Below are 72089 nucleotides of genomic sequence, written 5' to 3'. Positions count from 1 at the left end.
TTATCTCCTGCATTTTTGGAGCGTAGAAATCATTAAGTTGCTTATCACTAGTTGAGTTCATATCATCATTTACTATTACCAAACATTCTTGGACCATTATTGCTCTGCACCAAAGATGTAAGTGTTTAAAAAGATCAGATAATCCTATTTAAAATGACTGACAACAAGGAGATAATCCGTTTCAGTTCTCCTTCACTATGACGTAAACTAGAATTCAGTGTTCGAAAGGCAAAGTTAAAAGTATATGGACCGAGCACTGGAAATGAGATGGCACCTATCGTTCACAGACTGCATACGTCATTCCAGGAGCATCCGCCACTTACATTGCCATGGAAGTGTTTGGTGGGTGGGCATACTGCGACCCATTAGGTTATTATTTACGCATGTAAACATTTTTAAGGCAATACGACTTACACAATTATGCTATGTGTGTGTGGCCAGTGAATTAAAAGTTTTGAAACTATAACTTAAATAATCACTAATCAAAGTTTTCATGTGATGTTTTTAAACGAAACCCAAGGCGCTTAATGATAAAACTTATCTCGCCATTCGAAACTAAACTTGTCTCAAAACGATCAGCAAGATGGCGATATGGGGTTTGTCACGTCAACCTTCTTGGGGCTAAGTATCTCTTTTGGTAAACAGGAAATTCAAGTGGAGTAATTAACAATATGTATTCGAACATAGACGTTACAAAGACGCGAATCATATAAACCTTATAAGATATTATAAGGTATGGTCTTGTCATTGCCATGCCTTCCATAGCAGAATAATCTGAGACCACAGTATCATTACCAAGTGACAACCTATTACCTTAACTGCGGCAGTTTGTGATCATGAACTTTTTTCCTAATGTTAGTTACTTAGTGCATTTAATGTATGACGCACGTTTCATCTGTGTATTTGCTTTGTAAATTACATATAAAAGTGAAAAACAAATCTGTACTTCAGAGAATGATGTTTGGACCACCTGGAATGTTAGTTACTTGTTGAATTTAAATTTTATTAAATAAGAATATGAGAGAATTGCAAAACATTGCTGGGTGAAAGATTGAATCATCAGAAATATTTACCGAAAGTTTCAATTACAAATTATGCATATTTACGCCTTATTTGCGAAAACAGTTTCTGATATCTGTCTTTTTTCTGGCCATCATGCATATTCCGGTGGAAGTTACGTGACCATTCCGCGCGTGACGGCCAATGTGACAAGAGTCACAGTTATTATAATACGAGAAGTGTTGTTTCTGTCGTCTTTGTAAATGGTGCAATGATTTATTCAGTTGCCAGGGGATGCATGGAATCATCGAACAATGAAAAGAGCCACCGTTTCATCCCTTTTCCAAGTAAAAAGACATTTAGACAAGAGAAATGTTCCGATCATTTCGAATCAGGAGCGCTCACTTTCAAGACCAGTTAGTATCAGAAAGCACTCACCACGGTCAGACAATATTAAAGTACAATGAAAACATTTGTCTGTCTGTCTGTATGTCTGTATGTCTGTATGTCTGTATGTATGTATGTATGTATGTATGTATGTATGTATGTCTGACTGACTGTGTGATGCCATTATTTATGTGTTTTATTTGTTAAAGCAGTCTGACTGAAGGGATGGCGGGGTGTTCTGCAATAAGACATGTTGCTCAGATTCGTAACTGCCTGTGCTTGAGGGTTGTTTGTGCTACTGTATGACGGTTGTTAGAGTATGCATGTATGTGTGTTGGGATACCATTTTAATTTTAATATCATCATGGTTTTTATCCTTGTGTTATTGTGTCTCATATGCCTAAAGAGGCCGGGCTCTTTACCAAGGTGTGACACGTTTGTTGAGCCCTTAAACCCCGACAGGTCAATCGGGACTTAAGACCTGTCGGGGTTTAAGGGCCGCACACACGTTGTAATGAACAAGTTTCTTCTTATTCAGAATGAGAATCAATCAGCTTTACCCATAAAGCAAAAATCGCGCTTATTGCTGCGAATGTGTTTAAAAACAAATACCTCATAAGCCGTGTATTTTACAAGATAATTTGGTGCAACGAAACGAATTCCGATGAACGTAACAATATAACGGTACCTATTGCATGGATTCTAAGATGTGAAAAAGTGCCGACAGAGTAAACCTTAGGATGACCAAAACTTCCTCTAGACAACAATTAGTACTTATGAATAAAGTTTAATATATATCACAATTTGGCACCTTAACATTAATATAATTCAACTGTTAAAACCGATTATTCGACAGCTGAGTATATGACGAACTAAGGAAAAGGCAAATGTTCTTCAAAGATGTTCCTCTTAGATATGCATTACTAAATTGCATTTATAACGTAAAAGAGGTTATTCGTGTATAAATTCATTTATACACAAATATCTGTGCTAAAGTATCATGGGCCTTACGAAATAAACACTATCTGACTATCTGACTATCTGACTATCTGACGAACTTACCAGTCTGCATTGCCGAGTTTTCCGATGTTGACATCATGTGGTCAGGATATTAAAATTGTAACTTTTCTTATAGCTATCTGTGTGTTCTGTTCTCATCGGCATTAAAGTGGTCGTTAGCATGTCAAACTATCTCCCTCAATGCTAGTAAAGCAATTTGCTCCATGTATAGATATTTCGTAATAATAAGCACATTTCGTTCACAGCTGCATGTAAAACATTTTAAAGTAATATCATGCCTGTACGAGGGTTGGCTGAAAAGTTCTAAGCCTCACTGTGAAAAAAAGTTACAAAGTCCACGTTTGTAATTTATTTTTCTACATAGTCCCCTTCCAAGTTCACACACTTTTGCCAGCGATGCTGCAAGGCCCGAATCCCGGTCAGGAAGAAATCTTCTTCAGCTACCCTAAAAAAATCAGTCACAGCGGAAATGACGTTATCATTACTTGCAAAATGGCGACCGGCGAGTTCCTTTTTCAGTTCCTTTTTCATTTTGGGGAACAGGTGGAAGTCAGAAGGAGCCAAATCAGGTGAATAAGGAGGATGGTCAATGAGTTCAAAGCCACAATCGCGGATTGTTGACATGGCCACCACCGATTTGTGAACAGGCGCATTGTCTTGGTGGAAGAGGACACCTTTAGCGATCATCCCTCGTCGTTTGGCTTTGATTGCTTCTCGCAACTGGTTCAGTAGATCAGCATAGTATCTGCCGTTGATAGTTTGACCTTTTTCAAGATAATCAATGAGCAGAATACCCCTGGAATCCCAAAAGACTGATGCCATCACCTTTCCAGCTGAAGGAACAGACTTGGCTTTCTTCGGAGCTGGTGAATCAGGATGCTTCCACTGTTTTGACTGTAGTTTTGTTTCTGGTTGAAAGTGATGTATCCAGGTCTCATCCATGGTTACAAATCGTGCCACAACATCATCTGCTTCAAAACGACGCAAATTGTCAAGGGACGTCTGGAACCTGACACGTTTCTGTTCTGCTGTCAAGAGCTTTGGCACCCATCTTGCAGAAACTTTCGTCTTTCCTAATTCGTTGGTGATAATATGCTCAACCCTCTCATGAGAGATGCCCACTACACTAGCAATATGTCGAGTAGTCAATCGTCGATCATCCATCAACATATCGAGTACTCCCGTGATGTTTTCTGGAGTGGTTGCTGTTGAAGGCCTTCCTGAGCGTGGGTCATCATCAAGGCTTTGTCTGCCACGTTTAAATTCTGCAGCCCACTTCTTTACTGTGGAAAATGAAGGAGCATCATCCCCTAGAGTGGAGACCATGTCAGCATGTATCTGTGTTGGGGACATCCCTTTCTTTTTGCAAGTACTTGATGACTGCCCTGTATTCAGTTTTGTCCATTTCTGATGATTTCAGAGGGTAGGTTTACCAAAAGAGCTGTAGTTGAGATAAAACTATTAGTACGTTTGTAGTTCTTGTGTCTATGATTCACTAAATGATTGTCCTCATTGGTGGCAAACACCTGTCTCTACCTGGTGGGGAAAAACCACTCAGGCTGAGAACCTTTCAGCCAACACTCGTATTACTATATGGAATTTGGAGACGGCTATGTATTATGGTTGCATAGATAAGGTACAAACTACATACTTAAAATTATTTCGAAATGATTGCAAGTGTGCATCAAATAAGGCAATATTGGGTGTGTGTGGTAGATACTCAGGTGTCTGTCACTTACTTTTCACAACTAGTTTTTCATATGTTTGGAATGAGAAAGATGCACGGAAAATACAAATGCTTAACATCACTTTTGCACACAAAATCCGTGATATGTATTCCCAGGTTTCCCATGAAACTCTTTGTACAAGATTTTAAAGAATTACTTGACTTTCAAATTATTATTACAGCCAGAAAAATACCTTACAGCACTAAGTGATAACACCTTGCGTCTTGCATTCTGTACATTACGCATTGCATCGCATCAGTTTAAACTTAATCCATTGAGAAAAAAGCATTGTACTAATGAAAACATTCCTGTATGCACTATGTTTGTGTGTTGTAATCTAGGAGTTCCCGAAAATGAATACCGGGTATTATCTGTGTGTGAAAGGTATGCGGATCTAAGAACAAAATAATTACATAGTATCAATTTCAACAGTCTATCTGTTCTCGGTACAAAAAAATACCCATACCACAAAATTTTCATGAAACATGTCCTTTCTTGTTCATGAAGATGTGCATATGTTTTTCATGTCACGTGTTACGGCTATGTCACAATCAATTGTACTTTGGGCCATATGGCCAAAAATAAATAGAACCGAACTGAATCAAATCCGTTTTGATGGATTCTTCTTCTTCATATTCACTGGACGTTTCTGCTGCATGATGTAAAATCAGCTCGTATTAGTACGGTCTAACTTCCAGGTAGAAAATGACGCCGGAAACCTCTATTACAGCTTCAGAATCCATGGTCAATGTCAAGCTGTCAAATATAACCAAAGAGGAAGCCACTGGCTACAGTCACATTTGACGTCATGTCACGTGATACCACCTCTGCCCAGTAACTGTCAGGGGGCTCCATAATGGGCGAAATCCAAGGCTGTCTTTCTCGTTTTTATTGCAATTTTACAAACTTTTGGGGGAATTTTGAAGACGGGAAGTGATTTTTAGGATGTGTTTTTCCGTATACCAAATATTCCCCTTTAAGCAAGTTTCACAGCAGTGAATTGTTTACTTCGTAAATTATATATAAACTGTAATACATATTCTGTACTTCAGAAAATAACATTTGGACAACCTGAAGCTAACGATGTTTCGTCAATACTCATCAAACAAGACACATACGGAAAACACAAAGGTTTATTTACCAAACACGAATCGAAATATGTAGATGGAAGATCTGATAGCAGTAAGCTTGAACATCTGGACAAGGCTACACACAAAGATAAAGAAGCAAAGCTGAAGGCGAAGAGACAACAAACAGCCAAATGGACAGAGAAGCCATCACCTTTTCAAAGACAAGTTCAAGTGATAAACCGTAGGCGACCCTTGAGACGGAATGACAAAACACTCGTCAAGTCACCCATGACTAAAGGTAACATTCAGAGGTCTTCCATTTACGTCTTGAAAAATATTTAAAATCGCTTCGATTTAAACTGATATCGATGCCCATATCAGCCCGCGATTTGACTAAACATTGTAAGAAATTTACGTCTCCCGTGTGTTATGGCGCATCACCTTGGAGTGGGTGGAAGCTTGATGCACAGTGACTACAACCACTGTAATGGTGAACACACAACCATGTTAATTGTACTAGCAAATTTACGGTTCTCCTGTAGAGTCCGAACCTGCGCTCAGAGATGTCTGGTACTCCAAAGGCAGGGGCATCTGCACATGAAATTTTGTAATATTATAATTCAGGCACTCCACTGTATATTTACATTGACAAGTTGATATAACGGAAATGTGTGCTCGCAAATGTAAAGTATACTTACCTTGACAACTGCACATCAGGGACACCTGTACTCCCAGATGCGATTTACCTTGGACAGCTTAATATCAGGGATGCCTGTATTCCCAGGGATTTCTTTACCTTATAATAGAGGCAGTCTCTTTACCTTGACTACTTGATATATGGGAAATCTGTGCTCCGGGTGGTTTATTACTTTGATAATGTTGTATCAGGGACACCTGTGCTACCCGATGTCTATTTAGCTTGTAAGCTTTCTTTACAAAACACCTATGTTCCCCGATGTGTATTACCTTGAAAAGCTTTCTATGAGGGGCTCGTGTGTTCCACGATATTTATTTTCCTTGAAAGGTTTCTAAAAAAACACATGTGCTCCCCAATGTTTATTTACCGTGACAACTGTATATAAGGGGCACATTGCACCCAGATGTTTACTTTGACAACATTTATATCAGAGAACCATGTGCTCCCATGTGTTAATTTATCTTTGTCAACGGTATGGCGGCCCTTGTGCTCCACAATGTTCACATGAACCTATAATGATTGTACACCAAAAAAACATTGGCAAGTGCCTTACGTATGCTTTTCAAAATCTCTTCGCGATTTTGCTCACACTAAGTAGCGAACGCTACAATTACGGATGATATTTCAGTCGCATTAAACTCGATTCCCCTTTTACAATAGCATATATATACCCCAGGAGTCTGTATAATTATTGTTATTTCCACTATACTCAAGGTGTCACTTGTTACCAGCAAAAACTGATTGTAGGATTTCCCTTCTCTTGCAGCGACATGTCTTACCAACAACAGGGCCGGATACAAATTTGACTCATCGACGCACGTGTGTGCTCTGTATCATCTCTCCCTGATGTCATGGCACAAGTCCAGGGAATTCTGTAAATTAACAGGGGGTGACCTTATTCAGTTGGATGCAGGATTGCTTAAACAGTGGCTGGAACATAATGGTAGTCGAGCAAGCATTACCTACATGCCATCTTGTCTTTGCGTGAATTATAGATTTAAAAAGATCCAGGTGACCCCAGCTCGAAATGCTTTACAGTGCAATAAATCAATATGTATGGTACTATGAAGCATTTTCCATCGGGGTCATCCGAACTTTTTTTTCATTTGAATATTATCATTTTTTATCTTAAAGCATTACATAATTTGTTGTCAAACGGTTTACGAAAATGAGTGCAGCTGTGATAAGTTCAGATAAATACATTGAGTTGTGAGTGTTGTCATAAAGGATTAAATTATTTTCATGTTTCACGAACCGTTAAGGCAATTATGAAAACATCATGCCCCTTTAGCACCACACGATTTTTGTTTTTGTTTGTTGCTGTTTTATTGTTGTTTTTGTTTTTGTTGTTGTTGCTGCTGCTGCTGCTGCTGCTATGATTTACATATTAAAACTTTGATACGTAACAAATTGGGTTCGGGTGGTGCAGGCACGATCAGGCTGGTTAACCCAGGCACCTTTCCCCTTCACTCACATGAAGTCTGAGATTCTCATAAAACCCCTTACATAATCTACATTTCGTATCCCACATTAACGGTTACGAACGGGAAGTGGTCTTTTCTTTCAGCACGGTTACTCTTCGCCACAACACACGCGCCTAAACAATGTAGCAGTAGTTCACTGAAAGTCAGTTGTGTGTTTGATACTCATTTCTGTACCTTAAGGCAGTAAAGGGCATTGACACTGAGGTTTTGTCCAACATCACTTGGTCCTTTTAGATCCTACAGAATGCCTTGTGGGTTTTTCCATCACTTTCTGCGTTTGCAAGAGAATCATCAGACATTGACCAAATGGGTAGTGGGCTTTTCTTTGAACATGGCTACTCTTCTACACAACACACTCGCGTAAACTGTGTAGCATTAGCTCACGGAAAGTTGAGCTGTGTGTTTGATACTTATTTCTGTACCGTTTGGCAGTAAAGAACACTGACGTTTAGATTCAGTCCAACATCCTTGGGTCCTCTTTGATAACACAACAGTCATTAAGAGTCTCCGCGTCAGTCACACCACGCCGACCCGTCAAAATTGATAACTTTAAGCGACTGGAGGAGCAGGGTTCGATGAGGTGGAAAGGGTGGGGGCGCGATTTCTGAAGTCTATATTTGTATTCTAAGTTTATAATTAAGATGTGCATTCTGGAGTTGGCTTCTAACCTACTACCTTAGTAGGTATAGGTCTGAACTTTAGCGAGGTGGTTAGAGCCTCTTCACCCAGGTAAATGAGATGGTCCTCCTTCTTGCGTAGATGGACAATGTTGCATTTGTCGAGCCCAGACGACATGCAAATGTCATTGGTGAGGGACCACGACAAGCTGTATCTGTTATTGTCAGTGTTGAGTATGCATTGGAAACACTTCAAGGCCTTGGTGGGTACCTGCCTCAAGAAGACTCAGGATGAGATCCTCATCTTCGTAGGACATGATAAGAGACTGAAAGAACTAAATGAAACTCCCTGAAATGTTCCTCTTCTCAGTGTTTGCAATACTTTAACTTGGTAGTGGCCAGGCCTGTAGGCTTTAAAATCTACAGGATCTGAATGAAATCTACAGGCCCATTTTGTTGAAATCAAAGCAATAAAAACAAAATAGACTACACTCTACACAGTTTCACACAGTTTCTACAAAATGAGTTAGCGAAGTCACTGGCGCAGACAGACGTTTTTATTTGTTCAGGATTGATGTTGACATTACCATGGGCATTTCCCTGCGCTGAAATACCAGGAAATGAAACTGTAAGTTATAGTAACACGATAGATCATTGATGATTTCCGAACACTAATAAATTTATAAAAAGGTAAGGGTTCTAGTTGAAAATGTACTGAAGCCATGAAGGCCTGCAGATATATGAAACTGCCAGATACAATAAATACCGGCGCTGGGCGACCGGGCGGCGATTATTTCGAACGCTGCAGCCTCTTCTATAGAAACTGGATTCAGAGATTAGTATCTCAAGACGAGTTAATCATCAATGCGTTACATACAATACATACTTTAGTACTTACACTCAAAGGACCTCCATTTGAGGTACTGAATCATAGGTTTAAGCTTAATATCATAAAATATAGCGAAGAGAGGTTGAGTAGTAGTAGTAATGGTAATTGTAGCAGCAGCAAGGGGACAAAATGGCAGTGACATTTTATATCTTTTTTTTCACAGTGCGTGCGGCTGGCTTCTTTGAGTTTGCAGAGGCACCGGGAATATGGATTGGCTTCAAGGGGATGAAACCTGTCATGTCATCTTGTCCCTATATTGGAGAAGGTGCAGTTCATATGACTTTCTACGATCTTTGTGCAAAACCAAGGAAGTTTATTTGTCAGAAAACATGAAAGAGAAGGCAGCATCTGTTTCCTAAGCGAAACTGCTCCAGTTTAAATACATCAAAAACTTGAAAACATTTTGTAACAAAATGCCTGAATGTTACAAAGTAAGAAACCATTGATAGTTAGGATCACAATAAACCGGAACAGTCTACTGCAAACCGATGAATAAATGTTAATCATGACCCTCAAATATTTAGCTGAAAATTTGAATTAGTATCTGCTTAACAGAAGTGGCAAAGTGCGTGTTTTCTGGACATGGTTCCCTTAAATTCGTACTTAAAGATTCCTAACTTTAACTAACAATTGTATCCAATGACAGTGGGAAAATAAAAAGTTATCGGAACTAATTGCTCTGTGTTGTTCGAAATATATTGCCATCTCAAGCATTACAGAGTAATTGCGTCATTATATTAGCGGAACATGTACCCAAGGAAAGGAGTTAAAGACCCCGAGACAATTTTCAAAGACTAATGAAACAAGTTCTGGAATACTTTGGCTGGTTGGTTTGTTATTTAATGCCGCACTTAGTAATATTCCAACTATATGGCGGCAGTCTGTAAAATATGGAGTCTGGTCCAGACAATACAGTGATAAACATGTACAGCATGAACATCGATCTACACAATGGGTATGCGATAACACGCGCGAACCAAGTCAGCGAGCCTGAGTACTCGATCCCGCATCACGGTCAGGGTATATATGACCGAGGTGCATGTCAAAAGGAAAATGTAAGGTGAGCATATGAGTTCATTCAAACGAAACTGTAGCTTACTCACAGTATGTATTGTGCATGCAACATTTATACTCTAACGCCAACAAGTACTTCTTTTGATGTAAATTATCCTCGTATATACGAGGGGATGTCAATAAGTGTTGAGCCTTGCATAGAAAAACACAAAATATTGGTATGAACCACATTTATTTTTCAACATAGTCCCCTTGTGAGTCAAGACACTTGTTCCATCTTTTCTGCCAGTCGCTGTTGTCATCTCTGTAGAAGGCGCCATTTTGGTCCTCAAACCAAGCCTCAGTAGCAGCAATAAGCTCATTATCATCCTGAAATCTACGACCACACAAGTGTTTCTTGAGATTTGGGAACAGATGGTAATCACTTGGTGCCAAGTCTGGAGAGTAGGGGGGATGCGGCAAGATTTCGTAACCGCATTCCTGGACAGCAGCGGCTGCAACGTGAGAGGTGTGTACTGGAGCATTGTCTTGATGTAGAAGAATACCACGTCTGATCTTGCCCCGGCGCTTCTCCTTGATTGACTGTCGCACTTGCCTCAACAAGTTAGCGTAATATTCCCCATTCATTGTTCTTCCTTTTGGTAAGTAATCTATGTGGATGACGCCTTTGCTATCCCAGAAGACTGTCGCCATTACCTTCTGCACTGATCTGGAGGCTTTGAACTTTTTGGTCCTGGGAGAAGTGACATGTTTCCATTCCATGGATTCTTGTTTGCTCTCAGGATCATAGTGGTGGATCCAGGTTTCATCACAGGTTACTAGCCTAAAGTGAAAATCTTCTGAATTCTTGTTGTATCTGGTTAGCATGGAGTTGCTTATGGTGACCCTTGTTTGCTTCATTTCATCTGTAAGCATTCTTGGCACCCATCTTGCGCACACCTTAGACATGACGAGATGTTCATGAAGAATTTTCTCGATGGATCCATGTGAAACGCATGTGGTCTCCTCTAACTCGTGGAGTGTGATTCAACGATTTTCCAGCTCAAGTCTATGCACTCTGTCAATGTTTTCCTGACTACTGCTTGTTGTTGGGCGACCTGGACGGTGGTCATGTTCAAGACTCTCTCTACCATGCTTAAATTCATTGACCCATAGTTTGATGGTAGCAGATGAAGGGGAAGACTTCCCATAAACTGCTGAAAGCCTTTCTTTAATGTTCTTCTCCGAGTTTCCTTCAAGAACTAAAAACTTAATCACTGCTCTGTACTCAATTTTATTCATTTCCACTGCCGTGAGGGGGGTCTCTTTCTGTCAATGTGAGCTGTTCAATAACTTCTGAGAGTAGGATACCAAAACTTATATATCACATCAGCTACACCCCCAAGGTTCAATGTCGCACCATAGGCTGTGACACCTGGGTATGAAAAATGCTCAAGGCTCAAAACGTATTGACATCCCCTCGTAAACTGTGCATATGTACTTGTGGGCGGTTGTGACACATCAGGACGAGCATAGTTCACACAATGCGACCAGTGGCCACCGAACGAAGACACTAGCTACAGAAAGACTTTGGTCTCATGTGCGCTACCAAATGGCACAGGAAACGATAGCAGGAGTGCTTGTAAAGTTGCATGTTATATTTGACCCGGCAGAGCGAGGTACTGGATAAAATGAATATAGCTGTCATTCATGTGTCACATGTAATGAGGTTTATGAGGCCGATGGAGACAGCTTGTCATATTCTGCCGTGGTAATTCGGAATAGCCTGGATGTGAAAGATATTATATCTCACCGGTAATACATTAATACTGTTAAATGCAGATATTTTCAAATATCAAACTGAAAGTACATACGCAATGGAATGCTGTTAAGGTCGAAGGAAAAACTTGGAAACTGACCAATGAAAGCTCAAAACACATCTGACCAGACGTTGTAGCTGTATAGCCAACGTCCACAATTTAAGTGAAGAAACGAGAGGAGCGTGATATAGGCATCATTCATCTACATGCTTCACTTAGCCACCAAATTCTAAACATGAGACGGTCAGTCGGGGGAAAAGCAAAACATAAAGTCAATTTCTCATTTAGTGTAATTCTTATTACAATTTCCCTGGGTCCTTTGAGCTTGTGGCAGCGACTGATAAAAGCATTGTAGATAGATAAACTTTTTATGTGACGAGGCGGTACGTTTTAGGTTCGTGTCGGTGGTGAAGGAATGAAAAATAAGTTTTGTTGGGTAGGGGGGTTGGCAATAAAATTGGTCGGGCGATGAGAAACACAAAAACTAAAAATGCTACCCCTACAACGTAGGCTCGCATAAAATTTCGTTGTCAGTTAACGACAGTATTTGAAAACAAATCGTTAGAAATGTCCGTGTAAAACATGACGTTTTGCTGGTTGAGTGTTGGGAATGCCCTACTACAGCCTGGGTCCAAAAGTAAATCTGTGTCACGATTCTCTTTGATCATTTACCTCTACGGATTTCTTTCATCTGGGTGCCCATCCAGACTTCAATATTTACATACTCATTCGCTGTGAAATGGCAGAACCGGAATAACATAAGCGGCATAAAATATCATTCACGTGTTCTGACCTCATTGCAAGACGACACGATTGTCAGCTGCCCTATATATTTATATATACACCACGCATGCTATGACCTACCTGCCTTTATCAGCTATCAGATAGAAGCCGCATCACATGAACAATATCATGTGACAGTCAAGTCATATCATTCGGTAAAGAGACACTTTACTAAGCAGTTATGTTTGTCAAAGTCGTGTTGGTTTTAGTATTAGGTTCCGTTACCTACGGAAGAGACAATAAGTACAATGGGAAGCCATATTGCTTTCAGCCTGAGAAAGAACGGCGGCCAGAGGTCAAGTGAGTACAATACTGCCACAACGCTATACATCACGTGACACGGTCAGTGTACAGTTTCGACAAGTACTTCATCATAGAGTCCTACTTCAAGGGGGTATTTTACTCATGAACCAGTACCTGGTGTCTATGATCTAGATATTTTGTCAACCGGAGACGCGACTTCTCAATGCACTGAAGTGACACTGTGGAATTGACATCAGGAATTTGATTTTTTTTTTCTTGTTTTTTCCCTCCCCATTAACTTTCGATGTTTCCTTGGAAACCGATCTCCTGTTTCCAACAACGTACAATCAGTAACAGTTTATTGACTATACCATCAGTGATGATCTTTGACGCTCATGCATATTTAAAGGCATAGAGATTTTTATCAGATGGTACCTCTTCAGGACAATGACTCCTGTGTTGTCGACTTAACAAATCTGTTTTAACTAGCGATATCAACGCCTTTTTAAATGACGAGATTCTGTTCATGTATTTGTTGATTGGTTGTCGCACGCGATATTTCAAACTTTAAGGAAGACATGTGGAAGACATTTCAACATTTGTTGAATCAGAGACAAAAAATACCTATGTCGACTTGTACCATACATTCCTGAATATTTAGGTGTCCATATTTTTATGACGTTGTCTCCGGTGGAGCAGGATATGCTCATCCTTTCGCGAACACCTGGTGTCATCACTATTTAATGGTGATGCTCTGTCACCGAATCTCATGCTGTCAATCAGGCAACTATGTGGCATTCTTTCGAGTATTTACAGATCAGGGTGTACACCTACCTGCAATATTGCTGAATCACCGTTAAATCGTGATGACGTCAGAAATGCCATGATTTCCAATGAATGTTGAAAACATTTGTTCCTTTTTATTTTTTGCATATCTCTTCAGAACCCACCCGAGAGCCTTTGAGCAAAATTTGAAAGCATTACCAAGATCCTGGGATTGGCGCAATGTGAACGGAACTAACTTCTGTGGTACAACTCGCAACCAGCACATTCCTCAGTGTAAGTGGGTACCGATCATAGCTGCTCAGAAAACATTGATGTGAACAAAATACTTTTAGTCTGTCATTTAAATACGACAAGGTACCATGAAAGCTTGTCAGATAATGCAATGATGCCCACATTCGTTGTGGTATCTGACAAGTATCTGTCGGTAGGGACAATGTATCTCATGGTTGGCAGCCAGACTGGCTGGACAAAATGGGTGTATTCCACTTCTGTTCAGAGAACACTTGCCATGGAATGTTCCGTGCATCGAAAACTGTCGCACGAGGTGTTGTCGGCGTTTGCCGTTCTGAATTAGTTGCGCGTTTGCTTTGTCTAGGACCGAGTTCTGTCTCCGAAGGAGTTATATGATATTCATAAAGAGCGCTCCAAGGGGCGTAATTTTATGAGGTTCGCTTGAAATAATGTTCGGCCGGTAGAAGGCGCGAGACACGATTAAATGCAAAGTTGTAATAATTCATTCGAACTTTTTAATTTCATATTGTAATCTAAATGGGTAATTTAAGGGGAAAAAATCATACGATAGCTTCCCTGGGGTCGAATAGTAGGTTATTGCTGAGAGAAATTCATTATTTTGAGGTAAGTGTGGTGTGAAATAGATCCTTTTAATAGACATTTAACTGTTATCATCCTGATAGCCCCTGAAGGTCCCGGGGTAGAACAGGCCTTCAGCAACCCATGCGGCGTAAAACTAAACTCATTCACTCACCCAAATCATGATAATGGCTATCCGATCAGTATTCGACAAACGAACGTATAGCCTACCCAACAGACACAAATCGTCGCCATGATTCTACGAGCACTAACAGACATCGTCTCATGTTTACAACCATAGACAATAGTTTGTGCGATTTCCTAGCACCGTTCCAGCAGCAACAGACATTCGTTAAACACCTTACTCTGTGACAGATTGTGGGTCCTGTTGGGCCATGGGAGCCACTAGCTCTATAGCGGACCGGATTAACATCAAGAGGGGAGGTGCATGGCCCACCGCATACCTGTCTGTCCAGCACGTCATCGACTGCGGCAACGCCGGCAGCTGTGAAGGAGGCAACGATTACACGGTATACGAGTACGCCCATAACCACGGCATCCCTGACGAGACCTGCAACAACTACCAAGCAAAGAACCAAAGTGAGTGAGTAAGTGAGAGTGAGTGAGTGAGTGAGTGAGAATGGTTTTATGCTTCTTTCAGTAACATTCCAGCGATATCATGGCGGGAAACGCCAGAATTGGGTTTTATAGGTAGTACACACATGTGGGGTATCAAACCAGGATCTTTAGCGTGGCGAGAGGACGCATTAACCACTGGGCTACTGGTGGCGGTGACCTTAACGTAACAGATACGTATCGTCTTTAAGAAGTATAAGTAACGTTCATACAATACTTTGGGTGAGAATTTGTTATCTGTCCCAGCATATCGGGACGTTTATCACGGTTAAAAATGTAACTGAAACTGTAGTATAATATTCATATTCACATTCACATTCCTGAAAACATTCCTAGTTACCAGTTGTTCTTGTAACCCCTCTTGGGGTGAGGTAGTGTTGGCGAAGGTGAATATTCAAGTTGTATTTAAACAATCTCCGCATTGACTGTACTTGGTGTGGTAATACGGTATCCTCCATCAGTGACCGAGTTTAGTCCTGACATCATTACCAACACCTGTCGCGGGGCGGTATGTCCGTTCGTGCGTTTATTTATAACAGACAATAAGATGTAACTAAACTTCCTTCATGTGCATACTCAGTTCAGGCAAGGAAATAGTGTGTGTTCAAGGCTAGTGGCTATTCACTACGGTGACAATATGTGTCACAACAGTTTTCACTTATTGAAAGGGTTAACATGCTCTAAGTGTCCTGATCACACTCATCAAGTCGTTCTACATAGATGCTACATTTCGGATTTACCTCACTAGAGGGAGACTGGCAACACTCTAAATCTTAAATTAAACTCAGCTAATTAAAATACTTTTAAATCCTTCTATTTTCAGTTAATCATTTACGGTCCTTGAAACTGACGCTTCCTCTTGTTTCCATGGGTTCATTAGATTAAGGACTGTTTAGGACTGTTTTGTGAATGTGATATCGGTTTATAGTTAATTAATTATTATCAGGAGCATTAGTATCGGTTTACACTCTCCTCCCTGGTAAGTCGGCCTACATAGAAGCAATTTATTTTGGTAACTATGATACCGTGCGCAATATACGTCACAAACAGTGTGGGCGTTGTTGCGAATGAAGCCACACTCAGCCACAAATTTATAAATATCTTGAGAGATAAATATGGCGAATATATTCACGTATAGATATCATGAATATGTTCAAAGATGAATATGCTGAATATGTTCAAAGATACGTTTCACGAATATGTTAAAAGATAAACAAAATGAATATTTTCAAAAATAAATATGGCGTATATCGTCAAAGATGAATATGGAAAATATGTAGAAAGATTCATAAAATAAACACTCTCAAAGATAAATATGCAGCATATGTTCAAAGATAAATATGGCGATTATATGCAAAGATGAATATGTTGAATATATTCAAAGATGAATATGGTGAATATGTTCAAAGATGAATCTGGTGAATATATACAAAGATGAATATGGTGTATATATGCAAAGATGAATATGGTGAATATGTTCAAAGACTGCGACGCCTTCAACTCTTGCGGCACGTGCACCACGTTCGGTGAGTGTGAACAGCTGGGCAATTACACCCTGTGGAAGGTGGGGGACTACGGCTACGTCAAGGGCAGGGAGGACATGATGGCGGAAATATACAGAAACGGACCAATCAGGTGCCAATATATTCTTTACTGTCATCATATCCTTCGTGCAGTCGTTTCTTCCTGTCTTCTTTCCGTCTTTCCTAAGTTTCCTAGTTAATAGCTTATCTAATGTCTAATTAGCTGAAATTAACTTTCGGATGATAACCTACAGCCACTATTTGCCTTCTTGTTTTATCAGATTTTAAGTATAGTGATGTAATGACAGTGTAAACATCACACCCAAGCAAGCGTATTCTTCCTATTTTGGAATAATTACATGGTACACGTCGGTGCACATAATTCCATTCTCTTCCCGCTGAGATTAATTGTCATACTTTACTACGAACATCTGTTCTAATACGGCCATATTTCTCGGTTCTAAAAAAATCACCTAGCGGCCAAACAATCGCAACATGAATTATCTCCCTTCTTTTTGTCCACTCGGAACACGCGTTATATCGACTTAGATCGAGCCTGACTAATACAAGAAAATGTGGGGCCACAAATATTCCTCCTCACGGGTGTTAATGTGGCACATAAAACATTTAATTAATAACTTGTCCGTTGTCAACGAAGGCGAAGAAGACGCCATTGACCCGCCATTATATGACGCATCGCGCTCGTGAAGAGGCTCTAGTTTTCCCCGAAGCATACGGAAATTACCGATTCATTACAAATGATAACCTTTTAAACAACGTCACTGATTGCACAACAAAAGCTGATTCCAGCCTATCACCAGTCCTTAGCACTTGCACCATGAAAGGGCCGTATTAGAACAGAGGTTCATAGAAAGATATGACAAGTAACCCCTGTGGTAAGAGAATGACATAATTCATAATTGTTCATCTGTGAAATCCGGGTTAGAATTGTCTATGGCAACCAATGATTGTCTGAAGAGGCAACTAACGAGATAAAGCTGTCGATGTCATCGTATCCCAACTGTGTGGAGCGATGGTCATAATGTCAGTCAGGGATGTGTGTGGCCCAGGTTTGATTATTTACAGATCGCCGTTGTTTACCTGGAATATCGATGACAGTAGACAGCTAACAAACAAATATTCCTAATATATACTAAAGTAATTATGTACTGTGTTTTCCAGTTGTGGAATAGAAGCAACCGAAGGCTTGGAGAAGTACCGAGGTGGAGTGTATGCTGAGTATAACGCTACACCAGCGGTAAGATTAAGCACTGTCGGCATTGCCCCTTGAGGCGTGAAGAGTTGTCGCCCTTGCGTGTTACAGAAATCTGCAATAGTGAATTTGAATCCTGGTTTGTCTTGGTATTTCCTAAATGCTTTTATTTAGTTTTTTTGTGGAAACATAACTCAATAGGTCGTCAAATTAATGCAAGCGTAAATTCAGCGTCCCATCCTCCGATTTACTCCATGGCAGGAAGAGGTTTTCAGTAATAATCAGGCATTTTCAGTAATAATCAGGCAATATTGCAGCGAAAGTATGTCTCTACCTTGATAGAATGAAACCACGGAATTACTATGTTTATTACCACTGAACAATATACACAATTCAAGTTCAGTTTACAATTAGTTATGAGATATAGTCTATTATATGCATGGCAAGAGGGACATGTCGACAGCGGTAACTGGTCAACTCGATTTATTTCCCTTTGTCTGTTTCTCGGTTTATTTGATACTAATATCAATGAATTTTTTAAAAAATAATTTTCAAAAACAATCTATTTTATTTTCAAAACTCTTGATTCATAATTGCTTGAAAACAATAGTATGTGTATTGTACATCATTTAAGACAATTTCTTTAAATATCATGTTTTTCTGTATATTTCTATTACATCACAATATGTTGTGACTGTTTTTTGTAATCATTTACTTTTTTCACTTTCACATTGTTAATGCTGTTTTTATATTTTAATATGATAGCTCATGTACAACCTGCTAATGTTATTTCTGAGTTAAATACAGAACTTGAACTTTTGCCGTCATCCCTCGTGATTGTATCCACCCGGTAGTGTCATGTTCTCACCCCATGTCAGACAGTGTAACACGTGCACATCAGTGACATTTTGTGTTACAGATTAATCACATCATCTCGGTGGTTGGGTGGGGAGTGAACGCCACCGGCACCGAGTTCTGGGTCGTCAGAAACTCCTGGGGACAACCTTGGGTAGGTACTGGCACAATAGCTGTCATTTGTACTTACCGACAGAATACTTGAAAATTGAGATTTGAGAAGGATCGAATGGGTCACTGGCGTTTAATGCATAACATAAGTTTCACTTTTATGTATCCAAACTGCATGTAAGCAAAATTTGCACTTTGCAATTTGATCGTGGATGTTATTTAGCATATTTTATGTGTAGCCCTGTTATGTACAACCGAACTTAGCTGAATCTTACTGTCTTGATATATATGTTCATGTATTCCCATGATGAACGTGTTCATGATCAGTCAACGGTAGACTGAATGATATGGGTGTTGCTGACTCCGACCATCGAATCTTCTCTTCAAGAATCCAGTCTGCTTCCATTTAGATATTTACGTATTTCAACTTATAGCGTCCTTATAGTGGGGACTTATCGGAACGAAAAGCCTGGAGATATCGAGGATGGACTTGTAGTTACATCAAAAATTAATTCAGTTTCCAAAGACAGTGTTTGTCTTTTCGTTATTTCTATGACAAAATCATGAACTTGAAATATGTATCATGTGCTTTGTTTAATGATTAGTTGTGGTAATTAGTTTCATGGTAAATGCAATGTGTTTACAGGGCGAGAGTGGCTTTTTCCAAATCGTGACCAGTGCCTTCAAGAACGGCCAAGGCAACTCTTACAACTTGGCCATAGAGACCCGCTGTGCATATGCCGACCCCATCGTACCAGACAACTACAAGCCTTAATGTAGCATCTGTAGGATGACGCGTACTATCACATGATGTGCAGTATAAAGCTGTATACTACCTCAGTATATATATGTCAGCAAAGTATAAAGTAAATAAACTTATTTTCTGTTTATGGTTCCGGTTTACTCTTGGCGAGTTCATGTGGTCTGATGGCCAAATGTCAGACATATCGTGGAAGATACTAATTGATATAATAGCTATTATTATCCTTGATATTTCACTGGTAAACAGGTGGCTGTTTTATGTACACAGATCTGCAAAATCACAATCAACTTGCTATATATAGTTTTAGTAAAACATACATATAGTTTATACATCATATATGTAGAGTAGTGAAACAGCCATACAGGTTCAGAACAACACGCATACAAGTTCAGTAAAATATGCATACAGGTTTAGTAAAATATGCATACAGGTTCAGTAAATATACATACAGGTTCAGTAAATATGCATACAGTTTTAGCAAAACACATATGCAGGTTTGGTGTAGTAAAACATGCATACAGATTTAATATAACATACATACATCTTCGGTACAAAACACATACAGGTTTTGTAAAACACGGATATACAGCTCGTTCAGCTTGACCTGAGCAAATGAAAACTAAGGCATTGTGTGACCGTGTCACAACTGGTTGGGTCTATCATTGTGAAGAGGAGCACCTTTGTCAGCTGATTGTCAACATGTCCGAACAGCCGAGACAACGTCGCCTTTTTAACTTTCTCTGCTATCCTGTTTATTGAATTTAACTCGACCTGCCATTTGTCCTTGGACTGGTAGATAATTTCCACTTATGATTTCACACTGCAAATAAACTAGTCTTGGATTTCATTTCATATCTGCTCATAATGTAGCTATTACATTTCGCAATGATAGTAAATTAGAGCTATCGTGCTTTAAAATTGATCACTCGTCATTACAGGTTAAGCAGTAAAACATACATACAGGTTGAGTTAAACATAGAAAGTTTAGTACAACATACACATAGGTATAGCTAAACAAACATGTAGTTTACAAAACATGTTCATATGATAGTTAGACATGCACATAGGTTCAGTAAAACGTACATACAGATTTAGTGAAACATACATCCAGGTATTCATAAAATGCGGGCAAACTGTTACACTAGCGAATCTAGAACTAGTGAGTGATTGTAAAAGCAGCCTGAATGGCCTGCTGATATCGAGATAGTTTCAGACAAGCGAGTTGTGATACTTGAACTTCTTGTCTGCATTTGCATAAACAATAGATATATATCGATATATGAGTTCAGTTTCAGTATATGTAACTTAACACTATCCGACAAGGAGGAATACTTAATAGTTCCTTTCGGTATTGAGACATACATTTCAACACATATCAGCATACAAAGATGATGAGGTATATCGGGTTAACGCATACTATACAGACACATTCCTAGGCGTCGGACTTACAGAGAGTGTTTGTTGCGAAACACTAACTTATAAGCCCCTGTAATATCGCCAGCCAATGTGCAGTTTCTCAGTGCGGGCACTATGTCTTGTACATATCCACTATTGTTTGTGCTGTGTATTCTAAGAGTAGACGGATTCTTCCCCAACCGACTGACATCGGTACCGCTCGGTGACAACACATGGACTCACGAGGACATTACTGAGCAGGGCATACTTCAAGCAGTGGCAGCCTACTTTGAGGCCAATAACACCAGGTTCGCCGAGAGAGGGTTATCACAGAGATCAAATCTGACTGCCAGTTACTTGTTTCGTCAATACTATGGTGGTACGTATGTGGTAAATAACAGCTGTGCAAATCAATGTGCCAGACATGTACAGAAACTTGTGAATGTTGTTGCAGATGATAACAATATTCAAAGTGATGTCACGAAACGAAAGTGTTACAGGTTATGAGGCTATGTTATTAAGGCCATTCGGTAAAAGTTCAACTCCATGTACATGACGAGGCCATTCTGATTATACAAAATCAGATGCGCATGTGCAGCTTACCAGGTGATGCTTCATGTTCACCTGAGGACGCCACCAGGTAATACTTATAGTCCACATATACTTGTAGAAGCCACCAGGTGATACATAAAGTCCACATATACTTGTAGATGCCATTAGGTGACACTTAGGGTCCATACATATATCTCCAAAAACGTAGGGGATAATGAACTTTCTTTCAATTTGGATAGGAAGTGTAAACGTTAACAAAAGATTCAAGGATAGACCTCTTATGAACGCACCACCATTTCCCTCTGTTACCAACCCTAAACACAACGCATGATATGCACCTGCACAACGCAGTAGTCCCATATACATGCATGGGGTCCCATTCTTGATTTTGACGTTTTTTCGAAGAAGGTTGAGAAATCACTTAGAACAATAATTTTGACACTCGTCTTGCATCACACATTTGTTAGTGTTTGTCTCTAGTCGTTTCTTTTAAAATGAAAATCTTACACATGCAAATTACATGCCATACACCAGTCAACTTTCCAAATAACTGTGGTTGTAAGGAAGTGCAAATGGTGATCCACTCTCAAAATATTCAATATCATATCAATATTGACTCCGTAAAAATCTTCTAAATATTTTTAATCGTAAACAAAAAATGAAGATCCCTTACTTTTTTAAGAGTATATTTGTAGAAGCCAACAGGCGATGATTCAAGCCCATATATACTTGCAGAAGCCAAGAGGTGATGAGTATATACTTATAGAAGCTAATGGGTGATTCTCCTAGTTCACTCATGTATATACATATATATGCTTGCAGAAGCCAGTTCGGCGCCGAGACTGAGAGCAGTCATCAAGACAATAGTTAATGCCAATAACAAGGTAGACCTGGACCACCCACACACTGCAGCATGGCATTGTAATGGGGAAGAAATCAGAGCAGGTACAGTTCAGCATATCTAAATATCTAAAAAAATAACTTCACCTGTACAACAGGAACCCTTCAATAGGTTTTCAGGGATGCTTGAGCCTGCGTCTGAACAATAAGTTGAAACAAACATGCGAAGAAACAGTAAGCAAAGAATAGTTCATCTTGTCTTAGAGTTGAAACCTACAGTTATACTTTTATTCATATTTCAGCCAACAATCTTATGGTTCAACTTCGAGAAGATGTGATTAAAGTCCTACAGTTTTCTAATCCGAGCTATGACTTGGCAAGAGAGCTGATTGGTCAATACTTGCATATACTACAAATGTTTTACAGTAACACGAACTGGGTTGAAATAATGGGAGCAACGCCTTACGCTTCCCTCGGTAAGAAATCAGTTAACATAAGTCTTGATCTGGATATTTTCCTGAAAAGTACTACGATAAACAGCTGCCATCAAGATGCCTAATGAAGCATGATTTAAAACCAACCCACCAGTTACTTGATTGAATTTCACATATGGTGTTAACCAAGACATGATTGAGCAACACAACGATTAACCTACTGTCTAATAATAACACATATACGTCAACAGGTATTAGAGGCAAAGTATTGTACGCCCAAGCGACCCCTGAAATGGATACTTGTCGTTCATGTGGGTAAGTCGATGTTAGGGGCGTGGGTTCAACTTTACGCCATGTATGCATGAGTCATGATACGATGTGATATAATGAGCACATATCGTGTTGCTATTCAGCACAATCTTATACGGATGGGGCATCACGTGACCTCCGTCTTGTAACCGAGGATGATAACAATGTTCATGTACAGTAATTATTGATGATTTGTCAGCATTGACAAATTATGATCATCATTGAAGATAATCTTACATTCAGATTATCTTCACATTTTTGGTGTGTGCAAATTTAAAATAAATGACATTTGAATGTAGCTGTTTTCCTACTTACAACGATATTATATTCCCCTTTTCTTCTCATACGTGTTCGTAGTTACATCATTCGTACAATGCTGGTCTGAACTTCTAATGCAGTCAATGTTTAATTAAAACTTTTTTGTAAATCTGGGATGAAATCTCAGTATTCTTTTCTTCGTATTTACCAGATTCATATGTATCAACAAAACATTCCCTATTTCTTTCAAGTTCTGAAGTTGGCACATCGTGTGACTCTAACATCCTACTGCACACTACGACAGATGGCGTGATTCTGACCAGTGGCTACAAAAGCAGACAGGACAAACAGAAGCCCTTCAGTACGGACAAACACAATATTTGTCCTCTCTACTGTACCGATTGTTAATCATTTCTTTTCATACAGGATCGAGTGTGTGTAGTGACGGTTAATCTGGAATAGTTTTCGTGTCACTTTTTAACAGAGAAAGTCTTTCGATGGTGGTTGTCAAAAGTATTTGTCGTAATGGAACGAACCTAGCTTTGCCTGGATTAAAAGAGTGCGTGTAGATTTACACCTCTTTCAGCAATATTCCAACAGTTTCACCCCATGAGATTCCAGAAATGGGAATTACGAATTGTAACCACAAGTTAAGCGTGACGAGCGGACCCCTCCACCATCAGACTGCCTTATCGGCCCTTGGAGTAAAGTAAAGTGGTGGTGGTGGTAGTAGTGAGTGAGTGAGTGAGTGAGTGAGTGAGTTTAGTTTTACGTCGCACTTAGCAATATTCCAGCTATATGGCGACGGTCTGTAAATAATCGAGTCTGGACCAGACAATCCAGTGATCAACAACATGAGCATCGATCTGCGCAATGGGGAACCGATGACATGTGTCAACCAAGTCAGCTAGTCTGACCACCCGATCCCGCCTCTTACGACAAGCATAGTCACCTTTTATGGCAAGCATGGGTTGCTGAAAGCCTATTCTACCCCGGGACCTTCACGGGTCGGTGGTAGTAGTAGTAGTAGTAGTAGTAGTAGTAGTAGTAGTAGTAGTAGTAGTAGTAGTAGTAGTAGTAGTAGTAGTAGTATGGTTACAATATGGTTAAATATGTGTTTGCCAGGGGATTCGTCCACGAACCAAGAAGGTAAATGTAGCCATGGCGGTCCGTATGACGTAAGCGGGCTGACGTCGGCAGCACTGGGAGGGATAAACAAGGACTCCGCCCTACCGTCCCTGTCCCCGCATTACAAACTACACCAAGCGGCGGCCGAGGCAGCAATACAACACACTGCATACTTCCTACACAACAGCGGTAATGTAACCTATAATCAATCAAAAAAGGCAATACCCATATCCTGAAAACTAGTACATTGACCTGAAGTAGCATCTGGTTGCTAAGCAGCCTATAGTAATTGGGTGTTCAATGCTCAATCATACCGGTATTTGTTACCTTGTTATTTCCCACGAGTATAACTCATTACTATGTGCTATACGTAGACTATTAGTCCTATTTCCATTCGTAATATTAATGTTAAGTGTATGAAACATGTATGATGTTTGATTCCTACCACAGTCGATACCCATTTCTCCTGCGCCACATTCACCCTTTGTGAAAATATGGTCGTGTATTGTAGCAACGCCATTTTTCCATAGCATTTATCACTGTCAGTCTCACCCAGTTGTCTCAACGGGTTGGCTATTAGCATTGGCTACAAATGACATTAAGTTGCAGTTGACTTTAATCCCACATAGAAATTGAGCCATTAGCAGTGGCAAACTTTAATGAAGACGCATTGCTGTGTGGTGTCGACACCCCCATGAAGGTTGATGTCACGAGAATCCACTTTTTGCTCATTTTTATCAATCGACAATACCTAATCCCTAATTTGATATAGAGCTATGTTACCTGCTTATGAATTGCTTACGCACATACGTACTGGAAATTTGTTGTCTGGACCACATAAATCAGCTTGTGTATCGTGTGTGTCTAGATATGACTACTTTCCTACCTGAGGATGAAACACTACTGTTGGACACACATGTATTCAAGTGAATATTTCCTGTTTCAGAAAATGGTATCCGTGCAGTCATTGGCGATGTGAAGTACCAGCGACTGTTACAGCTGAAACTGAGAGATCCCTTCATTGTTCTCATAGACAGGTCTTCTGCAATGCGAAACGAATTATCACACATACAATCCTGGTCTCTTTCCAACTTGGCATCTTTGCCTGCAGGCCTCGACGACGCTTCCAACTATCTCATTGCGACATTCAAAAGTATGTATGATGCGGTATTGGCGTTTTACGTCTTGATACGGCATTGGTATGTTACGACCTGATACGGTATTGGTTTGCTACGTTCCCTTAACGTATGGGTATGTTATGTCCTGATACGATATTGGTATGTTATGTCCTGGTATGTATTGGTATGTTTTGTCCTGATACGATATTGGTATGTTATGTCCTGATATGGTATTGGTATGTTATGTCCTGATACGGTATTGGTATGTTAGGTCCTGTGGTCAGGTACAATGTATAACACGGTTGATATGCATGTACGATGTGTCTGTCTGTTTGTATGGATGTACGATGTGTCACACTCTGTTCATATGGATGTCGTATGTGTCACAGTTTGTTGATATGGATGTAACATGTGCCACACTGTGTTGATATGAATGTAAGATGTGTCACAATCTGTTGATATCGATTTAAGATGTGTCACAATCTGTTGACATGGATGTAAGATGTGTCTCTATTTGTTGATATGGACGTACGATGTGTCACACTCTGTTAATATGGGTGTGCGATGTGACACAGTTTGTTTGTATGGATGTACGATGGGTAACACTTTGTTGATATGTGCGTATGATGTGTCATACTCCCTTGATATGGATGTACGATGTATTATAGTATAATGTATGGGTGTATAATGTGTGACTGTCTGTTTATGTGGATGAACAAAGCGTAAGCATGCAGAAAGCTACCACATCTCGGAAACTGCTCATTGCAATATGTTCAGCAAGCTCTGTCGACTCGACGCTGATCCAGACGAACACTGCCTCCAGGGCAACACAGATTATACGGAGACTGGGGGTCGGCTCGTTTGCTACCTGCAGCAGGAGAAGCTACATGAGATCTCTAATTAAAGGTACCTAGATATTCCTATACAACATTCTGCCATGTACTCTCTGTAAGAGTTACGTTTCTTTAATAATTTGCAGTAGTTGTTGGTTTGCACCCAAATTATAAACTGAAAATAATAAAGTCTGGACTAAAAAATCCAGTGATCAATATCATGAGCAATGATCTATGTAATTCTGATACGATGACGTGACAACCAAGTCAGCGGACCTGAACACGGATCACGTGGTCGCCTCTTACGACAAGGATGGGTTGCTGAAGACCAAGTTTTACTCAGAAATTGGGGGGTCCTTGCAGCAATACATCGAATGGTATTGAGACATTATTGCCATTGCCATCCTTGTACACGTGTGAGTGTATAAACTCTGTAATGATATTCCAACGTTGTATATTTCAAGTACTGTTAAAATTACTTCTTAAAGTATTCCATATGCTGTAAATGTAACAACATGTGTTTCTGCGCTTTTATGTATGAATGTAAGTAACTGCAGATAAACCTGTTTCCTCAGAAGGAATGGCGATCCTGTTTTGTTCTATTTCAGTACTATCCACGTGTAGTCCCCAGAGTCAGCTGTATGTGTTCACAGTCTCGGGTATACAGTTTGACGACGACAAGAAGGCGCTTGTGGAAAGCCTTGCTTTAGAGAAGAGCGTTAAACTCAATTTCATTACAACTTCCTATTGCTACAGTGGTAGACGTAAGCGACATACCGACAATGGTGAGTGAGGTCGGGGATAACACTGCCCATCGTTATGCGGATTATTGTAACAATGAACATTGTTACCAACGTTTCACCAAATACTGCAAGTGGTCATCATGAATTATAGAAACACTGCGAAATAACATCGCTTAGTACTGTACTTGTGTGCACTGTTTTACAAATTAGTGTTACGTTGTTAGTGAATGAATGAATGAATGAATGAATGAATGAATGAAACTGTGATGTTTCATTGGAAAAACTGTAAAACTACTATGTGGATAAATCTGACACCGTTTTCCGTACAGGGGATAACTGTCACATGGTGTTATGATATCTGCAATTACTGCAATATTATCGCAACAATACGGCTGAAATATTGACGCAATATTTCGACTCACTCACTGTACGTTGACAGTAACGTGTGTTGCATGGCAGGACGCTGTAACGTTGGGTTGTGATATCAGGACACCTGCGACACCGTATTCACACCTTTATGTCAGTATACATCTATTTTCGTCCTTTGACTGTGAATGTACATGTAATCACCAATATTCTTATCATGGGTGCATGTGTACTCATTTCCATGTATCCCAACTGTGTTCTCTGTTCGGGAAGTGATGAGGGGCGTGGCGTCCTTTGAATCTCTTTGTTAAGTACACGTAAGGTTTAATAAGTCCATCTGAATATGATAGTTAATGTACACCTAGGTTTAATTGGTCCAGTTGAATATGATAGTTAATGTACACTTAGGATTAATCGGTCCAGTTGAATCTGATATTTAATGTACACTTAGGATTAATCGGTCTCACTGAATCTGATAGTTAATGTACACTTAGGCTTAATCGGTCCAGTTGAATCTGATAGTTAATGTGCACCTAGGTTTAATCGGTACCACTGAATCTGATAGTTCATATACACTTAGGTTTAATCGGTCCAGTTGAATATGATAGTTAATGTACACTTAGGCTTAATCGGTTTCACTGAATCTGATAGTTAATGGTTCAATCGGTCTCACTGAATCTGATAGTTAATGTACACTTAGGTTTAATCGGTTCAGTTGAATATGATAGTTAATGTACACTTAGGATTAATCGGTCTCACTGAATCTGATAGTTAATGTACACTTAGGATTAATCGGTCCAGTTGAATCTGATAGTTAATGTACACTAAACGTTAATCAGTCCACCTGATAGCCACAATTTAGTACACGTTAAGTTGGTTGGATCAAAGCGATCTGAAATCATTTCACTGAGAGAAAAGGAAATTGACCAAGCGTATATACATGAATATGAAAGGTCAACACGACCCGTACACACAAACAGAAGTGACGTATTCATCAAGTTTCATGATAATGTGTGGACTCAATACTGCTTGTGTACTGATGCAGTAATTCTGCAGGATGCAGAGGTCTGAAATGTTATAGTTGGATTAGGCATTGAATTCCTTATAGAAGCCTTACATTCGGCAGTTTAATATGTCTAAATTTTGGTATGCTATATAACTATTACCTCTCTCAGGTACATCCCGCTTGACCAGGAAGAAGAGGTCGTCGTCAGGTCAGACCATGTTTCCCAGTCTGGCCAGGTCAACTGGTGGATGGTATTACAACATACAGGGTGACAGCACTGATTACTATCCCCCAGTCCTTAGGCTACTGAAGGTAGAATTGATCAACCTGTATATCATTCAATCAGTATATACATTTGCACAGAGCTAGTATCCATCCTTCGGAAGGTTCCTCAAAAGCGCCGGTGGTTGTAGTAGGCTGTTGAGAATAAATCTGTACTTTTGTGTTGAAAGTACTTAGTTGCTCTTAGCGTCGTGGAAACATTGGTAGCATGTTCCATGAAGATGGACCACCAGACTGAAAGGACCTGTCCAAATGTCTTTGTCCGACCAACAATTGACCTTGACATGTGTTGTGTTGATGATCTAAGCCTCCTTGGCAGCTGATATTCATGCACAATATGAGATAGGTATATTAGGCTTTTCCGTGCAAGAGTTTGAACATTAATACCAATATTTTGTACTGGATTCGTTCTTTGCTTGGTAGCCAATGCAATGCCTCAGAACAGGAGCGATGTAAAACGTGACCCACTAACAGAATCATATCATAAATACAGGACTCGACATCCATCTCAAGGGTTATCATACATCGTAGCCTGCAACTGATATATCCCTCCAGTGTCAGTTTCAAGGTTGACAACACCATCCCATCTCTGACAGTTAAAGTCAAAGCCAGATATTCATCGGAGCCTGCCGTTACACTGAGGCCTCCGCAAGGTAACGCCTTTCCTATGACGCTTCCCTCTCCCTCTCTCAAAATGTCCTCTGTGTCGCCCTGTCTAGCTCCAGCTCTGTTGTTGGTACAGTGGTTTGTTGTACCATTAAAGGTTCTGCACGCGGAAGCTCCAGTTACCTCAAAAGCGGGATAAAGCTGATACAGGTCGAGGTACGTGTCTTCGGGTATTGCTATCACTGTTTGTTGTTGATGTTCTTGTTGTATTAATGCTAATCGAAGGGTTTCGGGGATTTTGGACAGATGATCACTTTTTTAAGTTAAAAACAAAACCGCACAGTTTTCCAAAGTCTACTAACGCACCAGATATAAGCACTACGTCTTCTAGAAAAGTTCTCGTTTCTTTTCATATCCCCCATGAAGGTCCGCGTTAGAATATTGGCCTTCAGTAAGAGGCAACTAACGGGATCAGGTGGTCAAGCTCGCGGGCTTGGTTGACACATGTCATAGATTCCTAATTGTGCAATCGATGCTTATGCTGTAAATTACTGGATTATTACAGACCACCGCCATAGAGCTGGAATATTGCTGAGTACAGCATTAAACTAAACTTACCCGCGCATTCCTTTCATATCAGACAAGATGAAAACACCTTTACATACTTCTATACCCCAGGCCTGGAAGTTAAATCAACCAGGAATCACTAACACCACGCGATACTAAAACGATGTTTAGACGTGCTCCACTGTTGCTTAACAGCAACAAAGACCAGAACCCATAGTCTAGAGTCCGTGCTAAACAACTGAGCTTTGTGAATTAGAGAACAGCAAGAGTCATGTCATACTGAAACACTGCAGTGATAAGAGCCTTTTGCACATCCGCAGCAACCAGCCGCAGGAACCTGGGTTCTGGAGGTCCCGTCGAGTAGTGTTGAAGTTGAAGTGAGCGGTGAAAGCCCAGTAGATGTATCTGCACAGTTTGCAAGGACCGACCTCCTTACACATTTGGAATATCCTTTCGTAAGACGCCCCCTGTCAGGTAAACACTCATACATGTGTATGTACACTCTATACACGAGCAGGCTGCTGAGGTGTGTGCGGCATTTACCTATGGGCTAATTGAAATGTAACTTAAAAAACGTTCATTTACGAGACGTCATTATATATTGCTGACTACCACATTGCAAAGATACGACTCCGCATTGCACTGTATTGCAACGTACCACCTCATTGTAGAGGACCGCCATAGCGCATGCCATAGATGGGTCACTGATGCATATTTACATAAATTTCACTGACTAAATATGTTTGAAAAATAGTAGACAGTTTCACTTTTCATACAGTGGATATACGTTAACGGGCGTTAGACGGGCATGGTATACATGATAAAACGAATGCACTAGAAAAAAATACACGGTATAAGACAGGTGTATACTAACACCGCTCCATTTTAGATACGTATGTCTACATAGATTTGATGTACAAATGCTGCGGTAGATATCCTACAAATAACTATAGCCTAAAAAGTCACTATACTTTTGCCACATACGAGATATAAATCAGACCTAGCAGTGTTAACATGCCTTTATATATTGTGCAACATGTTATACATTGTTCAACATGTTATAAAATGCGTTAACATGACGTTATGTAGTTCGTTAACATCTCCTCATGAAATGTTTTAACTTGTTATGAAATGCAATAACATTTCATTACGTAGTGCGTTAACATGTCGTTAAGGAAATTTTTAGCTTGTCGTTATGAAATGACATAGCATGTCATTACGTAGTGTGTTAACATGACGTCATGTAGTGCGTTAACATGTCGTTATAGTTAATGTTTAAACTTGTTATGAAATGTAATTATAACATGTCATTATGTAGCGCGTTAACATGACGTTATGTAATTCTTATCGAAGTGGCTCAACCATCTTTAATTGCCCTTACACAGGATCGAACACAACACTGGCAGTCACCGTGACGGGGAGTGAAGTCGACTTCCTTGTGTCGGCCAGCTTCACACAGTCTGGGTCAGTTGTATCTACGTACAGCTTCAGTTCAGAAGATGTGATCAAACGCCTGGATGGTCAGTTAACGTACAGGAAAACAGTTATCATTCCACAGTCGGTAGGTGTTTCAGTTTGTGTCGTCATTTCAACAGCCTGTGTTAAACGTCAACGACGACAACAATCAATCGGTAGTTATCGTGTATTAAGTGGTCATCAACATGAGATATATCACAGTGAATTTACCTTCTTTCACACGACGGGAATGTCAAAATAACTGTTTACTCTCAAGCACTATATTTCCATTTCAGTCCTTTGTCATCAGTTTTGAGGGACAAACAAAAACTGGTCATCGTTTTCAGCGAGTTATACCCACAACAGTTGTCCCAATGACAGTGGATATCGATATGTTTGCTCCTCTTAATGGTAACCTTTATAACTGCAGTTTACAATACACAAACACATGTCAAGGACTCCTGGCGCTAAACCTCGCTAATACAATAACTTAAACATAAGACATGAAAAAAACGGCTCCTGGCGCTAACCTATACCTAGTATAATAGCTGAAACATAAGACATGCCAAAGGCTCCTGGCGCTAACCTATACCTAGTACAATAGCTTAAACATAAGACATGCCAAGGACTCCTGGCGCTAGCCTATACCTAGTACAATAGCTTAAACATAAGACATGCCAAGGACTCCTGGCGCTAGCCTATACCTAGTACAATAGCTGAAACATAAGACATGCCAAGGACTCCTGGCGCTAGCCTATACCTAGTACAATAGCTGAAACATAAGACATGCCAAGGACTCCTGGCGCTAACCTATACCTAGTACAATAGCTGAAACATAAGACATGCCAAGGACTCCTGGCGCTAGCCTATACCTAGTACAATAGCTGAAACATAAGACATGCCAAGGACTCCTGGCGCTAGCCTATAGCTAGTACAATAGCTTAAACATAAGACATGCCAAGGACTCCTGGCGCTAGCCTATAGCTAGTACAATAGCTTAAACATAAGACATGCCAAGGACTCCTGGCGCTAGCCTATACCTAGTACAATAGCTTAAACATAAGACATGCCAAGGACTCCTGGCGCTAGCCTATACCTAGTAGAATGGCATAAACATAAGACATGCCAAGGACTCCTGGCGCTAGCCTATAGCTAGTACAATAGCTTAAACATAAGACATGCCAAGGACTCCTGGCGCTAACCTATATCTAATACAATAAGTTAAACAAAGGACATGCCAGGGACTCAAAACTAACCGAAGGAAAGAAAACCAAATGGCTTCCCTACAAAATGAGCTATAAATGGTCACAATAGGAACAATATCTCAAAAGTTGTACGCCACGAATCATCGAAAACAGTCACCTCCGCAATTTCACGCCAAAATCATGGATCACCTAAAACGGCGAAAACTCACCATTTAAATTCGTTTAATAATTCCAGCCACGTTGACAGCACCAGCGTCAGGCTAGATTCGATCAGCTGTGGCATTCCATAGGTCGGAAAACTTACTGCAACATCTACGTGTCATTTCCTCTACGGTAAGCAAGCATTTTCACCAAAATTTCCGGCAATCCTACTTACTACTCACTAAAAGGTGAGTTTTCACCGTATTGGGTGGTCCATGATTGTGGTATGAAATTGCGGAGGTAGCTGTTTTCGATGATTCGTGAAATAATGATCCGATTGTGACCATTTATAGCTCATTTTGTAGGGACGTCATCTGGCTTTCGATCCGTTGGCCTCGACGGTGCCTAAAAATATTTTACGCGCTGACATGTAACTTTGATCGAGGGGGTGGTTCCTTCGTTACATCCTTTCCATTTATGTAATACTAGGGTAGGGTCTACACACCTATATATCTTTCGAACTCCGTTTCTAAGCGATACAAGTCCCTGTGACCAGAAAGATATTCCCCTCGATGATAACACCGAGCTTTCCATAATTCTCGATTCCACAGACAATACAAAATTATACTCGTATCTTCAAAGTGAGTTTTGTTATTTCAGTAAGCGTTTACATGAATAGGCAAGCAACAGTTCCCTTCCAAGTTTCAAAGGAGAGCGAGGGTGATACAGATATCTCAGTCAGCGTTCAGACTGATCTACAAGTGTCAGCAACGGTGACAACTAACAGTTTCAACATCCACGGAGCTCGCGCAGCCGCAGGTGTCCTCACTCTCTCCCCAGGCAGCAGCGAACTGACAACGTGAGTACTAACGCCAGGGAAGGTGCAGTCACATATTCCATGTACGACATAGAAACTCCATGCTGATGAGATAGTTGTTTTAGATCATGGTAACATACGTAAATGCAGGCATATATGCACCTGTCGTGTTAGCTGTGCCATAAGTCACCAGTCCACATAATTCACTAGTCCTAAACTTGAATGTAGACACGGGTTCCATCTTTAAACTGCTAATATGATGAACATGTTTATCAGGCCATAATCTTGCATGATTAGAAGTGTGTTATATCTTGACAAATCGGAGAGAGTGATTTGTTTACAAAATAATCCCATGAAAATTCACTAATCACTCGGACCAGTACCTGTGGAAATTTACTGGCCCAGTTGGATTCTTAATAGCCATTGGCTTGTGGCTATTTCGGACACTGGATGCAGACCGTGGATCCCCTATAAAAACAATACTTAGTAGATTGTGTTGGCGAGTGGTCCTGTGCGTAGTACTCAGGTCACCATAAGTTGAAGTTAGGCACCGTCGAGCTCGGACAGCCCTTGGATGGGTGACCTTGTTTGGCAGTGTGACTTCTGAGAGTTTCGAACCTGCCCCACAACGAAGCATATGGGAAACATGTGGACTCACCTTACGCAAGTGAGTTTGCCTCTGTTCACCCAGCAGAAAATGGGTACCCGGTGAGATAAAGTCCTGTGACTATAACCTTCTAGCGCCTATGAGGCAGTTTGGTTTATCCGTGGTAATGGTAATCAGATTCTGATTACAGCGTCCAATGAGCAACTAGTCAGATGGATATTAGGCGCCATATAAGTGAATTATTATTATCCTTATTATTATCAATTTTGAGAAGCTGCAACTAAGCAGAAAAAACACGCCGCATAAAGTATTTCATTTTCGCAATTGCTCAGGCAGTATATATTTATTTTCTGAATTGCTGATATATAGATCCGTGGTAAAGACCCACCATGATGAATCTGTATTATGTTCCAGATATGTATTAATAATAGTCTGTTGATATTCTATCAATAAGTACAAACATATCACTGAAAACATGGCATAATACCGCACATGAATAAATATATCTCTACTAAACACCTTAAGATCGACCGTCTCCATGGTGTAGTGGTTAGAGCGTCATTCGCGGAGGGGACGCTCCCAGGTTCTATCCCCGGCGCATCATACCAGCATGCGTTAAAATATGGTACTTGTCGGCCCTTGAGTGTTGCTCAGCATTGATAGGTACAGCAAGGATTGGTCGGCTTGGAATCAGTATAAAGTGGGGTATTCTGGCATGGCAGTGGTGGGGAAGTTGATTGATCAAAACATATGAGCAAACACAGTATTTGTATTTCTAAACATTTTTTGGATGGACAAGAAACATATTTCATGTTAAGGAATATGTCCACTTTAGAATCTCAACTTTTCTCAGACACGTACGTTCCTGTTTCTGGCAAGAATTTAATTTTTGTTTTTGTTTATAAATAAAAACCCACTGTAGTCTGCATAGGTCATTGTCTTTCAGGACATTAGTCGCCCTCGCCACAACAACGCAGACTTCAGCTCTGCAGCAATACGACATCGCCCGCTATCTTGTCCAACGTTGGGTCACTAAGGTAGGTCAAACAGGACACCTTCATGCCGAGTTTATGTATCACATATCAGAGTTTTTGTTTATGATCAAATATTTCTCATGAGTTAAAGAAACGTGCAACCGTATTTTGCATATTGACAAGGTAAATTATGAACTTACATATCGACTTTGAGAACTTGGTCCTTCATGTGGCATTGGTGGATAAAGGTACCACGGTTGTTGTGTCAACACATCTGTTCAACGTGTTCTGTTGCGTAGGCTATTGATAACACCCCGCCAATATGCACCATCATATCTACAACCGGATCCTGTGATGCTGACAAAATCGACCCCTGTTCCTGCAATGATTTCAAATGGACAGGCACAGCCACGTTGACTGATGTTGGTTCGGGGATCTACAATGTATCTGCGTCTGTGAACGGCAGCAGAGGCAGCTTCGTGTACGTCCCTGCTGCGGCAGCGCTCTTGTCCACGGCGACTATCTCGTGAGTAGGACAATGTGGTGCCATATGCCATCACTATTTGATCTTGTAGAAGTAATGGACGCTGGTTTCACGTATTCGCTGATGTTAAAAGAGGTTACTAGAAAATTTCAATAACTTGCTGGATGAAAGATAAAGACATTTGAAACATGTACCCTGCCAATTCCGAACGCAAAGGTGTTATATTTATATCCCAAACAGTTCTGTTATCTGTTGTTCATTACTCATATTCCGCTGGAACTCATGTGAATTTAGCTCGTGATGTCATATGTGACGAAGTCGGCCATATTGGCTATGACCAAGCGCTAAAGTAATGCAAGTCGTATTTTCTCTGTCGTTTTTGTAAATGGTACCCTCTACTGTCGTGTAAATAATACACTCAGGTAAATGATCGTGAGGTACACGCATTGGAATAGAGGCTTCTTGTCACAAAATTGTCAAGAACACTCTTTTGTAACGTGTATTTTCTTTTTTATCTTCTTTACCTCTGATGTAAATATGATATTTGCTTTTTCCAGTTATTTGACTCAAAGGCATGTGTAAGTTCTCGAAAACAGTAACGTCTCTCCCGTAACGTATGCCATGTAACTATGAACTTTAAATTGTGTCCAACAGAAGCGACTGCTGCAACGCAGTGTCCTACATCATAGCTGTCGACCGGGACAGCAACACAGGAGTTTGCAAGTTCGATCTCGCCCCTGGTCTGGAGAAGTCCTCCAATGAGTGTACGTCTAGCGACACAGAAAAACAGGTACTAACGCCCTCTCACATACCATAAAGCCCCCATTAGACAACGCACAGTTAGATAGTCCTCGATAATACACTGTGGTTTAGAAATCTGTGTCTGTGCTTTATCATCCTACATCCAACTGCACAAATCAGTATGTAGCAGTAGGATTAGGTTCAATAAGTTGAGTTCATTAAACATTGGATGTAACGATGTACAATATGGTCGACACATTGCTCGTTATGACAAAGCAATGTGTTGACCGGGTTCTCAAAGAGCGTCATACCACTCTAGTCCGGAACTTGTTTGATCAAGATTAAAACATTCAAGGCTTCAAAGTTTTCAACACGTTTTATGGTCGACATATGGTGGAAATTCAAAGTTTGATGCATCATTGACAAGAAAATGCCGTGTATAATTCCCTATTTTGATGTTATACCAGACGTTCCCGAATTCTTTCAGGCTAACCGTTACCTAAACTTTGCATATTTACGCTCATGGTGGGTGCCGGTGGGGATTATACGTTCACCTCGCGATCACCTGGTATCGTCACTATTGTCATATACATAAACACGTTCTTTCAACATACAGCATGGTGAAAATCACTGGATTGTAGGGTTCAGGCTCAATGAGATTACAAATAACATCATATAGCTGTAATATTGCTGAAACAAAATTAATGCATGCTTATGACGGAGTCACAATTGTACGATCAGCTTTTTAGGAGAGATCTCTTATGTATGTGGAAACAATTGTACGATCGGCTTTGTAGTAGAGATCTCTTATGTATGTGGAAACAATTGTACGATCGGCTTTGTAGTAGAGATCTCTTATGTATGTGGAAACAATTGTGTCGCTACTCTGAGTATGTGCTGATACATGGATATATGTATACGATATGGCTAAATTAGATCACATTCATTTTTTGATTTTGCTTCCGCTACCCTAGGCTGTCGGTCGTATAGTGGGAGGTATTATTGGCGGTCTGCTGGTCCTTGGCGTGTTGGTTCTGGCTCTGCTGGTCATACGACGACGAAAGAAACTGGGCAAGATTGACAGACTGCTTTTTGTATTCAGAAAGAATCAACCATATGATGTTGAGACAAAACATAGCAGTTCCAGGACCACTACCCCACGTGCAGGTCCTGTGTCTCATCTCCATGGAAACACGTCTCTGTCACGTGAAATAGAGACTACTGTTGTCACAATCCATGGGAATGTGCAGGAAACCTCTAGCGGGGCCATCTCTCCGGGCACTATTGACTACCACAGCCACACTGCGGGCACTGAAGTTAATACATCTACAGACATTGACGTAGACATTTCTAGAACCACGGATGTCGACATCTCTACAAGCTCTGCTGTTGACAATCCGCCATGTATTCAAGATGAAAATTCTGTAGATATTGATGTTGACATTTCCGCAGACACTGTTTATGACAATTCTGCAGACTATGTTGTTGAAAATTCTGCAGAAACTGCTGCTGACAGTTCTGCAGACATTGTTGATAATACTGCAGACACTGTTGTTGACAATACTGCAGACTATGTTGTTGACAATTCTGCAGACTATGTTGTTGACAATTCTGCAGAAACTGCTGTTGACAGTTCTGCAGACATTGTTGACAATACTGCAGACACTGTTGTTGACAATTCGGCATTCATCGAAAGTGAAAATTCTGCAGATATCTGTGTTGCTATTTCTACCGACATCGATGCTAACGATTCCACATGCATTGAAGGAGAAGGTTCCACATCCACATACATATATAGTTCTTCAGATGCTGACATCTCAGATGATGATGTTCAGATGTAGTTATGCCTCAAAGAATATAGCTCACCATTACATATCTGTGATAACAGATCCAAATCACGATGAGGTCAGTACCAACAACAAGTTAGTTCGTCGGAATACCCAACTATTTGTCCTCGCTTTATAGCAATTCTCTGATCAGAAACATATCGCTACATTATTACCCTACTGATTTTTGCAAATATACTTTAGAAATAAAAATGATCTTTTGGACAACAACAATCCAGTTACCATATGATGTCTTTCTTAATCACGGTATGATTTTCTTAAATAATATTCAAGTCATAATAACTTTTATGAAAGAACAGATTGTGCAATCATCCTCACGCTCAGAGGGAGTAAACAGTGTATGTACGCACTTTTGAGCACTGACTGGTTACCTGTCATGTATGCAGATTTCACCAAACAGCAACGTTTCGAACTTGGTTTCATGGGGTAAGAAGAATTCTATGAGGGAATGGGGAAAATATATAGTTCCGGCAGCCAATCGAATAAACAATCAGTTACCTGTAACATATGTTATATTTGGGATTACACTTTCTTAGTAAAGTGCAGTTTCTAGTACTTTTGTTGCGTTGAGTCCCATCTCGGGTGCGACCCACACCCTCAGAGTCAGGCACCTAATCGTCAGCACACAAAGTGAGACGCCTAACCCGCTCAGCCACAGCGAATGACTTTGTGTGCTCTCGATTAGGTTCCTGACTGTGAGGGTGCGGGTTCGAATCCCGTTTGGGACTTAGCCCAAAAAGTACTAGAATCTGTACTTTACTAAGAAAGTGCAATCCCAAATTTGACATTTGTTACTATTAATGGTGTACGAAACAAGGCGATTGGGTAACCTCTCTTATCTCGTGACGAAAATGTCAAACCCCACTCAACACTACAACTTGAAATAAGCAGATAGCTTCAAATATATGGGACTGGTCATGGCTATTTCCACTTAGGTGATGTTTTGCTCTTCATCATCTGCTGCTTGCGTCAAATAAATTGATGACATCCTTCAGAACTGATTCTTCGTCTGAGGATATGTTTTACCGGTGTTAGATCAGCCGTAACGGTGTCGTAATTAGTGAAGACGTGTGCGCCGCCAAGTGACGACAAAGGATACAACGTTTACTAAGATAGACTTCATATGACTCCGCATGAGATAGGGATTGTATAGTCATCATTTGTGAAGACAGTCGTACAATGTCAATCATAAACAAAACTCTTGACAACAGCTGAGGACGTTGTCCCAAATCAAGAAATCAATTGTACCGTCTGATCCTTCAGTAAGAAAGGTTCATAGTTGCATGGTTTTAATGGTGGCACCGATGCAAAACCTCATTATGAAGTACCTAAACTTGTTGAAGAATGACATCGATCATGTTCGTTACATTTATAATGCATCTGTCAGTTCTGGCTGTAAGATATAGTCATGTAATATTCAGGGCGATGATATTGTAATGATCTCATTCGCCTATCGTGGCCACTCAAGTAAGACTTTCATAACCTCAAATGAATTTGTACGCTAAATTAAAAATAATGAAGTATAAGGCGAATTATTGATTCGTCGTCATCAAAATCATTGAAAACCGTGCTAATCACAAGGATCGAGACACACCACGGATATCGACTGAACACCAAGCCAGAATTTAGACACCTGACGGAGAAGGACGAAACTGTTACACCAAACCAGTAACGAGATTTGGGACACATCACATGTAGAGTCTAGTCTAAACATCGTTACACCAAGCCAGTCTCGAGATTTGGGACACATCACGGGTTGAGTCTAAGCATCGTTACACCAAGCCAGTCTCGAGATTTGGGACAAACCACGGATAAAGAATAACTGAGATGTCCTTACACTCAGCACACGGAGTTCTCTTGGTCTTCGTCATTCTGTTCTTGACCACAACCCAGTGTAAGTCTTTTGTGTGTTTGTTTATTCACCTTGCACTCAGCCATATTTCAAATGCATCTTGTAAGTCGGTACATCAAGTCAAAACCCACCAACAAAATTATTGAGAGCAACGAACCTAGCTATCACTGTGGGGCAACTCCTAATGTACTAAACTGCAGAGCCTCGGAATCATACACATCTCTTGGCGTCAAAGACATTGGTTCTTTGGGACATTCTGTATCTTTGTCCCCATGAAAGTAGTACAGGGCTGAACAGAAGGCTGATCTTGTTATGGCGAGTGGCAGATCTTCGAAATTTCAACCTGAGTAATCTTTTAAACAGAATTATACTGCCACTACAAGACTAGTTGCAAAACATTAAAAAAATAACATAAAACACAAAATGGAACAGATGGTTGAACCTGAATTTTGGCAAGTTTTTTTTTGTAATAGAAACAATATCCAGGGCGATGTCTCCGCAACCGAGGGACAGATGAACCAATACATATCTTACCACCACGGAGTTTACAAATTAATTGAGAACCTTCCTAAAAGACAAATCAAAAGGACACATAATTAACACCACATTCCTTGCAGTGGCACTGCTCACGTTATTTTCGTCATGTTCTGACCGACTGGCGTGTGTTCTTCCAGCCTCTTCTTATTACCTTGTATTGGAGAAGCGACGCACCTGGGAAACAGGTCTGGATAACTGTGAGCAGAATGGAATGAAATACCTCGACCCCCGGTCTCCAAAGGCTGCTGGAGAAGCCAGTCGGTACTTGGGAACATTCAGGTAAGTTGCTCGAGGAAAACGTGTGGTAACGCTCGTCTGTTTCAGGAGTGGGGAAGAGATAGAATTTGGGAACCAAGTTGCTTGATTGTATATGGTTTGAAATTGATTATTTCATTTTCAACGTGCATACAAGCCAATTTCCTATTGGCGTTTTTCATGATGTGAACATAGTCGGATTAAAATTCGAAACTTAGCCAGCATTTGATGCTGTACATTCAAAAACACACAGAAAAATGTGTCATTGTCTTAAAATCAAACGTTTATGACGTGCAGTGCATGTCATGTCGGGAACTGCTACGTGCAATTGGCAGGGCAGAGATCAAACAAGACAGCTTTTAACGTTTTACCGTAGATTGTTGCTTCAGGCTTTTACGGCTTTTTGTTTTGTTTTGGATTTTGGGTTTTTTTGTTTTGTTTTGTTTGTTTTCGTTTGTTTGTTTTTGTTTGTCTGTTGTTGTTGTGTTTGTTTGCTTGTCTTTGTTTACAAGTCAATGCCCAAATGCCCAAGACCATGTTCGAAAAGCCAAACGTCATTGTCTTGTATATGGAACTATAAAAATACAAGGCATCAATACTAATCGGTATAAATAATGTGAGAGCTACGTTTGTAATTGTGTTGATTATATTTGCGTTTTTGTATAAGTGACTGTTGTTGGCGTTTCATATAGAAGTTCAACGTGAATGTAGCCACGCCACTTCCACTCTACTTGTGATTTATCTTTGTGCAAGTGATCACTTCACTCCACCTTCTTAGGGCTTCGCGGTTCTGGTCAGGTCTGCAATACGACAGTCGTACAGAGTCCTTTCTGTGGGAGGGATTGGATTGGGCGATCCAAGCTTCTGAACTTGAGTGGGAGAGTGGGGAGCCAGATTTCTCCTCCAACCACGAGTGTGCCACCTTCAAATTTGTGGAAAATAAGGCTGTGTTCAAAATGGCAAACTGTTCACGATACAAGTTTGTTGCTTGTGAAGTGGAAGGTACGTCAGGCATCAACTTTTTGATCTCGCGTTTCATAGAAACATGACTTTCAGCTAATGGCATTCTATAGACGCATGGTACAATCCATTAAAGAAAATTTTATGGATGATTAATCCAGTATAAATTATAACGTAATGATGAATCAAACCATTTGTTCTGGTAACTTGTTACTAAGTAACAGAGTACATTATTTCACGGTGGCTATACCAATGGTACATTTACAGGGGAGTCAGGGGTCTAGGAAGGTTCATCTCTTCAACAGCACCAATCAAAATGGTCATCTGCTCAGGGCAGACACTGCTGCACATATTGCAAACTTATAGGTGGAACACCTTTGCATTCGAGATCGTATGAATTCAAAAGATTCCAGAAGATAGGTGTGCATTAATTTGAAATACGTCTGTCAGAAACGAAGTCATTGTCTCTAACCCCTTTTTGGACTCATACGATTTTTGACACGGTTGTCATCTTTTGTGCATGATCTTGTTTTGGGGTAGACACTATGGGAAAGACTTAACTTAAGAAACTGCGTCAGTCAGGAAGCAATTAAGATATAAACGCGTTTGTTTGTTTGCCAAAGCTCAGAGAGAAAATATCTCACCATGTGATCCATTCAAACAGAACATACATCACAATCATGTCACACAATCATAGCGGACTGGTTCCAACTAATCAAAATATCTCAAATATTACGGAACTTGTCTCGGAAATAGTAGCTGAGGTGCTAGCCGTAGAGATGTTATGACACAGGTAAATTGCTGGAATTAAACAGGGTTTGTTGAAAATGCTGTGTGAACACCCTCAATGCGCTGAAGTGTGAAGTTTTGAAATTTTGAAGCATTGAAAAACCTTTACTGACATTCACAGTATGGTTGGACCTTGTCCTCTCTGACCTTGATTTGTTCTGCAGAACTACAGGGTCCTGGCAGATTCTACAGTTTTTCCAAAGGAAAGAAACAGAAAGAGTTTTGTGAACGAAATCATGGTATGTTCTTGGTAAAAATTTATGTATAATATTATCTGTAAAAAAGGATGTATCATTGTATGTTTCATTGCACTTTCTGTCATGCTCTGAGTTGAGAATTGTTTACCGTCGAGAACACACGAACTAGGCATTGCTGGAAAAGACACTGGGCTGTCTGAGGTGTAAGAATATGAACAAGTCCAAATATCTTATTACTATATTATTTAGTCGAATAATATTTATCAAACAGGTGGCATAAACATAAAGGGGATTTTGAAATCTAGAATGATTCAGTAGCTTACAGTTATCCATAACATGCCGTGACACATAATTTGTTTTTCTACTACTACACCATGTTGGCAAGCCATTCCACATTTTAGTTTGAAGATCCAGTGGTCTGTAACTAGTCCTGTCTCACATTTTGTAGCAGGCATTCCGATGTGCACCTTTTACCAAGGCCATGACTGGGAGATAGAGCTGCTGAAAGTGGAGCAAGCTGAGGCAGAGGAAGACTGTGCTCTTCTGTGTATGGAGATGTACGAGTGTGTTCACTTCAACTACATCCAGAAATCCGCCATGACTGGAACATGTCTCATCCACGGAACACCCGGAAAAGCAGAACCATCTGAAGCTGGGATGTAGTTCTAAAGTTGTTTCTAAGCCCATTGGTGTTGCATTTTATTACGTTTTCTGATTATGCTTTATGTCGTGGTCCAGCTGTCTGAAAATAGTCCAACTGTCTGAAAGTGGTCCAGCAACTTCAACAAAACCATGTACATCATCATCTGTTGTCCATTCACTAAATCTATACTTTAAGCTATACTCTATGAACACAGGTAGCATCACCGTACACGATACATGGAGGTAATGACAAGCATGTAGTTTGGTGTTTTCTTGTAATAAGCGCATTATTCATTGTTTGTTTATTAGTACTTTTAAGGTTGTTGCGGTTGTTGTTGTTGTTGTTTGCTGTTGATGAATATTCAGAGATGTCATAAAAATCGTCAACTGTGTTCAGTTAAATTTACTGACGTTTCAAGCTAATTAATTTTTACCAATTATTTTCTTGTTTTGATTGAATGATAATGAAAACCAGCTCCATTAATGTCTGCTGCAAAACGTAATTTTGCCAGGCTCTGCCACTCTGCTTAAGTGTGGCAGTTGAACTACCCCTGAATTAAAACTAACGTCTCACGAACCCAAACTGAAGGTTATCATCAAATACGATTCAGTCGATGTTGTCTTTGAGTCCTTGGGCTCAAGCCAAGGTCTAACAGTTTGTCTGGGAGAGCAGAAACTGCCTTCAGAGCATGAAGTCCAATGTGCAACCCAGCTGGTTCCTCTACTGCTTTCACTGCTTCTGAAACCTGGACTTTTTTATGATCTCATTTACGATCACTGTCGACAAATCATGACAAGTAGTTACTCTTACATAACTTAGTTTTGTGTCCACGCTAAATGACTGAAAATTATGTGCAGCTGATAAAATGAGGACATGAATATGTGTAGATGTGTATAAAATAATGGTAATAAAATATGGCACCAGTGGGTGAAAAAAAACGATAATTTTCAACAAAATATTGAGAATGGAAACATATCTGACCAAGTAAGGTATATTGTAAGGATTCCATCAAAGTTACTTTAAACTGCAAAATCTGGCCCAAAAAATCCTGAAAATAATACTCCCCAAACTAGGACCCATACCAAGGGATTCCAATCATATTCTAACCATTTCCTTGGTCACGAGTTTATAGTTTATACATCAGTTACGTTATACCTGATTACATGGTTCTTCTTTTGTACTCAGTTTGCCCTGTGGAAGTGGAGGAATTTATCCAATTTTTTTGGTTAAACTATATTGTAGTACTTACCACTTAATTACTAATAATAATAAGAAAAAAAACTTTCAGAGATGGTTAAAAAACATTATCAAACTGACTGTCAAGACAACACAGAAATGTATTTCCTCTAGTATCTTCTTGCCCTCAAACAGTATGGTTAGGTTATGAAGGCATAATTAGTCAAAATAGATATATACAGCCCATGTATATTCATATTTTGTTCACTGACTCCGAAAGCCATTTCTCTTGTTGTATTCTGACTTCCGCACCCACCCATCCCCCCTCCCCAGGGATGAGAGTGCTGATTTTCTGTTTATTATTGTGTCTTGTGTCATAGACTCACGTGCTTAATCATCATTGTACATGAATCAAACCGCTTGTGTTTTTAGAAAGGTTTATGAGTTGATGCAAAAAGATCCTTTTTCAGACCAATTTGCCTGAATAATGTCTTATCCACATACAAAAAAGTTTTTCTTAGATGTGGCGAAGCACACATAAAATCACATGCTCAATCAAATGGATGTATTTTGATTCAGAAAAAACATGGTGTCTCTTATTAAAACTGTTCATATGAACATTTTGTCTAAAAGCAAGTAACATTTTCTTAGTAATATATGTAACAAATGTAAAATGTAAGTAAAAGAAATTAAATATCAAATACATTAATATAAGATGGTTTCTCATCAGCTAAGCAAGATTATGTTTTAATAACATGACAGTCCAATTACACATATAACTGAACACCTTTACGGTAACTTTAATAAATTAAAATATTGTAGCTTCTAATTTTACAAACCAATATGTATATTTCACTGATCTTATATATCACATAGTCACATATATTCCCTGGTGTTTTTACTGGTTTGAATAATTGGTCATGCTATCAACCATTGATGTGTCCATTTCTGACCTTCATATTGTTACATGCTGTAACATAATTGGTTTATGCTGACTTGCAATAATCCATCAATATTAAATCATTTCTGTTAAAAATAGCATTTACATCTGGTTATGTGTTTGATCCCATTAAGACCTAACCTGTTTTAACACAAAGTGAGTGAGTGAGTGAGTGAGTGTTGTTTTACACTGCTTTTAGCAATATTTAGCATTATCATGGCGTGGGACACCAGAAATGGGCTTCACACATCGTAGCCATGAGGGGAATCAAACACAGGCCTTCGGCCTGATGAGTGAACGGTTCAACCAATAGTCTACCACACTAACCTTTAATGTTAAAATCATGACTTCTTTGATGCTTGATTTAAATAACCTATGCTTTTTCTCAAGGCTCTTCTTTACTGAAACACTGACCCAGTGGTAGGGCAAGCTCTCTCACACATCACCTCAAGGTTCTGTGTAACCATGATGTGATGAGTCAATACAACAAAGCACATCCCACCCATACAGTATCAGTCCGTACTCTTCATACATGCCATGTGTTCATCTGTCAGTCTCTGCAGCCTGCAGATGTTGTTTCTCAACACCCTGGTATCCCTGACAGTCACTCTGGTGTCCACACAGCTGTGCACAGCATCCTGTTCCTCACGGAACCTCTGCTGGAAGTCTGATACTTGATCCTGATGCGTCACACCAGCCACTGAGGCACTAGAACTCATCAGTGCCTTCACAGCCTGGCTGCTGTCTTCCAACAGTGTCTTCACACTCATGGACAGTGTCTTCACCTCCTGACTCAGGCAGGACACAGCATCCTTGACAGCACACTGAAGTTCAGCATCTTCATTGTGTGAGATGATGACATCATCAGGGAGGTGTGATGACAGATAGGCCACAAGAAGGTTTAGTTGGTTACTGTCTCTGAAAGAATGTCATCAAAAAAACATTTGGACAGTGTATCAAAGACTAGTTTCATCAGTAAACACAGATATGTATGTAAAACAATATATATGAAACAATACACACACACACATCTGCATATATAAAACACACAAGAAAAGGAAAAACATATGCAGATCTTAGATTTCAGTGAAAAGCTGGTTAACAACTATCATAGAAATGATGGCATATGGTTCCAAACTGTCTTCAGATATTGTTACAAAACAACCAAAGAAACGAGCCAAAGAAACTACCTTGTCCATACACAAACATGGACTTTAGTCTGTGACAGCACAGACACAGATGTGATCCTAACATACTGTAGAGGGGGGCAGTTAACAGGACAGAGACAGCTGAGGGTGGCTGCATGCTGAAAATGTGTTTGAGCCTCAATGATGCCAGCAGTATGGGTGAGGTCTGTGAAGGCCGATGTCAGCACCAGAGTGTTGCAAGTCTGAATAGATGACAATGATGACTGTATTACTTCAGGATCTGAAACATGGCAAATACTGTCATATGACTGACAAGCAACTAATTATCTTATCTATATCTTGACACATTTTTGGTTTCATTCATCTTGGGGGCCGTGGGGTAGCCTAGTGGTTAAAGTGTCTGCATGTCAAGTTGAAGACCTAGGTTCCATCCCCACATGGGTACAATGTGTCCATTTCAGGTGTCCCCCAAAGATATTGTTTGAATATTGCTAAAAGTGGCATGAAACTTATCTCAGCTGTCTTTCCTATTCCACCTTCCCCATTAAGTCAGTTTGGCCCACAGAATCCATAATGGTAAGCAAAAACAAATATAGGTGTCTGGAATTTATCATAATGCTGAGCATAATTTGCAAGAATTCAGTTCTTCTTTTGTGTCCAATGAAAAGAGCATGCACCCTACTTTGAATATATTTAAAAACAAAACATGTATTTCATGGCAATCCTCCTGCCAAAGTACCTCTCACACTGCCACTTGTCAAATCTGGTGCAATTGCATATGTGCCCTTGAGATAATCTTCTGTTGTCATGGCAACAGATCCACAACAAACTGTCAGTTCTTTAGGAGTTCCTTCAGTCTGATCTCCAGACTCTGACACAGTAGGAACATGTTCCCTGGACATCAGGAACACCCACAACTTCCAGCCATGTTGTACCCCAACCTCCATGCCATCAAAGCTGACAGTTAGCATCTTCCTGTCACCTGGTCTGAGAGGCAGTTCCTTCTGTTGCATGGTAGGCAGTTCCATGAGAGGGTTCAGTTTCAGCCTCTTGGCTGAATGTGCTTCAGATGTCATATGATCTGTATTATCAGAAGATACATGTGGCAGCCATTTTGATACTGATGATATATCCTGGGCTTCAGTCATTGTTGAATGTTGAACTAGTGACAGTGTGCAGCAATGTAGAGTCCTGCAATACATGAACATGCAACACTGAGTCATCCGCCACCTTAAATATTTGAACTGCTGAATGTGACTGACTGTAGCTAACATTTGAATACAGCCAGGTAGCATTAATCCAAACACTTGCGGAGAGTGAAACGTACAGACAACTGAAACGAACCATTATGTATGCCAATACAGTTACTTCCCTTTGTCGTATGGAGAGAAGAACATAAGAACAGTATGTCTGTCCAAAGATTTAGCTATGACAAACGGCGTGTGAGACCTATTGATTGATTAAAATCACGAACTAATGACAGGTTCAACTCAGAAAAGTCACTTCACTTACCAATTACCATTGAAGTTTACCGATGAAGATCAGCGCTATTCAATGAAGCTCATGAGGTAAGGAGATTAACCGAAATTTTTTGATGCACTGCAGGATTTATGAAGCCTAACCATGTGTAATTGGCTACTATGTTACCGCTCATTAATGTTTGGATCTGGAGAGTGAAGCACCAGATTAATGAATCAACAGTTAATGAGTTTACACAGTAAATCGGACTATCGGGGCCCGGACTAATGCAGCCTGACTGTACATAGAATTATTAACATGATTAACACTTAAAAAGACAAAAGTACTAACTGGTCAAGAAACCAGTTTGGAAATCTGTGCTGTAAATAGAAACAGAAAAATGGAACTGGTTTTGCTCAGAAAACACAAGAATTTGTGACAAGATGCTTTTTTAGGTTGGCATGGCAGGAAAGGAAAGGTTCATAATCAAATGGGGAAAACAATATTTAGAAGATGTTGGTGGGAAAGACTCAGTGATGACAAAATGTCTAGTGAGAAGAGTTGTGTGTCCAAACCTAACTCAAGAATGAGAAGCTGAAACTGCCCCTGGTTGAACAAATTCCACTGGCTTCCACACATCAGTGTTTCAAGTTGTAACAAATGACAGTAGGGGGAGACAGTTCATCAATAATTAGTGTTACTGCAATGTAAAAACTGTGTCATTGAATGCAAAAGAAATGGTGGTTTGATAGAACCTATAAGACATCTCCAATTAAAGAACATCATGACAGTGACAGTCACCATAAGGCAGTTATCAACAGATCTAACTGGTAATTGTAAGTGCTGCCAGTCCAGAGAACCAATGTTCAAGTGATGTTTCATCAAAGACCAACCTGTTTGAGCCATTGTGTACGTCAACACCAATGACATGGAGACAGCCAATAGATGTGTGCCAGCTGACTATCGTCTTTATTCCTGGAAGATTCTGATCTGTTATCTTGGCCTTCAATGAACCATCATCTTTCAAGGTTAATAGTGGAACCTACAAGATAAACAATATCCGTTTGAGCAGGACTTTATCAAGTCTTTCTTAAATATCAATGTTTCGAACTTTGCACAACAGTGACTCAATGATGCAATACAAATCATGACTGACACCAAGTCAGACACACAACCAACCAAGGCACCATGCCAGCCACACAACCAACCAAGGCATAATGCCAGACACACAACCAACCAAGGCACCATGTCAGACACACAACCAACCAAGGCACCATGCCAGACACACAACCAACCAAGGCATAATGCCAGACACACAACCAACCAAGGCACCATGTCAGACACACAACCAGCCAAGGCACCATGTCAGACACACAACCAACCAAGGCACCAAGTCAAATTTCTTGTTACGTCCTTCAAGCACATGAAACTATCAAGCCAGGTTTATCGAAAATTTCTGTCCCTAGTAATGCTTGTAGTTGCACCATGCAAATTATTCTGAGTATCATTGAGACTATTTGTGGTCATTAATCCTGTGATACACAAGACATGTTCCCATGTAAGCAAATATTAATAGTTTATTTGCGACAATACAAAACAAATAAAAATCCTCAATGTCACTTACTATTTTTGAATACATGAGTGAGCTCAATTCTGATTGAAACAGTTGGGACTTCGAATGAAAGGTACTGATAGTAAAGTGAGATGCAAAGAAAAACTAGGACATAACATTCAGTTATTGAAGGAGCTGTGTGAATGATGTTAAATAGTTTGTGGACAGTCAATGATATTCATTACGTACCATAAACCAAGCTACATGAATGTGTCTGATGATCCACTGAGAGTAAGCATTACAGACAACCAATAAATTGGTGCAAGAAACCAGGCACTGCCTGAGCAGAACAATAAAGGAACCTTAAATCAGTTTTGCAAATTTAGTCCATCATGTTTCCGACTAACCTCTGGCAGGGGAAGTGTTGTCTCCCCTCCTCCAGTCAGGTGCTGTAGATGAGCCCAAGTGCTGTGCAGAAACTTGACCTTGTTGGACAGATGCTGCTCCGCACTACACAGGTTTACTGCTGAACTCTAGCTTGTCATCACCAACAGAAAGATATTTAAATTACTATATGTTTATAACAACATGGCCAAACACCCATTACCATACTACCATAACTTTACATGATGTTGTTCCAACATGTTTGTTATTCATATTTCAAACATGTAGAACCACTATCAATATGTGTGTTCAGATATGATGAAAACAAATATGTCTAAACTGTCTACATCTTAAAACATTTCAGCTACTGGTTCTTCAAAAAGGTTCACAATCATGTTAATGATATAAGATTTGTGACCATATTCAGTGCTAGGTACACAAATGGCAAACAACATAAAATATGCATCCTTGATTTCCAGTTTTGGTAAATAGAAATTCCATCTCACATCATGACATCAATGTATCAGTATTGTATAGTCTATCATGTGTCTATAGATACAAATTGTGAGAATCAATGGATTAGAATGGTTTCTACTTAGCCTCAAATACATTCAGTGAAAAACAAAAAATCATAATTGTATTAATTTCTATATCCAGAGCTCAAGAAATTTTCTTAAGCAATTGGGTAATCACTCCCAGGTCTGTTTATGCACGAGTAATTGCATTTTTTAGGAGTAACTAGCATTTTGTATACTCCCACTAGTTAAAAGAATTGCATACTTTTACACAGCATTTCTTATCTTTACTGGGTATATAATTCTTCTAAATACATAAATATAAATGCATCTCAAAAGACTAAAAGTTCAGTAATTGTCATATTGCCAAACATTTGGCAGCCATTTGTAAATACTCAACATGGAAGTCCTGTGGCTACTAGAGTAAATCCTGGACAGTTGCTATAATAGTATATGTATATATAGGCATCACCTATCATTAGCTAATGTTGTTGTAGAGTTTGGGTGCCACAACTAATCATACACGAGTCAGTTAGTTAACTGAGCAATGTATGCAAGGTATTACAGACCTATTGGGTTTTAAGTGATTTTTTTGCGTTTTTGTACTCCCATATTTGTAATTAATTGGTTAAATGTGATTTTTATTGATTAAAATACGCAAATACGTGCCTTATCTGGAGCTCTGTATATCGACATGTTACGACACTTATATCATTACATCAATATTAATCCAGCTAATCAACACAATGACACCAATGATGATAAGGGAATATCATGTACATGCATAATGATGAAGTTTATATGCTGATATCATAATCATATCAATATTTATCAGGCCTGTAAAATATTGATTTTGGTATTTTTCTCAGCTGTAAAATTATCAACAATATAACCACCTGCAGATTGTTAAACAGCGCCTTAAGAGCCAACGCCTTTCCTTTACTACTGCTGTCATCACCGTGGTCATCTTCCTCATCAGGTGTCCACTGACCGGAGTGTATTTCACACATTGCTAGATCTGTCAGCATCCAGGAGGTCCCCTCATCATGTGATGATTCCTCTGTGAAGGTGACAAGTATCTGAGTATGTCCACACTGGAGGAAGTCCCCAATCATGGCATTAGACACTTCTGACCATGTCTTAGTTACCTGTAATCAAATACATATTTTCTTCAGCTGGTTTGTTCATAACATCATTGTGCTCTCAAGTTAGGTGTTTTTTAACAAGTCAAAATGTCAGTGAATTTGGACTGAACATTTCCTTTCCAAAACATCACCTGCTTGAAAATTACTAAAGGATGAGTATTGTTGTGATTTATCATGACAATGCTAAAATTAATTTTAAGGAGTGATAACACTTGAAGAAAAATGTAAAACAATTTTAACAGGATAGTGTCCCACATTATCCGATTTATGGCTTTGCTTTATGCATTTCATCCAATTAAGGATGGTGTTATTAAACTCCTGATTACCTTCCCACTTCCACTATCCACTATGATCACTTCAGATGGAGACATCTTTATCACAGCAGTTGTTGAATCAAACAGACCAATGAAATACCATTCATGGAAACTTGTTACACTAGAGTCCACCTGGCAACAGTTCAACAGTCGTCCATTCCTGAGTGTAACTATATACCCTCCATCTAATAACAACACAACATCGCTCTCCATCTGTTCCTCTCCATCTGATGAATTGGGAGGTTTAATCTTCACCAGACAATCAACAATAGCACCAGAATACTGTGCTGGCAAAAAGTGTGACGAATCAAGTTTCCTCTGTGTCCATGATTTATTGTCTGTATTTTGTTTCACTGACCACACATCCAGTGATATTTCATCTCCTTCAAGTCCTTGGAATAAATCTTCTTCATCACTCTGATGGTTTTTACATGAATGTTTTATAAACATCAGAAGTCCACCAATAGTTGACACAGTTGAGATCACAGTAAAATGAGATACCTGTTTTTCTAAATCTAAAACTGGAAATGAATGCTTGTCAAAAATTGTTTGCTTTTCTTTTGTGGTGAATCCTATATTAACGTTTTGGTCACATGTCCAAATAATCATTGGACCATCAACAATTTTAACATTATTTAGCACGTCGTCTTTCATACAAACCAGCTTCCGTATTGCTCCGAGTTTGTTTTTCCCCGTGTTGTTTTCGTTACCTGTAGTGTTCATCACAGTTAATAAATAGTGGGACTGCGATAAGTCATCACGGACAAGGAGAAATGGTTTCTTTACTCCAGTATTCGCATCTGTGAAAGTGCCAGCTTGCTGGATGATCAGGCGTTTTCCTTTTGGTGTGAACACTATGTTCTCATGTAATGTCAACACAGCTGGCGAAGTCGTACTCCTGTTTACACTATAAACATTCATGTTTACTCCGGATTTCTCGTCAATAAATGCCTCATACAATGCACCATTGCAACAGAACGCGTGCGGTCCCCTGATATACATATTCGCTGTGATATCTAATTTCAATCAACCCATAACGAAAATAAAAAGGCACTTCTAAAATCACGTCTAATGGAAAAGCAACTTCTGGCCACCATGTTGAATCTTCCGCGAAATGTTTGACCAATCAGAAAATCTGGAACATCATGTCAACCAATCAAAGTTGTGAAGACAAAGAAGTAAAGATGAGATAACTCTGGAGGGACTTTGTTCTTCTGGCATGAATATAGCGTGGTCGCGGATGTCAGGTGATAGTCAAGTTCGAATCCTTGTATAACGCAAAATAGTATATATGACAACTTCTTCTTTATTTTACCGTGTCACTTCGTCAGTTTGTGAAAATGAATAATTGGTTCTCAGTATCAATGTTATTTGTTTTTTTTAATTTGATAAAGAGGGTGCTCGGCAAAAATATATTCTTCTTTAGATATGCAATTAAAAAGTAACGCAAATGCACTTGTGTACTCAGTTGTGCTTGTTTAATTACACATATGTAAATTTTGTATGTATTGTTTTTGTGTGTATGTGTGTTTGCTTCTTCATACAGAAACAAATTCTTCTGGGTTTAATAACTTGGAGTTGCAGATATGACTTTCCAAGTTTGAACGTTGACGATCTGGTCCTGTCTCCCACTTTGTCTGATCGGAAGCGAAATAAATTGTAATGAAAACATGCATACATCTTTCATTTATTTCTTTATTGCAACCTATGTAAAAACCTTAACAGAAATCATAGTGAAAAATGTGAAAAGGGTTAAATTGCTGGGGGAGGGGGTGTTAAATTCATTCTCTTCCAAAAATCACACGTGAGTTGTGTAGTGAGCAGTCAGATCATGGACCAGACGATCCAGTGATCAACAACATGAGCATCGATTGGGACACGACGACATGTCTTAGTCAAGTCAGCGAGTCTGACGAGCGCTAACCTGGTTCTCCATAGGTCCTGTGTCACACAAACCCACATCCCCGTTATTTGACGCCTTCCTCTGAATGGTGCACTATATCCGAGGTTTCAGTGCATGCGTCCTTCTATTTCGTGTACTGATGGCCTCGACCTACACTGATTAACTCAGGTTGAATCCCGTCAGTCCTGGTTATCAGAAACGTGGTAGGTACGGTTGATTGAAATATAACACAGCAAATCAAATTGACTGAAGCACCCCATAAATACTCATTGTAGTTGTTTCAGACCCGATACTTGTATTTCAGTCGCATCAGGCGATCTCGTTTGCAGGAGGAATCCAAATTTTGAAAACGTGGATGATCTTTGTGTTTAACCGCTCTGACGAAGTGCGGCTGTACGTATGATGCACACCAGGAATTATTCATGATTAGGAGAAGGTGTGATTCGTCCTGGGACGCACCCGAATCAACTGACTTGTGCGTCCTGGTGCAACTACGTCTGTATATGACGTAATGATGGTTATGAAAGACGTCAGCCCTCTTAAATTCTCGTCCTAATGCCTCATGTGGAGGGTCTATGTTACAATTTAACTTGAATAACCACATCGATCCTTTCCAGTACTGACACTTGTCTGTCTCACAGTTCCTGAACCACACAATTTTCCCTACTGCCTAACCCTCTCTGCAATGCTGAAGGTACAAATGAAGCAAGTCTAGATTTCCTCAGTTTCTAAATCTCCGGTCTCCCTTAGGCTCCTTTTCAGTTAAAATAGTTTATTTGTTATTATCCAAAATAGTGTATTCAGAGACTAAACAGCAGTCTAGTACTACGCATAAATATTTGTCTCATACTGCACGCGGAGCTATGTGGCCCACGGTTTGTTTCTGTTCAGTTAGGATTGTTTGGTTGTGTTTACATGTTGGCTCGCCATCGGTGTTATTGTTGATGCTTGAGGAGAAAAAAATCCTGTATTCATGAAAAACACAACTTGGCTAGTTTCATTCTATTTTAAGACAACCAAATTGAAGACACACAATAGCTATGTCCATTTATTCATGGGAATGGAGAGGAGGGAGGGTTGTAACAAATGTTTAGACATTTTGGCTTATGGAATGTATTTGTCGAACTGCTGGTAGTAGATCAGTATTATACTGCCTTGTTAACATAAAGTCTCCGTTCTAGCTGGAGATGAACCCATTCTACGACATGTGGTCAGTCACATAGCCTTGGAGCTAGGGCTGGGCCAGCGGAAGGCCAGTTGAGGGCCAAAATTCGATTCCCGTCACCGTTACAATTAGGCAGATCTTTGTCATTGCCAAAACAGACTAAACACTCTCCCACTCGCCCATACAGCAGGTCGCTTTGATTATGACTGTCGCTGTACATACAGAGATGTGGCCGTAAGAGAATACAGCAACAATGCCTGAAACGTCAGTAAAATCCCCGGAGATCTACATGGTCAGTAAACAAACACCATTCTCACGTTAGTGTGCAGGGTGCATCTCTTGTGAATCATTGTTTACTTTGACGTAGCCCAGGTTCCATGTCTACATCAGTGGTGTTTGACTAGAAGTTTCACGTGGTGATGGGTAAATGCAGTTATGTGTGTCATTGCTACAGCGTGGCTCACTGCGGAATTGTTGACCGCGTGTCTCGCTTTGAAGGCGTTGTGTGTCACTTTTAGTGCATTTAGTTGGGTCCAGCCATACATGCACTTGATTATGTCACACTCTAGTAGATCCTGACGGCGTCTCCCAATAGATTGCATTTGGTTGCGTATAATTAAAGATATATTTGGATGTGTCTCTTTACATTTGGTTTCGTCTCACTAAAGATACATTTGGTTGTCTCACCGCAGGTATGTGTCTCGCTACAAATACATGTTGTTGTGTCCTGTAGAATACATTTATTTGTCTCTCACTACAAGTACATTTGCTGATGTCTCACTGTAGAGGCATTTGGTTTTGTCTTACTACAGAAACATTTGCGTATGTCTCACTGTAGAGGCATTTAACGGTGTCTTACTACAGATGCAGTTCATTGTGTCTCAGTGTAGCGGCATTCAGCTTTGTCTCATTATAGATACATTTGGTTATCTCTCGCTGTAGCGGCATTTGGCTGTGTCTCAATACCGATACATTCGGTGGTGACTCACTCCAGATACATTTGATCGTGTCTCACTTCAAATACCTTTGGTTGCGTCTCATTGTAGCGCATTTCGTTGTGTGTCACAAAAGAAACGCTTGGTAGTGTCTCTAAAGATACATTCGGTAGTGTCTCACTAAAGATACACTTGGTTGTTTCTTACTACAGATACATCTGATAGTGTCTCACTTCGTACATATTTGGTTTGTATCACACTTTAGAGCCATTGTCCGTCTTTCACTACGGATACCTTCCATTATACCATACCATTGTCACATGAAAATATAGGGCCGGCATATTCTGATCAGTACCCACAGCTCTTTATGGTTCTGGGTGCTTAGGGCTTTTCAGGACTTATGACAAACTGTGTTTCAGTAAAATGAAGTCACATTGTGCTATACTGTGGCTACTTTCTGTGTACAATGGAAAAATCTTTGTGTCTTTGATTATGTTTCTGACACTGGTTGTGTCTTACTATGGCTACTTTCTCTGAACAGTGGAGAAATCTTTGTGTCTTTAATTGCATTTCCGACACTGGTTGTGTTTTACTAAAGTTACTTTCTCTGTACCATGGAGAAATCTTTGTGTCTTTAATTACATTTCTGACACTGGTTGTGTCTTACTAAAGTTACTTTCTCTGTACCATGGAGAAATCTTTGTGTCTTTAATTACATTTCTGACACTGGTTGTGTCTTGCTATAGTTACTTTCTCTGTACCATGGAGAAATCTTTGTGTCTTTAACTACATTTCTGACACTTGATGCGTCTTGCTATAGTTTCTTTCTCTGTACCATGGAGAAATCTTTGTGTCTTTAATTACATTTCTGACACTTGATGTGTCTTGCTATAGTTTCTTTCTCTGTACCATGGAGAAATCTTTGTGTCTTTAATTACATTTCTGCTTTCCGTTATAGCTCCCTTACGTACAAACACTGAGAGCGGTTGCGACACACCTCGCCTGGGATACACCGTCAATTAAATTATTTCACTGACCACATACGCCAGTCCATGTTCGCATCTTCGCCACCTCGGGTGAGGTACACAGGGGAGACAACTTGTGTCCACAACAACAAACATCGCCGTTTCCTTAACCACTTGTCATTCAAGTCGCTTTCAGAAAATAAACACACTTTGCCCGTCGAAAGAACAGCAGGCGTGTCGAAAATTGAAACTAAGCCTTTCAATATTGACACAAGTTTGTGTGCGCAAACAATCACAAAGCATCTTTTATTCTCGTCGTTTGCGCAGCGCTCATCCGACACTACTGGTGTAACAATTAGAACCACGTGCGAGGCTTTGCCAAAAGAGGCGCCAAAATTTAGACACGAAGATAGATTGAAGTGGGGTTTAAGATACACTTCTTTGACATTTTCTGTCCACAATGTAGTCTGGTTGACCGCGCACAGTTTGTCACTGTCTCAAAATCGCATTTCCAATGTGGCGGTCACGTTTCACATGAATGTTCCGAAAGTTACAAGTTGTTGGCGGAGACTTCATATATTGAAAGTAACAATTGGAGCCCGGGTATAACACTCGGCTTTGCAACTTTATAACATACTAGACCTTCAAATGAAGGACTGGTACATACGTGGAAGAACATGAAACCGCCGGGTAAGCAGGAAGAGTCAGGTGATCATCAAGCATTCCAAATTTATATAGAGTAATATTTTTTCACTTTACAACAACCTCTTATAAATACATTCACCAGCTTCCTACAGACAGAACCGTAAAATAAACCAATTACCCAGGTGAGATATTTGCAACATCTGGGGAATGCATCTAGAATAACATTCATATACATGCATGCAAACATGAACTATTTTTATGTACATTTCACAATAATGTATTATTTTTCATATATTACTTCGAAGGATATACAAACATATTTAAGTACACCTTATACAAACATATTTAAGTACACCTTCGTTGTTTATTGGTATAGAGCTGCCTGAAATGAAGGGCCAAGTTTATTTAAGATAAGAGAACCCCTTGATAGCGTCCTCAAGACAATATCTGGACTACACATTACGTGTCAATAAGTAGGGTATTAGCAATACTGGCCGGATGCAGAATATCAGTACTTTGGGGAAGGGTTGTACTGGTGTGGTGCGGGTTATCGGAACGCCGGTTTGGGGTTATACTCTCATGTGTGGGTTATCAATACCTGGGGTAGGGGTGTACTCTCAGGTGCATGGTATCAATACCTCGGGTGGGGGTGGTATTGGTTGGATGTGAAGTACCAATACGTCGAATGGGGGTAGTACTCTCTGGACGCAGCTTTTCAGTATCTGGGTTATAGGTTGTACTGCCGGGGTGGTGTCGGCACATGTGGCCGTCTTTGTACTGTGCTTCTTGATAACCATGTGGAGGATAGTTATCATCCGACTCAGAAAGTGGATGACCGATTCCGTTCGAATCGTTGTTTGAATATTCTTATTAATTTGGTGTTTATACCGCACAGATGCACGACAGTTCTATCCTGGAAGACTAAACGTTAATCTACTTCATCTATTAACAATTACCGATCTACATGACTGTTTGGTGTAAATGTGATAATTATACCCGCAAAAACATAAAACCGCCTGATCTAATCGCTGCCGAAACGATTGCTTAAATCATGACACTGACAAATGCCGTAAAAGAAGAATACACACACACTGAGCGTCTCGTGTCTTTTGTCAGGCGATATGGGAAAGGGCTGGGGGACTTAAGAGTCATGACAAGTATTTTTCACCATTGAATATATGATATAAACGTCCCTTTGTGTTTACGTGCATTCAAGATTATGAAGACTAGGTACCATCGTATCAAATGTCGAAAACTTAAGTTCAGGCGACAGCAGGATTACAACAGTGACTCTGTGCTACCTTGTATGTCTAAGTTGAAACTAACACCTGCCTTTGGCTACTAACAAAGGTGTTCTAGCTGTGAGTGTTGAGAGAACTAAAGACGGATGCGTCAACAGACAACGTAAGCTTACCTGTTACGTTTAAATATTGACGTAAGTTAAACAAATGCATAAAGACACTCGCGCTTGTATAATGACGAGAAACAGGGAAAGAAAGTGGGGTAATCTTTTGCTTCTATAAAACCGTTGTTCCAAAAAATAAAAAGTCGTGTCCCTCCCAACGGTGTGCTTGTAACCTCTGGTAACTGCAGCCTGGTGGACGGGAGTGTTTGTCAAGCGTCCTGTTTCCATGATTTGGGCAAAGACACTTGATACTGTAGGTTTCACGCCTTGAACTATTGGTTCAGCAAACAAACGTGAAAGGCAAGTTTTGAAATTTGGTGTACAGGATTCCGGGGACAATGGTGGTGACAATGTGAAATGTGCGTCTGACCAGGGAATTCAATGCTCTGTTTACCCGTCCCTCAGTCAGCAGAACAGAACAATTGTCTCGCAGGTTTCATGAAATGCGCACATACACCGTTTACAATATTTCCACCGACGGACAAATCACTGATGTTTTATCTGTGTGGAGATACGGGCTGGTTCTGGTTAAAGGACAAATGGTTCGAGATGCTTTCTAAATACAGGGTACGATAGAGAGTGAGATATGCCGCAATTACCTGTTTGAGCCAGCCGAGCGTCCATCCATGACTTGTCTGAACACACTCAGATGGCCAAGATAGTCTTGAAGATATCTATAATAGTGCAACCATACACCTCTGGTATCTGTGTGAGGTTAGTATACTCATCCAGCAGCTGATGGTTGGTGTGATTTACTGGGGGGAAATAAAGACATCCAACAGAAACTTCAGGAGGAGAAATATTGTAAGAAAAACAGAGTGAAGATATATATTTGTGTGTCAGACGTTTCCCAAATGAAAGGCTGTCTTGTACAACTGTTGACATGTTTAATGCTCATACTCCTCGTGATACTATTTAAATCGTTAGCTCACTGAACACACGACTGCCAGGTCACCACTTAACCAACTATTCACTGTTCACGCGCATGCATGGACAATGTTTAATACAATCCCACACAATATTATAAATAAATTTCATACCCACACCGAGCGTGTCACTTGTGGAATAGACTGCAAATATATACCTGATAAAATCACCAAATACTGTTCAGTGTTTCTAAATATTTGGTCAGTATTGGTCAGTTGGCAATTTATACTTGTAAATGTTGTTCACCGTAATGTTATGTTATGTGTCAGCAAGTGTTTCATAGCGATTGAATAACTTGGAAGGATAAAGCAGGTATTCAGTCGTTTGCTTGCTTGCTTGCTTGCTTGCTTGCTTGCTTGCTTGCTTGCTTGCTTGCTTGCTTGCTTGTTCACAGATTGACTACATGCATAAGACAGAGATAATGCCCAAATCACAAAGGCGAAGAAATGATAATCCCACCCATTCTCTCCTATAGGCAACAGACATTTCAACCATTCCTGGATCTTCAGACACATCTTCAAAGATGCCGCTTCTCAGAAGAGAATTGTCCTCCGCTACATTTCAAATCGTCGTAGATTAACTTTGCCCATCAAAATCTAATCAGCGCCGGCCAGTCCAGAAAATGATGGGCATAAACTAAATTTCTAATCCTGATGATTTCAATAACATATTGGCAGTTCACGCCCAAGCCCTGAGATCGATGCTTCTCTTTGGAGAGGGCGGTCATTCTAAAGTGGTAGGGTTCTTTATCTGAAAATGAGTTCATCGGGGCCCTTTAGCAACCGCCAGGTAATCTCCTTGCGGAAATTATGTGATTTGCATCGCGTGCTTCTCTGTAGAGGGAAGCAGTCGGACTGCCACCAAATTTGGGTGAGGGTGCAGTGGCTGGGTTTAAATATATGGACATATTAAATTTTGTGAGTTTCGGGGTTTTTTTATTTTTATTCAACATCTGAAGAAACTTTGTTGTAAAACAATAAACGTATTGTGGCGTATTGTTACTGTGTGTATCTTTGTTTCGTGTCAATAAACATACGATATGACGTTATCGGTGGCTGGACGGCGCCAATAGGGACATCAGGATCTACGGATGGTGGGTTCGAAACCCATGTTCATTCTCATTTGGTGTATCAGCACCACATCCGTCAAGGGTTTCAGGAAAGTGATGAATACTGACGATTCTTAACAGTTCCGGCATTACTGCCACAATAAGGTGAATACTCTGCAGTGTCGCATAAAGTCGATTACTTATGACAGACCGTTACAAAATGTACGGACGCCTTGTTTCCACTCCGTTATAGAGCCCCGTCCAGGCGTGGGTCACCTAGCACATCTAAGACTATAATTACGCCGGTATAAGGTGATTTGCGCCCTTTGAGGGGTTTGCTGGAACAGCCATTGTCAACGATACTTTTCTAGGATTAATATTTTGGCCATAGTCGGTCTGAAGAGAGCATATTAGTCATTGTGTAGATTTACACCATGAAGAGACTTGGTGTGTTGTCTGAGTTTGACGTTATAGTACAGTGCGACTGAGTACAAGCTATAGTTTAATGTATAATGCTATATCTTCCACCAGTATGCGTGCAGTGTTGGGGTACACAATGATGGTCATAAGTCCGTATAGCTGTTATACGCCTGTCAGTCATGCTTTAAAACTTGCACTTCAACGGACTCTTCTCTTTCGACTATTTCCGATTTATGTGCGATATGAGATATTCTTTGTTCCGTCTTCATACAGTTCCAACATGGCCTTACTTCAAACACCATCCAGGAATGACATGTGATGATCGTCTTACCGCACCATTCGCTCGGTCGCAGTTGATAGCATTTAAAGCTGTGCCTGAATCATGATAAGATAAATGATCGGAATGTTATATCAGGATAAAACACGTAGTTTATGAGTTGCAAGACCTACATCAGAGGGGTATGAGAACAGAGGACGAATAGCTGCAGGTGTTTCCCGAGGATGTGAGTTTAAAACCGCATCAAACCCCGATATCGCTTATTTCAGATGATATAAACCAACTTGTGTACTTTTAAACGTCTCAAAGTATATAATATCCAAGTACACTACTTTGATGATGGTGAACGATTGCCCGAACTCACCAACTACGCAGCAGATCACAATCCGTTCAAACACACACACACACACACACACACACACACACACACACACACACACACACACACACACACACACACACACACACACACACACACACACACACACACACATCCGGGGCTAACTCTTATAACCACAGTCAGTCCGGTGATCACACTTAGAGCTACACCGAGCACACGCGTAAACAATACAATTCAGAAGCTGAAATGACCGAACGCGGTCATTCTGGTGACATATTTCTGTATCATGAAAGAATTATAAAGCGATGGGTATGTTCTAAATTTCTAAATATTGAGATACGTTTGCATCTGTCACTTTTGATAATACATGTGGAAAACAGAATAATTCAACATTGTCATTGATCAAATGTCCTACATTTCCCAAGCATGACTTACAAATTCATACCCTCAAGAACCTAAACGGGATTATTATGAAAAATGATCTCTGATACGTTCGCGCGTGCAGTTTGCTCGTAAGCGATGTTTTATTATGATATGCATGTTCTAGGACAAGCATATAATTCCTGCTGGATATACAGTCTTCTTAATGTAGACAATTCTCTCAACTCAAAATACTGCATGGCGTATCATAGAAAATAAATGGACTCCATTTGGTCTGAACCTGCACAGATATCTGTTGGAAGACAGAAAGGGTTATTATTCATGACAACGGGACCCATGTGTACGTGTTGTACATATGAGTCATGTGGGTAACATGCAAAGATCACTCAACGCTTTGTTATTAAATATCGAGACAGACTGTATTCATCATTACACCATTGCGTCAATCGTAAAACTAATAGACAACTGTCATGCGCACATGGCTTTCAGGTATAAGATGTATGTGTGAAGTGTGACAGTGGGGATGCAGCACGCTGGTCACTGACTGGACACTATGGCCTTTGTCTCGGTGGCAGATGCGCGTTCGGAATGAATGCGTTTCTCGTCACCTGTAAACGTTCAGATTGCAATCACGTGACGCGTGCCATCTCTCTTGTCAAACGTCATGGTGCCAGGGTGAAGGCCACAGTGTGCGCACAGCTTGATGCATTCACTTGACGCATACGTTGTGTCTAGTTTGAATGATATGTAATCCTTGATAGGAAGTTATTTTCTGATGACACTGTACAATTGGCACCTTATATAGTGGCTACAAGTAAAGATTAAATAGGAACTAGGTAAAAGTCCATTTGTATTGTTCGGCGTAAATCCAAAAGATATTTTTAGGATACCCAGTAAATATTTGAGAATTGCAATGAATACACTCTTATACTGTCATGATTCCTTGGTACTAGTTGCAATAAAACAGGAATTAACATGGAGGCTATAGTGTTCGCTTGTCGAGCCAAACTCTCTGGTTCAATTACCTACATCAATACAATGTGTGAAGTCCATTTCTGAGGTGCCTCGTCGTGACATTCCTGACATATAGCAGACAAAAGACGTAGAACAAAACGGACTCATTCTCACACTAGGTGCAGTAATATGACAGGTCGTGCACCATGATACCACGATATGTGTGCAGTAATATGACAGGTCGTGAACCATGATACCACGATATGTGTGCAGTAATGTGACAGGTCGTGAACCATGATACCACGATATGTGTGCAGTAATGTGACAGGGCGTGAACCATGATACCACGATATGCGTGCAGTAATATGACAGGTCGTGAACCATGATACCACGATATGCGTGCAGTAATATGACAGGTCGTGAACCATGATACCACGATATGTGTGCAGTAATGTGACAGGTCGTGAACCATGATACCACGATATGCGTGCAGTATTATGGCAGGTGGCAGACCATGATACCACGATATGCGTGCAGTATTATGGCAGGTGGTAGACTATGATACCTAATTATACGGGCAGTAAATAATACAGACAGTGACTTCTGATGCATAGGTACCCAGACAGTTATATTTCATGAAGACGACCTACTAAACTTAGGTACCTGGAGAGAAATGCTGCATGTGGTGATACAAGATACACGGGTGCTACATAGCTATCTAGGGTTCCTGGGTACGTCACTCTACCCTGATGCACATGCGGACACATGGCAATATTCAGGACAGTGTTTAAGTCATTATGCTAGAGCCAGAGACACACGATACTGACACGCAACCCGCATGGCTGCTTTTGACAACAAGTTATCATCTTCATATCATCGTGTCTGCAATTGGTCGCCATCTGCAGTGTGTCAATACTTCCTCTCGGACAAACAAAACAAGGACTCTTTTCTTGTTGATTCTGTACTGGATGCTCAATTAAGGCAACTGATCCTTAAAACTAGCATCCTAAATAAACAAACGCACACAAAATGCTCTAAACACCGTCAAATAATACAGGGCCTAAGCAGTTTCCCTGTCGCCTCCTCTTCTCATATCTCGCTGTTTACTTTAACTACCTAACTTTCTGTCGCCAAAATCAATGTCCCTGAAGCTAAAAAGCATAGCCACAGAACAGAACCTTTCAAAAGTAGCAGCACATCAATTGTTACAGTGTCAAGCCGGCATTGTCATCACGTCATCTGTGATTGATGTTTACTTTGATGCTTAATCTCTACCTGTGTAGCACCGAGCTTCATCGACTATTACCCACGCTGCACGCCTTAAACATCGCGGATATCTTTCAAGTATATAATCGGGGGATTAAGCCACTGGTTCTTTGTAACTTTCCCGATTTACATAGACATAAGCCGCGTGGCGGATATAATTCACCTTCCAGGAAGATGCGCAGCGCGGCTCCTTTGGTCTCTGTTAATGCAATCTACGGTGATGTAAAGTTGCAGCATGCCAATTATACACCTACAGGTAGATAAAGTAGATACACGGGATTGATGATACGTTATCGACGGGATCGCAGATTAGATGTTAATTTCAATAGGTGTGAATATTTTTATCGTTTAACACTTGGAAAGAAGGGGGCAATTATAGAAGTGTGTCTCGATAGGGATTAGACATCAAGGGTTTCCAGGCTTGGTCAACAGCCGTTCTGGTCATTGGTTTATACGCTATTGATACATTTCGAGATGATATCATGTTTATGATACACCTAGATACCACAGTAAATGACATTCTGGGGTGTCATTGCAACTATATCTTAATGATAACACAAGTCTTTCCAGAAGAATTGTAAGAATTCTGTTGCGAATCCATCTGGTCCTGGAAGTTTATCATTTCCCGTATTTTTAAACGTTAACGAGATTTTAGTCTTAGTTAAATCGCTTTCTAGCGTGGAACATTCCTCTTCACATAATTTCAATATTTTGACACCCTTAAAGTATTCGTCAAGACTGTTAGGTCTTGCTGAGTAATAAACTCTTCGTAAAATGCTTTTATCTCACTTAGGATTTCCTCAACTTCATTAAAATTGTTCCATTATTTTTTCTGACTCGGAAAAGACTTTGTTTATGAAATTTCCAGATTCTTACTTAAGAAAGTATTTGTGGCAGATTTCACAATTCTCAGCCATAACGTAGGACCATTCCGTTACACGATGTTTGTCAAGTCGTTTTAAGCAACGGATATATTTAGTTAAAACAAGAGGTTTTTTTTGCTGCCTCGAAAAGAAAATCACAACCTAGTGAGTTGATACTGAACAAAAGTGACACTACAGTGAAAAATGTTCAGAAACCATAAAACCAACAGTAAGGATAGGGACAACTTTCAAATATCATCTTCTTTTCATATATCACGTAGATGAAAACCTTCCCCTACCACCAAGTCGGCAGATATCCATGTAGGTCGAGTGAATGTACATATGACACGTACACAGCAGGCCGGCAAACACAGACATCCAATACGCCGGTATACATGTCGTATGTATGTTGTATCAGATAGCAGGGACACGAGACTTGCTGAAAGCCAGCACACATAATATTAAAGTAAACACTATTTACTCTCTGGGTTTTTTTCTTTTGACAGAGTACACGAGACGACTAGAACATATATGCAGCTTGACTACGTGCGGCAGTGTTCCACCCGATAGATGACACTTCTCATGCTGGTTCGGGGAGCATGCACTCTATACTGTGCGATCATATGTCTCCTCGGAGTATTAACAGAAAGTGCTCAGTGTATATGTACAGTCCGAAATTCAAACAGGTGTAAGACTGACGAGAAACACGTTTTATGGATAGACAACTTCTGTATTGCAATAGACGAGACGTTTCGGTGTGGATGCTGATGTCACTATCTTTATTAAAAAAGGAAAGATATTAAAATCTAAATGCACACGACTTCATTACGTTCCCATGGACAATGTCGCCGCACGCTGGCACTAATTACAATGTCTGTGCCTACGATGGGAATTACTGAAGTTTAGTGTGAACAGGACTGTAAGGTTCAGTCTCTCCTTTTAATTCATCAGTTATACAGATGAAGCTGCCATCAGTTCGTTCAAAGACATAAATGTGTCTGACCAGCATCAGCGGAACATTACCAGTTGTCGGTAAGCATCTGGAGTACGTATTAACAAGGTAATTTGACATTCTATTCGTTATTGATGTGAAACATTAGAGAACAGTCTGTTTGAAACTTTGACATTATGTGAAGGTGTTTTGATGTAAAATTAAATTAACTGCCATTTGGAGGATACTATCATCGAAGCAATTATATCGGGACAATTCCATCTAACATCAAGTAAAAGGAACCACGGTCAGTTTCAAAGATCACACGAAATAAAACAAGCTGCGAAGTAGCATCTGTTAAATTAAAAGAAGTGAAACTCACATCAATTCAAATGCATTATTCACATCAATAGGAACGTCCGATGCCATTAAAACTCCAGAACACAATTTTCTAAAATGTAATTTTACGAAGTCGGTCAGGATGAAAGGCATTGGGGCACAGTAACAATTTGTGTCAGTTTTATACAACATTAAAATTGACGATTCTCAGCTGGATTGAAAAACAGGTCTTGCTGGTGGGTCACACGGACAGTCACGGTCTACATGAGGTATTGTGACTACTGAGATTCTGGGTCCTTAGTGTTGTTAAAGAGATATATGTGCTTTAACACGATGGAGAAGACTACAATAAACCATTTCCCGTTCATATTGAGCTTATAGAGGAACATGCTAACGTTAACTTGGTCATATTTGGGAGCGTGGTCATACTGCCGTGACAACTGTGTCGATCAAATGATTTCATTGTTGTACATGTACGTCAGTACAGGATAGTGTTGTTTTAGAGTAGTGTTGGAAAATGTTCATTGTCCATCCAATTATATAGGCAAGGTGAACCATATTGTCTGTCTCTATAATTTATAAACACTTTCAGAAAATGTACCCCATTGTCATTAATTATTAATAAAAAAATGAACAGTCAGTGCTCACAGATACTAATTGTACTTGAAGCTGTCTGCTTTTCCATGAAGAGGCCGTCGTGATATTGCTGGGATAGTGCTAAAACGGCGTAAAACTTAACTCACTCACTCTTTCCAACAAAGAGGACGGGAGCGCATATAGATTTAGATGTTGTTATTATTAAGCAAAAATAAAGCAAGACATTTGCTAGTTTGGAGTTAGTTTCAATTCGTGCTATAATGCAGTCTGGACCTAAAATATCTGGTATGTTGGTGGGTTAGGTTTGGCTACTGTTTGTTTGGGTTTTTAATATTTTTTTCTGTAGGGTGCATGCTGAAAATGAATACATATTCAACTGACAGAGAAATTAGTCTGTGTGTTTGTTTAGTCTTGTTTGTTTGGTGTTTGAAGCATTTATCTCGAAACAAACCCCTATCCTAACTTATACTCCAATCTCATAATGTGAAAGACAAAACAATTCTAAGGACACATTTTTTCTTTGCATTTTTAACGATTGTATGAATTATGTACCATAAATAATGAAGACATATACATTTGAGGGGAGGGACGTTTTTGTGTATAATATGTATAAATGGGGGAGGGGGGGCTCGGACTTTGTGAGAGCGTCAAAACGCTATCTTCAATACATAACAGTTATGTGAGTCAGGTAATAACATATAGGCTTAAACATTGTACATTTTATCACTCTCAGGCTTGATATCGCTCACCACAGCACCAGTCAATGGCCGCAAGGATGGGGAAACGTTTAGGAAAACGCCGCTGTCTATAAGACAATATAACGTGGTCATATTGATTGTGCGGGGCAATTTATAGTTCGTTGCGTGCGATGTTCTCAGCTCTTATCGCCACCTAAATCAAGTTTGCTAACGTATGCCAAAACACCTGACGATGGTTACTGCCCTAGAATGCTCCATACGACCATATCCTAGGGGCACCAGCTGCACAGTGTCCCGCCCCACCCTCCTCCACACCCCCGGGTACTGATGTATGTCTGTACTTTGTCAGTATTTACACACATTAAGAGTCGGACCGGTTGCACGGTGTCTTAACATCGATTTGCCTTAAACCCGATCGATGGATAATTGGTCTTATCTGTCACCCCTTCCATCAGATAACCGCATCAGTGGCCTGGCGTCAGACTCGTGATGTGGGTGCTGGGGCCTGTCACCTGGATCTGGGGCGGCGGGAAAGAAGTCGATAATGAAAAAGGAAAACACAGTAAATTATGACAATAAATCATTGAGGATAAATAAAAACAATTAAAATAGATTTAGATTCCATGCTGAAAAAAATGTAGATTTGACCAGACTGTGAATGTTTGTCATTGCATGTGTCCAAGCCTGATGGGTCGATATTGTCGTTTGCTCATCCCAAGAATACAAAGCTATTTATTCTGTCTCTTTAAGCGATAGCATCCATCGTGTAAAACATGAAAAAAAAACGTTTAATTGTCATGGTACAAGGGATTATACCACATGGAAGCATTTTGTGTAATAGCAAATTTTGAAATTATTATGATATGATTCTAACTAATAGAACTATAACATCAGTAACACATAACATCGATAACGTCTGTGTACAATATCCCAATAATATCATTAAGACAATAGCACTATAACATTAGTAACACATAACACTGCTAACGTCTGTATATAATACACCAATAGTATCAGTAATACAATTGCATGACAAGGTCATTAACACATAACATTGATAACGTCTGTATATAATACACCAATAGTATCAGTAATACAATTGCATGACAAGGTCATTAACACATAACACTGCTAACGTCTGTATATAATACACCAATAGTATCAGTAATACAATTGCATGACAAGGTCATTAACACATAACATTGATAACGTCTGTATATAATACACCGTTACACCTAAACAAGCCAGTCATTACAAATGGCATTACCAATGACTGTTACCTGTACTCCAGACAAAACATTCCCTCTGTTCACAAGGCTGATGCTGTTCACATAGACTACCTATAATAGTCACCTGTAAACATGGCGGGTACTGTACTCCTAAACAAGCCAGTCACTACCAAAAGCAGTCACCTGTACATACGGCGGGTACTGTACACGTAGACAAGCCAGTCACTAACAATAGTAGTCACCTATACTCAGGGCCGATGCTGTACACCAAGAAAAAAAACAGTCACTACCAAAAGCAGTCACCTGTACTCAGGGCCGATGCTGTACACCCAGACAAGCCAGTCACTAACAATAGTAGTCGACTAAATGTATAACATTCGTCTAGAAATAAGTCTAAAAATATCGCTCAGCGTTCCACCGCCTGGGTTAATGATGTACGATGAAAAGAGCAATGAAGCGCGGCTGACTTTAGGTAATTTAATCACAGTGTTCAAGTCAAGTGAATATTGAACAAGTCAGCAGTTGGGAACTTTAACTCAATTCTGTATTGGTAACTCACGGGCGACACGCGATGCCGAGGCTATAGCATACCGTCCTGCTGGATCAGTTTACACACTGACAGAGAAATTGATGACTTTGCTGGCACTACTATTATTACGGTAATGTTGAAGATTTAGATCCTGCGATAACAGAGAAATACTTTGGCACGTTATGATCTGTTAGAGGAATACTGACACTTTTCAGTTTTACCTTTCATGTGATTTCCTGACTTTAACCCCTGCCACTGACATGGAACATGATGGCTGGCCACACCCTTAAGTCGTGACATGCCAGTATTCAGGTAGCTGCGGTTATACTGTGGCATGTCTATGGATTGGCACGAGGAAACTAACATTCAAGATTTTATTTAGCCATTATTTACAACAGAACAATTCAGGGCCTTCACACTGCATGTCGACAAGCCTAATGACAGAACACAAGGTACAAATTTACTTTTGCAGTGTATGTATTCTACTAAGTCTTTTGAAATCAAGAGGTTATTCTAGGTAGGAAACCCAGTTATAATTATGTGAGTGGGACCAATCAGTACAGTCCTGTGGACCTAACCCGTAGTCCACAATGCCTCTACGCTTGTCCGAGTAAGATGGGAATCAGATGGTCATAATGAGTAGTAACTGTAATCAACTTGGTAACCACCAGGAGGAGACAACGCGCGCATCCTGACTTTGTGCCATCAGACACCTTGAACGAGTGCAGGTGCTCATACTGTTGACCATCTGTTTCGTCAAGAACCCTAAACTGAAATTTTCACTGCTGACAAAAACCTGTCCATCTTAACAATTACCTTTGAAAGGCAGGCAGAAACACCCATTTTCATAATGTTCAGACCCGTGCCAGTTATATTCGGACAATTGACATAATTTCCATAGACCTTCATGTTAATTTAGTGTAGCATAAATAATTTTCAGGAAAATTAATTTTCGTAAGGTCCAAGTCAAATTTGGCACATTTGTGATGAATCATCTTACTCACAATCAAATAATTTCTGCTTAATTTTCCGTTTGCTTATTTATCGAATGACAACAATTTCATGAGATTTGCACAGTGCCGAGAATTCATTTACACGGAGGCCTAGGTGACTGTGCATTGTGGAACCATATGTAAGTTGATAAATGTCATGTCATTTAAATAGTAGTTGGAAAACTGAACAGAAATTATGTGCGCAGACCAGAGATGATTTCACATTTGCCTGTCAAATTTGACAAAGATCCATCCTAAACTCACTTCATGAAAATTATTTATGTGACACTGAAATAACATGTAAATCTATGGAAATTACGTCCAGTGTCCAACATATCTGGTGCCGGTCTGTATCTTCTGACAGGGAAACGGAAGGGAATTGAGCAATGAATTTACTGGGCACAGAATTTCTGTGTGCAGAGGAGCGACTCGTTCGCATGCCAATATAACTATCCGGACCTCAAGATGACGTTTACCGATGGCTTGTAATTACGACGGGTAATTCGTACCCTGAACAACGAATGTTGGTTCTGCTCTCCTAACTCGGCATAGTATTATGTGACAAAGCCCATGATATGCTTGATATTTCCCCGGGAGTACTTCATACAGAAGATCTATATTTACCATCCTTGAAGTGCACATGTCGCTACTCAGACGAGACGGGGATAGCGAGTAGGCGTGGCCCTCACCAGGGGGGACGCCTCTTTTTTTCTTGCGCCACCGTTTCGGGTAATGGCGTTGCTTAATTATCTCAGTGAGGGACGGACTCCATATTGTTGTGTGTTTCGGAGATCAAGTGTCACGGAACTTGGAAGGAGAAAGTAATTTGTTGAGTTGGGGTAGCGATTAGACCAGGTGATAGGGCGATTGTGAGCCGTGGTCAGCTCGATGACGTCTCCGACCATTTCTGATGCGGTCATTGTGGCCCTCCCCTGGCGGTCCAGTCCCCCATGGTGCCGCCCAAACCTCTGACACTGCGACAATTACGATCTCAAATAATTTTATTGGGCTTCAAATTTAACTGACAAATTAAATATTGTCTGTTGTGGACATTGTTCGTTCAGCTGTCTAAGGAGCAGATGACTTCAACCTTGATTCTGTCGAAAAGTCGTGTAGAACTTAATTCCATAAACTGACATTTAAACAATGTCCAGTGTGTAGAATCGCTTTAAATCTGAAAAATTGCCAATCTGTTATTATTCGTAATCCCGAATGACAGGTTATGAAACTTTGAGCAAAGTTTGTACATAGGTTTCAAGGTCATGGACACTATATGAATCA

General features: G+C 40.1%; 3 protein-coding genes across 3 annotated transcripts; 2 read left to right on the top strand and 1 right to left on the bottom strand.

The window, feature by feature from the left end:
* Positions 1–12582: 12582 nt before the first annotated feature.
* Positions 12583–19554, top strand: LOC137272814 (cathepsin Z-like). Its single transcript, XM_067805216.1, has 7 exons — positions 12583–12786; positions 13673–13788; positions 14701–14925; positions 16446–16596; positions 17667–17742; positions 18617–18706; positions 19310–19554. The coding sequence occupies exons 1-7, from the start codon at positions 12668–12670 to the stop codon at positions 19436–19438; spliced, it is 906 nt and encodes a 301-aa protein (XP_067661317.1). The 5' UTR covers positions 12583–12667; the 3' UTR covers positions 19439–19554.
* A 1402-nt stretch (positions 19555–20956) lies between these two features.
* LOC137274563 (von Willebrand factor A domain-containing protein 7-like) lies at positions 20957–39127 on the top strand. The gene is made up of 19 exons (XM_067807819.1): positions 20957–21200; positions 22196–22318; positions 22516–22689; positions 22899–22962; positions 23466–23575; positions 24340–24531; positions 25289–25495; positions 26238–26366; positions 28578–28720; positions 29184–29343; positions 29454–29512; positions 30184–30337; positions 31249–31424; positions 31615–31729; positions 33325–33523; positions 35035–35125; positions 35362–35588; positions 36201–36336; positions 37262–39127. Exons 1-19 carry the CDS (start codon positions 20957–20959, stop codon positions 38126–38128), a joined length of 3570 nt encoding a protein of 1189 aa, XP_067663920.1. The 3' UTR covers positions 38129–39127.
* A 5966-nt stretch (positions 39128–45093) lies between these two features.
* LOC137272813 (Fanconi anemia group B protein-like) lies at positions 45094–53171 on the bottom strand. The gene is made up of 7 exons (XM_067805215.1): positions 52012–53171; positions 51437–51688; positions 50049–50174; positions 48983–49131; positions 47371–47822; positions 46674–46911; positions 45094–46401 (listed from the first exon to the last, which is right to left on the bottom strand). Exons 1-7 carry the CDS (start codon positions 52999–53001, stop codon positions 45996–45998), a joined length of 2613 nt encoding a protein of 870 aa, XP_067661316.1. The 5' UTR covers positions 53002–53171; the 3' UTR covers positions 45094–45995.
* Between the last annotated feature and the right edge of the window lie 18918 nt (positions 53172–72089).

Source organism: Haliotis asinina, chromosome 2, assembly GCF_037392515.1.
Source record: "Haliotis asinina isolate JCU_RB_2024 chromosome 2, JCU_Hal_asi_v2, whole genome shotgun sequence".
Classification (NCBI taxonomy): domain Eukaryota; kingdom Metazoa; phylum Mollusca; class Gastropoda; order Lepetellida; family Haliotidae; genus Haliotis; species Haliotis asinina.
This window is presented reverse-complemented; position numbering and strand designations above follow the sequence as displayed.

Bases quoted from the DNA above. Each gene is read 5' to 3' on its own strand.
- LOC137272814 (XM_067805216.1), top strand. From the start codon at position 12,668: ATGTTTGTCAAAGTCGTGTTGGTTTTAGTATTAGGTTCCGTTACCTAC. The intron at 14,926-16,445 runs GTGAGTGAGTAA...ATATGTTCAAAG, and splicing joins CTACCAAGCAAAGAACCAAA to ACTGCGACGCCTTCAACTCT. The intron at 18,707-19,309 runs GTAGGTACTGGC...ATGTGTTTACAG, and splicing joins ACTCCTGGGGACAACCTTGG to GGCGAGAGTGGCTTTTTCCA.
- LOC137274563 (XM_067807819.1), top strand. From the start codon at position 20,957: ATGTCTTGTACATATCCACTATTGTTTGTGCTGTGTATTCTAAGAGTA. The intron at 25,496-26,237 runs GTATGTATGATG...CAATATGTTCAG, and splicing joins TCTCATTGCGACATTCAAAA to CAAGCTCTGTCGACTCGACG. The intron at 35,589-36,200 runs GTGAGTAGGACA...TGTGTCCAACAG, and splicing joins TTGTCCACGGCGACTATCTC to AAGCGACTGCTGCAACGCAG.
- LOC137272813 (XM_067805215.1), bottom strand. From the start codon at position 53,001: ATGTATATCAGGGGACCGCACGCGTTCTGTTGCAATGGTGCATTGTAT. The intron at 51,689-52,011 runs GTAATCAGGAGT...ATTTGATTACAG, and splicing joins TGGATAGTGGAAGTGGGAAG to GTAACTAAGACATGGTCAGA. The intron at 50,175-51,436 runs GTGGTTATATTG...ATGACAAGCTAG, and splicing joins CGCTGTTTAACAATCTGCAG to AGTTCAGCAGTAAACCTGTG.